Source organism: Maylandia zebra, linkage group LG4, assembly GCF_041146795.1.
Source record: "Maylandia zebra isolate NMK-2024a linkage group LG4, Mzebra_GT3a, whole genome shotgun sequence".
Taxonomy (NCBI): Eukaryota; Metazoa; Chordata; class Actinopteri; order Cichliformes; family Cichlidae; genus Maylandia; species Maylandia zebra.
This window is the reverse complement of record NC_135170.1, coordinates 27,200,160-27,272,248: the sequence shown is the minus strand read 5'-3', so window position 1 is coordinate 27,272,248 and position 72,089 is coordinate 27,200,160. Positions and strand designations below refer to the sequence as shown.

The window sequence follows — 72,089 nt, the reverse complement described above, 5'->3', positions numbered from 1 at the left end:
TTTCAACTTCACTTAAAAAATAAATTAAGACTATTGTCTTTCCAGCTGTACATCATCTGTCAGAAAGTGTCACTCGACATTTGTTTCTGTTTTATGAACTTTCATGTTAAGCTAGCAAAGATGTGACCCATCAGTGCAGGAGGTATCTAGACTGATGGGTCTAGATACCTTGTTGTTTAAAATAAAGCTTTCTTAATAATCTCCCCACAAGTGGTAGTCACTGCTTGTATAGTCGGTATAAACAGGAGAATGCTGGAGGAAGGTTTGTACTTACTTGTGATCAAACAGAGGGTACGATCACTATAAACCACCTCCAAATAAAACCTTTGACTTCAGCAGTTCAGGTAAATAAAGGCTGCAGGACTACTTAAGGAAATAAACTGAGTATAAGGCAGTGAGTGGTTGTCATCCTACCTGAATGTAGACCCCAGGCCTCAAAAGATGGCGCATTTTCTCAAGGATCTCTTTTTGCAGAGCATCCCAGGTCACAGTGCGCTCCAAGTACAGTACAAAAGGCAGGCCAAACCTAAAAATAAAAAAACAAAATGCACAAGTTCCATTAGCTGCTATCAGCTTCTCCATCAGAATCAGAATCAGAAAGGGGTTTATTGCCAAATGTTGAGCAGGTTTACAACATTAGGAAATTGCTGCGGTGCTTCAGTGCAAACATAGTGTCATAAATAGCACTTAAATAGACATGAAAAAATAAAAGTAGGAATCAGGCCTGTTATTAGGTAAATGCCAGGGACAAATTGTGGGTTATGTCAATAACCCTTCTTTATCACTGACAGACCCACAAGAACAGGGCATGTATTACATAATCAGAAGAAGCAGAGTGGATGAGTAAGAAATGCAGAACATAAAATCATTCTGAGATGCAGTACCTCTTTCCTTGGTGGCCAGTACACGCTCTGTTACACACCAAAAGGATCATTTTTTCTGGTCCCAGGTTTTTATTGGGTGATGCAGTTACAGGTGTCACAGCGCCCTGCATAAAAGACGGAGTCCTGCTGATTTCTGTCCCATACTTCAAGTTGTTATGATTCAGATTTGCCAGAAGGCTTCCTGCGAAAGACAGAATGGCACGCGAGTCTTTTTGATTAAACGTGGAAAATGCAGAACACACCTTTTAAAAAAATAAAATAAAATAAAAATGTAAAACTACTGAGTAACCTCTTTTTGTGCGGATGTTTTCCAGCCTGAAGGTCTCAGGTGTCTCAAAGGCAAAGATGGAATCGCTCTCTTGTATGATGTCAAGATCGTCATCATCGTCACAAAACGAACGGTGAAAGCCGTCGTAGTACATTTCAGTCAAAACAAACTACAAGAGAAAAACAGCACATTTAAACCTTGTAGCAATTATTCTGTATCAAGTCCATATCAGTATTACAGCAATTCAGTAATCTTATTAGCAGCTGCATCCTGCTTGAGCTGTAATTTACATATGCTCTCAAGCCCTTTTTTGCTGCTGTAGTACTAAGAACAAATGTTAGAATTGCGTACTACCTCCCAAATATAACCTATAACAGCCAGGGGCTTGGAGCAAAACTCGCTTCTGTTTTAGAACTGGCTGTACCGACACTGTGCCCGTAATATAGTCTCACTGTGGCAGACCCTGATAAGTGACAGGAATAGCACCTGGTCCATTGGGATCTTAGTCTCGCGTGACACAGCATCTCTGAGGCGATACACGGTGCTGTTGAGCGGAACAGCAACTCCAATCCTCATACAGTGAGAGTACTTCCCCTGGTACACCACCGTCACATACAAGGGCCTAACAAAAAGAAACGGGAATGAGCAGCACAAATAAAACACACACACAAAAAATTCACACACCTATTTAATACTGGACAAAATGGGGAGGGTGTGGTGTTGCAGCTTGGCCTTTAAGTAAGCCGGAGCTGAACTGATATGACGGGAAAGGTGCCACACTAGACGCAGGCACTGTTGTGTAACACATCACACCTCTGATTCTGCATGCTACCTGAAAGTACATGCTAAGATAACATTACGCCAGGTTTGTTTAGTCCATGACGCTGTCTTTGTGTCCAAGTGCTATAAAGCCACTTTTTATCTTTATCGTACTGCAACCATAAAAATACTTTGATATGTAATCCAAATACTTTGAGCCTAAAAGCATTTGGACAGTTAGCCAATATTTGTTCTTTGCGAGTCCAGAACAATCAGTGTAAAGTATAATAATGGATATTACAATAAAGTAAATATTTGGATAGGATCATATCATAGAACAGAAATGTCTATGAGACTTCTAATAGCAGAGCCCTGGTGATGCCCAAGCTCCAGAGGTTAAAAAGTAACAGGATGGTGACACGCCAAAATCCTCATATTTCATAGTTTGTGGAACTCTGTTTGTCAGTGACCTTTAGACATCGCCATACAATTTGTAGCTTCCCTGGTGACATCTTCCTCTTTCTTTCACTTAGCTAGGGAATCATCTTTACTTTATCCAAACAGTAAAGCTTTGTTCAAAAACTCTGCGCTTCTTTTGTATGCTTTTGAAATTTCACTCTGGGTCTTTCAGTCTCTGAGGCTTACAGAGTGTTTGTTTTCGGTTATGAATCCTTTAAGGTTCTAGTCACATACTCTCAAATTCTCTTCTTCGTGGGAGGAGTCGTGCTTTTTGGCCTTCCAACTCATCTCCAAAGGGCTTTATTCCTTAAAATGTCAGACAACCTCGATACACATTCCAACTCTGTCACCTCTGAGCCATGTGAGCTCTTTTCTTTAGGGAAGAGATTACTTTTTAGCTAATGGAATTCATGTTAAGAGGGCCATATCAAATTCTTTCACTACTGATGTAAACTTAATCATGGCTTTAGACCTTCATGTAAAAATCTATTATTTTAATTGAAATAAAATGTGAATATCATGGCCTGAAGAACAATTTTTTTTTTTAATTTATAAAATGAGATCTATGCTCTACAACACAACAACAACAAACAAATCTACTCCTGGACATTTAACACGCCCACTTTTGCAATCACATATACTGCATATTTTCACACACATTCTGTTTTACAGCCAGTGAAAGGTATCATTCCTCTAAAGACCTTTAAACAAACATGCCTGCTTAAAGTGTAGAAATGCAAACAACCTGGTAAAGCAACAAACACATCAGAAACATGTAAGAACATGTCATCAAAGTGTTGTTAACTGATTACTCCCTGACCTATAGCACAGCTCAGATGGAGAAACTCACCGTGTGTGAGGCAGCGGGATTGGTAATGAGATACAGAGGAAGGGATCAAAGGTATTGCTCTGCTTTTGGCAATGAGGGCAGGTAAGAGAAGACCTGTTGGGAAAACATTAAAAATCTTAATGTGGTGCAGAGACATCCCTGTCACATTGTCAGAGCAACAGAGCTTCTACATCTACGGCTTACCTGTACTGAGCCTGAAACAGTTCTTGTACAAACGACCCAGCAGAAAGGGGAGGAGATGGTCCCTCTATGCTTTGATCGTCTTCTTCAATAGGTGGCTGAACAAAAACAAACAGGTTTGTTTAGTCTGATTACTTCATCATAATAAATTCTGGTCTATCAGGGTTCACAAGCTGCTGTGGGAGCTACACAGTCTTGTTATTGAGTAGCTCTGGGGAAAAAAGAGAAAACAAAGCCTGGCAAGCCTAGATGAGCCAGACTGTGAATGCCGCTCATTTGGAAGCTGCACCAAGTGACCAAAACACCCCGAACACTGATGAGATATAAACTGAAACAAAATAGCCTTGGAATGAAAACTGATGAGTTGCAATGAGGAGAAAATATCCAGTTAATGATTCACAATTGTGGCTTGATTAGGGGGGGTTACGTACATTAGAACACCAAATATTTTCTGGATTCACCTTAATAGCAGGCCTGCTGTTGGGGTTGACGGTGTTGAGATCCTCATGTACTCTGTCCAGCAGCCACAGCAGAAACTCTTGGGCATCATGCTGAGCGTTTCCTTTAAACTGTGTGGCATTTTTTGACACAACATTCTGCAAGAAACAGCATGGTCCAAAAGTTACGATGCCTGCCACCGTTTATCCTGAAATCACTCTGAATATCTAGATCATTGAGTAAAGCTTTATTAACAACAGGTATAAGACTTGTGTGGTGTAGGTACGCATTGTTTTTACCATACACTGTTATAAAAATATAATCCTGGTCATCTTTACTTAAAGAGGGCTTGTTATGCTCAAGTCCAACTCAATACTTTTTTTATCCTATGCAAGTAGTTCTGCATCAGCAACGGTTCAAAATAATCTTTATTTATCTCAGATCCCTTATCACCACTCCTGCTCATCCACGGTCTAAAACGAGCCCATTCAACCTCCCTTTAAGCTATTTTATTAGAAGTGGTTGGTTGCATCAACAAACAAAAGCAGCCACTGCAATCACTGACATCATACAGAGACAAGAGTAGAAAAACATATCTCCATCCAAGCATCTAAAGCAGACAGAAGCTTAAGTTTGGCCCAAAGGAATTCCTTGTTTATACAGTGCACTGCCCTCATTCTTTGAAACTTTGGTCATGTTAAATATGACTGTATACACTACTGTAAGAGTATATATAAGACAGAAAACGTGAAAAAGCATAATAGGTCCCCTATTTATCTCGCCTTGATTTATTGATGTCACTCTTACCTTGAAGTCCCTGCTATGCTGGGGGGTATACTCAAACGTCCATAAAGCCCGCACAAGTCCTGACAGCTGCTCCGTGACCTCTCCTTTGGCCAGAAGACCCTTCTTCTGCAAATGCACACCATTTGTCTTTGGTTGGTCCTCGTCCTCCTCCTCGCCTTTGTAGTGCTCCAAAACGAGGTACTCGGCAAAGAGTTCAGTGTTACTGAGGCACTGCAGAATTGCATTCATGAAGCAGGTGTTGCCGTGGTTTTTTAGACCGGACACCCCAGGAACCCTTTCCCTGGATAGGAAGCCCCCCAGGTCCCCATCTTCCATGGGTACATCTTTACTTCCAGATTTAAACGTGGAAAATCCTCCATCATCTTTGTCATCCTCGGTTTGCACTTCGGATCCAAAGTGTGACAGCGCTGTGAGTGTCCTCAGGAGTTTACTCATAAAACTGCCCACAGAGCGCACAGAGCCTCGCCTGAACAGCTTCTTGCTGAAGCTGGACTTCTTGTCCTTGATTGCGGCTTTACAAGACATGATTTCCCCTCTCACAGACAGCTCACATGCAGACGGAAAACTCAGATGTGCTGCACGGAGTCCGAGTCATCTTGCTGGCTAACTGATGCTACATCTCAAAATATGTAGACAGCAGCAGTGGTTAACGTTAGAGCTGCAGGGAGTGTTAGGTGCGTTAGCGGGTAACATGTTCACTAAGTTGTGTCTTCCAAAAGCATGCAGCGGTCTTTATGTTGTCAAAAAACGTTAGCTAATCCTCCACAACAATCCTGCCTACAAAACAAAACAAATGACCTAATGGCGGAAGAGATGCAGCACTGACATTGCTTAGGTTAGCTGTTTATGCCTGCAACTTGCTTCAAAGTTACCGTGTTGTTGCGATCTACTGCCCTGCAGCACCGAAGCGACAGCGGCTGTGCTGAAGTAAAAACAGCAGCGTTAGCTGAATTAGCTAACGGTTCAACAAGAGCAGCAGAAACCGCGGCAGTGCTTCCCGGCCCAGCCACCACGGTCCGATACGAGCAGACAGTCCGCCATGGTATGCAGGCAATTACACTCTAAGCAGAGTGTGTACGAAATCCAGTTAAACCTCACATCTTCTAGCACATTCAGAGGCACATTCGGGATAAGCTACCAAGTAGCTTGTCGTTTACTTCTTCTTTTTCTTCTTGTCCGAGTAGTCGGCAGATAACTCTGTTTAGAGCTAATATACCGCCACCTATTGGCTAGGAGTTGGATCAGCGGTTTAAGATTATATTCTTTTGTTAACTGGGAAAATGTACCTACCGTGGCTATCATTCAGTTATAATTAACTCTAAAGGTCTGATCAAAGGTTTAATTTTTAAGAGATATATTAGTTTCAGGAAGGAGATCTTAAGAATTCAGATTAGTGACAGTATTGGGCTGTACTCACCACAGGGGTGTAATACACGCAAAGGACTAACCATGCTGATACCAGTCATCGTCTGTCTCTTATATTGATCATTTATGATTCTGTTTACAGTCATTTGCTCCTCTGCGTCTGCCCTGTTGACACTGTTTTTGGTTGGGTTGTTTTTTTTGTTTTTGTTTTGTTTTGTTTTTTGCATCTTTAGTGTCATTTTGTGTATCTTTGTGTTATACTTTCTTTTGTTTTGGGGGTTTTGTCTCTCATTTGGTGTTTTTATATCTCATTTTGTGCCACACTTTGGGCTTAGTGAATTTCTCTTGTAATCATTTTGCATCTCTTAATCTTTCTCAAATTGGTTAGATCACATCTTATTCTGGGATTTACAATTGTAGTCTGAAGTTCACACACATCATGGACATGAGTAATTTGGGGATTTTAATGATTTCTTTGAAGTGTTCTTTTTCCAGGGTATACATCTATTATGTACTTTACAAAAGCTTACAGGAGCTGGATTTTCTCTAATCCACAAAGAGTCAAAAGTAAACATACAGGCTCTAAATACATACACCAGCACTAATATTTGGTTAAATGTCCTCTGGCAAGTTCCTCAACCAGAAACTTTTGGTAGCTAATAACCAGTTTTCTGACATAATTCTAGTTGGATAAGTGACCACTCTTCTTGGCAAAACTTAAGTTGGCTGGTTTCTTGGTATAGACCTGGCTTTTAAGCATTGTCCACAATTTACAACACAACTTAGTAGGGTTGAGACCAGGGCTTTGGGAAGGGTATTTCAGAATTGAGTGTTAAGTTGTTAAGATGTGTACACACTGGAAGCAATTGTCTCAACATGCATTACTTTCAGTTCACTATTGTGCCTGAAGGAGGTGCAACTAGCATTAAAAAAGGAAAAGGAGAGCCACAAGTGTGCCTATTTATCTGATTATCTGAGTAACTGAAGTACATATATTAGAAGGTGGTATGTGTATATCTACACGTGTGTGAATTTTGTATGGCCATGCTAGCATATGGTTGTCCATATCTTTGTACATTTTTTCAAACAAAGAATCAAAATAATTAACGCAGGATATGTCTGATAAAATACATTGTCGTGACTGTGAGAGAAGATTGTATTTTATTTATCACTCCAAATGCAGCAATATCTTATTTAAAAGCTGCTTAGTCAGACTTTCTAATGTCCTTGTGTCCAAGTCAAATCTGATATCGGTTGTGTTCAGTCTGAAAAGGGTCATATGCATTTTACTCTTAGCTAGTTAGTAGCAGCTACATTGTCAAACTGACTGTTATTTGTGAAGTGTTTTTGTACATGTGTTTTTGTGGGTTATAATTTAACTCAGGCTGGATATTTTTGATGCTCTCAAAACAGTCAGGTAACATTGTTGCTACTAACCTTAACAGGGTGACACTTCCAGCCATCCTTTTAAAGATTACAGAGATTACAGGGCCAAATGTGAGCTTCTTTTTTTTTTTTCAAATAAAGCATAAAGCATTGTGTAAAAAAGTCCGAGCCACCCCACCCTATTCATTCATTTATATTTTGCTAGAAAAAGGAGAACTAGGCTCAGTAATTTATTGAAAGATGTTTGTCGTACATAGAAATACAGTATATAGATGTAGTTTAAAAAAGAGTTTGTGCGCTTCTAAAGTACTTTAAAGCCAATATTTGGTATGATCACTTTTATTCTCCAACACAGGCTAAATTTTCTTTAGAAGGTTTCTAGTAATTCTTTAAGTAGTCTTTAGGAAAACCTTTCCAGGCCTATTTTGATGCTGGCTGCCTTTTTTTTTTTCTGTTCTCTCTAAGCTGTTGCCAATCATTTACTTTCCAGATGGTGTGGCATCATAATTCCACCAATTTTGACAAGATCCCTAATACCACTGAGTGAAATGCAGCTCCAGACCACGATCTTCTCTGCTGTACCTGTCTCCTTGAAGCAAAAAGTTCCCATTCGCACTCATCACTTCATAAGAGCTGTTGCCACTGATTTCCTGTCCAGTTATTGAGTAATTTGGCACACATCAGTCTTTTCTCCCTGTTTTCTTTTCTTAAGAATGATTGCTCGACAGCCACCCCATGGACACCATTTCTGGTGAGGCTTTCGTGAATAGTACATGAGTCAAATGAAGGGACAGATGCATCTCTCAGGTCCTCTGTGTCACATCCTTCTTAAAAATGTGACTTTCAGATACTGTTCATCTGCTGCAGATAAAGGCTAAGACCTATTAAATTCTCATTCGTGATCGTGACGAACTCCAATTGGCAGTTTTCTCTGTGGCAGCATAAAAAGGCAGCATGGAAGTAAAAGTTTGGATGTGTCACCACTTTGCCCAGGTCTGGAAGAAGACACAAACTGTCACCCTTGGATAAAATTGCTAAGGATTTTCAGAAACAACCTAGAAACCACCAAAACTCAACCTTGCCAAGAACTGGACACTGCTAGAACACCAGCGTCCCATCTCCCACGTGAAGCCAGTTTTTTATCATCATAAACTGAGGGTGCAGACCAAGAAAAAAATCTTAAAATTCAGTTTCGCAGTTATCCACATGGAAAAGCCAAATGCACTTCGGAGAAATGTTTTATGGTCAGACAAACATTGAGCTATTTGACCACAATGACAAGAGGTATATATTTGGAGGAGTGCAGTTGAGGCTTTTAAACCTCTGATTTCAAGCATGTTTGCAGTGGCATCATGCTCTAGGGATGTTTTGCTGGTACTTTGCAAAGCCCTAACCTCACCTCTATTGAAAATTTGTTCAAAATTTATGCTTAGAAGGCAGGTCCCTGCCAGGAAACCAACCAGTTTAGATGAACTCAATTCTGCCAAGAAGAGTGGTCATATATCCAGAAGCTTACTCCTGACTACCAAAAATGTCTGGTCAAGGTACAACTTTCTAAGGGACATTCAGCAAAAATATTAGTGGGGAGTAAGTATACATTTTAGCTTGTACGTAAAATTTTAACCCTCTGTGAATTAGAGAAAATAAAAGAATCCAACTTGTAATCCCAGTAATTGTTTTTTAAAATCAATAAAGCTGTACGTACCTACTGGATCTGGACACCCTTTATGCAATGTATAATGGATTTATCTGTACAGAGAACGATGTTACAACTAATATACATATGTGCTGAGAATATGACGCTGTTGGGTGGGTTGGGGATTTCAAGGTAACAGTTACAGGAAGTGTATTTTAACCACCTTATAATGGTTGAAAAAACTGAAGTTGTTAGTGCAGTTCTCATCAAGAAAGTGCAAGGTCTCGTTCAATGGAAGGAAATGATTCAATGCACTAAATTCCAAGACTATATTGAATATATACTATAACTGCTCAATCATGTGGCATCTGTAGGACTTTAATCTCTTCAAGTGCTGGACTTTGAAAGTCACTTTTGCTTTTGTCTTCCTTTTGAAAAATCCTTCTCTTATTATTTGCCACCAATACTTCAAGCACTTGGAGCCAGCTGGGGAAGTTCGTTAATGATGTGTCCATGGAAACAAGGCACAGGGTCACATGTGTCTTATCACTCAAGACAGGAAAAGCCCTGTGCTTGATTTTTCTTAGATTTTAAAATGATGTCAAAATACATCAAAATCAAGGAACAGTCTACCTTTTTGGTTTTCCTCATTAGTAGATTTGATAAGGCTTTTGATATTATTCTTCCGACTCCAGCTTTGGAGTCCTTGTCAGTCTATTTTTGTATTACTCACAGGAGGCACTTGCAATCAGTCATGAAAAAAATACCTCTCATAAAAAAATAGAAAAGAAAAAAAAAATGAAGAAATAAATAAATAAATCAAATAAACAGGCTTTTAACATTGGCAATTATCCCATCACGACCCTCCCAGTGATCAAGTATCAATTAGGAAAGGCTTTGAGCAGAAAAACAGCAAAATATAAGATTAATTTTGAAGACTGAACTACAGCTCTTATGTTCTTGAATGCCAATGTGTTTACTCAAAATACAGCTGAAGTGCTCTGGTATTGTTTTGGTTTTAATTGGAATGTCAAGAGGCTCTAAAATAGATGTAAAAACTTTTTTTTGTTTACCGTGATTTGAAATAATATGCTAAATTATTTCCATAAAACATGTCTATGTTTTATGGGCTTTATAGGCTTTATAAACAAAGGTCACTCTTACTTAATTTAAAACCATTGTAACACAATAACTGCTCCAGGCTTTTATGTACATTATTGTCAGTAAACTGTGATAAATGAAATCCCCTAATAAGATAAGCTTTGACTTTGTTGACGCTGATGAATAGTATACATTAGTGAATTGCCAGTCCTACGCTACAAGATGATGCCTGCTTGCACCTTCTGCTATGATATCTATAATTAGAAAAAAGCAATGGTATGATTAATGTTCCTGAGCCAGTTTAAAGCACATGCACGTTCACTCATGTGTCGTGTGAGAAAATTTCTGACGTGTCATAAAAGAAATGACTCCCATATGCTGTGTTTTATCTATTTAACCCTCAGAGTAACATTATATTACTGCAATGAAAAACAGGCCCTGAACTTATTATCAAAGCAGGCGTATTGCCAAGATGTCTAATTTAGCTACATAAAGAAAAGGATTATTTCTATCATTTAAATACTAATCCCACATTTTTAAATTAAATGGGAAATGATTATTAATAATGGATTACCTACAGTGGCCATTATATCCAATTGTGTATTTGTAGTCTACTTGAATTTTTTTGGTTGCAGCATGTTTTCTTTTGTCCCTCTGTCCCACATTGCTCTGCCTGTGGAGAAATTTCATGTTCAACACATAATGTACATTCAGAACTAATACTCTGTATTTAAAAAAAAAAGAAAGAAAGAAAAGAAAGAAAGAAAAGAAAAGAAAAAGTGAAATATTGTCTTTTTGTATGAAAATGAGACCTCAGTTTGAGAAACCTCTAATGCCTTTTTGGTATTCTGCATAGGGCATACTCTACTTTTATTAAAGTCCCGTTTAGGTGCAACAACGCTGTCAGAGCACCGGAAGAGCTAATTAAGCAAAGCAAAGAAAAAAGTACATGAATCTCAATCTGACTGACAGCTGAACTTGCTCCCCTCTGCCGCTGAGAGGATTATTCTCGGCGACATCCCTCAGCAACAGTCAAATGATGCCTTCAGGTGAACAATGTAAACTTCCGAATTTCACTAAAGTAGCTTGGTTAGTAACAATCAGCATGAAACGGGCAGGGGACAAGACATACCTGCACTGTAAATCAGTGTTGGAAAGCGTTCATTTAAAGGACAGAAAGTAGACTAGTAATTTTACTGACTTAAGTGGAATATGACTAAAAAAGTGACTTGAATATTAATGATAAATGATCAGAGGGACAGCACAGGTTTGAGCTGAAATTAAAGTTGGAGACGCAAGGCTGAGATTGTTTGGACATGTGCGGGGGAAAGATAGTGGATATAAGGGGGAAGCATTTTGAAGATGGGGCTGGCAAGCAGGAGGAAAAGAGGAAGAAGTCAGAGGAAATTCATGAATATAGTGATGGAGGACGTTGGTGTGAAAGATAATAGGGGTGATGTGAAAGTAAGGAAGATTATACGCTGGGCCGAACCCTAAAGGCAGCAGCAGGAGGAGAAGTAGAAGTAGAAGAAGAAAAGGGTGCTCTTGTATTCTACCCAACTTGTCATCAGAAAACAAATTCTCTGCTAAACCTACCTCACCCCTCAAAAGTTAAAAAATAAAATAAATAAAATTACTAACATAAAAATATGTAGCCTACATTTTTTAAATTTATTTTTGATTTTCACTTTAAGTCGAGGTAGCAAATGTTGGCCATGTTACACGATAAATGATTCGACTGTTTCGTTTCTATTTCCTTTGCCTTATACTTTTTTCTCCTTATCGGTTAACCCGGCCAGCCATATTACTTACTCGTGTATAAACAGTAACAATCAATCTACGCAGTACACTTTGTTTAACGATCGGTTGTCCACAAAACGGTCAACGCTTAATAGCCATACATCCGACCGTATTCAAGGGCATTGAAGTATCGCGGCACTTCCTATGGCCATATTTGGAGTGAGCATCGGTGGAGCGTGAGCACAGGAAAGCATTTCGAAGGACTAAAATGAGCTTTTGTCTGTCGTCTGTCATAAGAAAAAAAATCCAAACGTTGTTTTCACATAAGTTGACTGCGCCGCGTTCACAGAGGGAAGCAGCGTCCTGCTGCAGTGAGCTTTGATTCACAGGAACTCTGACACGCAGCAACAAAAGAACATTTGACACTGAGAAAACTGTCAGGAGACACAGGTAAGGTGTTTTTTTTATTTTGAATCATTTAACACCTTACAAAAATCCCCCTTTTAAACTAATTAACCAAAAAAATTAGAAAAAATGCGTCACACAGCTGCAGACTCATCGTCATTTATAAGGATGTTAAATTGGCACCTGTTGATCTGCATTTCCTCTAGTTGGAAATCATTTAAAATTAGTCTTTTTAAAGGATGATAAAGTTCTGTTGACGCACTGATGATATGAAAGTAGGCTCTACTGGAATAGCACATGAAGGACGACGTGAGGATTTATGCACTGGGCAGCATTTATGGCATTTCTCGTAAAAAGATCCTGCACAATCTCTCTGCCATATGGCCAAAAGTTGCCCCCACTGATAAACATACAGATCATAAACATGGTGCTGCAAGCTTGATCAGAAGCTCGAGGAAACACTGGTATACATTTAATAATAAATATTCATTTTAGTAGAATTATGTTGGCCTTAAACTCTCACAGGTAGATATGATTGTATGGTATCATCATTAGTATTATTACTACTATGTTTTATGCATGTGGTTTTTATAATTGAGCTGAGGATATAAAGCTGTTTACTCTTCAAATTTCTATAGATACAATGCCCCACACCCATAAAACACACACACACACACACTCAGGAAGATAAAGGTAAGTTGGATTTAAACCTTTTGATTTGTTTTTGTTTTTTTCTACTTAATCATGTCAGTTCTAAAGCTTATTGAGCTTATTTGTAATGCTTACTGAGCTTTATGTATAAATCAATGTTCTGTCATAGAGATGTATGTGAAGCGCACCCTCTCTCTTTCTCTCTCTCTCTCTCTCTCTCACACACACACACACAAACACCGACTTCTCTGCTTGAAGCGTCTTTTTCCCCAGTGAAAGCCGCAGCAATAGTGAGCTGGTAATTTACCTGAGCTATTTATATTGACAATAATTACATGTACAGCAGATTAAAAGGGTAATAAAAAGGATTATATCTCATTATTCACCATCTGTATAAAACTCGAAGCGCTGGTGGTGTATGAAACAAAACAAAACAAAAACAAACAAACATAGTGATTCTCAATTTTGCAGAAATCATCTCCAGTTCATAATTCCTTGCTCTCTGTGGCCTCCCTTCAGCTATCTCCTTATGAGCCTTGCTGGTGCAGGTCATAGCCCCACTTTAGAGTCATGAGTCCATTAGACATTAATTAATCGTTACCTCTTTTTATCATACAGGGCCTCAGTGGTTATTACTCACAAACCTGTCTATGTAAAAAGCAGCTTGCGCACACTCATAGAGGCATGACAAAAGGTTATGGTAATGCTGTACAAACAGAGTACTCAGATGTTTGGTAGTACGCCATTAATTACAGCCTTTGTGAAGTGTTGCATGTCTTCAGAGAATCGTATTGTAGCTCAGTGTCTTGTAGATGCAGATTGATGTTTTTGCGTAAACTATAGAGCATTATTGCCACTGCATAATAAGTCAGTGGTTTCTATTTTTGAGAGTAGTGTTACTGCTGCTGAGCGCTTTCAGGGTGACAAAAGATGCATTGTGTGTAGTATAATAAGCAGGGATTTTCACTATTGTTTAAATTTTATATTTTGTGCGTGGCTGTCAGTGGTTTTTGCTGCCTTACTGTGCTGCAGACGCCCTTTACAAAAGCTCTCTGCCGTCAATTCCTGGGATTTTCTCTGGCAATCAATTTCCAAGCCGGAGTGCCTGTCATGTGCCTTGACAACACCGACTCTGTTAGCTCCTGGGAATAGACAGCTAAATGTTCAGTGTTTTTTAGGTGAATCATAGATTAGGTGTTATCTGCAGGTGCATACAGGACAGGTCACTACGATGTAATGTCTGCACTTTTTCCCATTGATCCCACTGAAAAGATATTACAGAGAGCTGGCAGTTTAATCCATTTAGCCTTTTGTGTCCCCAAGGGCCAGCCACATAATAACATTCCAGTGACGAGGCTCTTGGATTTGACTTAAAGGTGGTTTTTAACACGGGCAACTCTGCAGAATAATCTACTTAGAGTTATGATATGATCTGAATGTGTAAGCTGCCATGCTTAAATTAAGTTTTGAGGAATATGCAGGTCAAAATAAGCACGTCTTGTTTTATTCAATTACATAAACTGCCACAAAGGGATGGTTAATTGTTCCCTTTTATTTCAGCGACTCAAGGGAAATGTAATAGCATTTCAACTATGTTGATCGAGGTGTCTCTTTAGAGCTGTTGTTAATCAACTATTGCAGAACGCGCTACACTTTTTTGAGGTTATTGATTTTTTATTCTTTCGCTGTCTTTTGGACAGAATTGAAAATATCAAATGGGACCAAGTTAAAAGTATGAACTGTAGTTATTAGCTCATGAGTCACACTGAAATATTCTCAGGACTGAGCATTAGGTGAACTAATGACTGGCACTAAATAGGCAAATGTAATGTCAGTATCAGCTTTGTATTTTGCAGCATTAAAGTGAATGCATTATAAAACCCAGGGTCTTTTTTTCAGCCCTTGCAGAATTCCATTTACCTGTATTTACCGACTCCTTTCCGCTGCTGTTACCATAGAGACTAACCATCCCTATCAGCAAGTCGCCTTTGGCTGCCGGGCTCATTGGATCTCACAGGAAAGAGACACTGGTGAGCCAGTGTTTCCCTGGCTTGATTTCGGCACCAGTGTAGTGAGAAAGGCATTTGCTTGGCTTTGACAGTGTTTCCTTGGCAGCTGGCGCCACACCAATAGTGGCACGTCGACCCATTTTGTCACTATGGGTTGACAGCCGAGACAGAGTGAAATCAGCTGGGAGAAATCCACTCCCGTAATTGAAATGAGTTCACCTGGGAGACAGCTGCTCTGCGGCGCCTGCTACCTGTCAACAGTCCACGCTTGCCAGTCTGCATGTAGTAGATATAATATGATGCCTGAGCAAGTCTTCCACTGGTGGCGCCATAGTGTGGAAGTTGAAAGAGATGCCTCGGGTATTTCAGCTGTGTGGCCTTTGTAAGATGTCATCCACAGAGCATAACTCTGTTAAATAGATGCTCTGCAATAAAGCTGTGACAAGTGGCAAGTGCACACGAATCCAGCTGGAACATAACATTTATGTTACAATTAATGCTTTTTGAATTTTTTCTAGGCTTGAATTAATTTTTTTTATTTTTGTGATATTAACTGACTGACTAAAAAAAACTTTTTTTTTTGCAATATCTGTTTTTTATACAAATCATATAAATATTTGCTTTACAAGTACAAAGTATCCCATACATACCCTCAGCATGAGCCTTTTCTTTTTCCACTGCACTGTGCTTTCTGTTCTGAATGCTTAAATCTCTGGATAACTGCAAAACTTGTCATTGTTCACTGTCACTTTCCTCTCACCTACAACTCACAGTAAAGAACTGGAAGGACTTAACTGTTGTTTCCTGTCAAACACTGAAGAAGCAACATTTAAGCTCTTGAAAAAAGCACCCTGAAAATTAGGCCACGATTGCTTCCTTTATAAGCTACTTTTTGGCAGTCAACCAGGAAACCTAGTAAATTACAAGTGTATCATATGAATAGGAAGCAAACTAAAAATGCCTCATTTATAGCACCACTTGAATATAGTGTGGTCTTTGATTATCATGCAAAAAAAATGTCAATATAAGTCAAACAAATAAGTGTTAATAATTGCATTTGTAGGGGACTAGGAGTCTTAACCCTACTGATCAAACATATTTGAACATTGAGAATCTCAAAACCACGGGAAGTCATTCGATTACGAATAACTTTTCTTCTTCGACTGCTTCCTTTAGGGGTCATCGCAGTGGTTCCTCTTCCTCACCATATCCCTAGCATCACCATCTCTAAACCATATATCATAGCAGGTCTTACAGTTTACTCAAATATTGTAAAATATGAAAAAAATAATGGTGTTGTCGAGGCTGGCTGTGTGGCAGGCAGGAGTCGGATCAAAACACAGGACTCTAAAACAAGAGGTAAACTAAAACGCAGCTTTATTGCTGAACTTAAACTAACTACAAAATAATGCAGGTCAAAAACCAAGGAAACCAAAACAACAAGTCTGCTATGGGGATAAATGTCAAGGGAGGACACAACAAAGACAGAGGCAAACTGAGGGTATAAATAGACAAGAGGAGATTGGGGTAGAGTGGAAACATCTGAGAAAACACAGTTGAACTGAATCTAACTAATGAGACAAGGGGGTGCAAAAGTAGGAGGTAAAATAGGAGATAACAAACACTGGGATCAGGACTAAGACATACAAACTTGAATGAGAATTAAAAAGGGATCCCAAAGACAGCACACTGAGAAACCAGACCAACACAGGGACACGACAGAGGAGACAGAAAGGCACACAGACATACTGACAAGCCTAGGGCAGACTGGACAGGAAAGACAAGGATAGAAGGATAGAAAACAAAACTCAAAGAAAGACAAACACACAAACAAACAATATAATACTTCAAAGGACAAAATATAGAAGTTGAATGTTTCATTTCCCAAAAGAACAGAATCACAAGTCCACAACAAAAATTAGTTTTAATTAAGTGCTGGCTCGAAGTGCCCAGGACCAGGAAAGATTATGTGAGGATATTATAGTCAGGAGTTAAAATTACATTTTAAAAACATGCAATCTTTATTAGTCCTGTTGTAATTGCTGGCATGTCTATATGTACAATCACCACCACTGATTCAAAACAGCAAATTTACGCCTTACCGCTACCATTTTGGGAAACATCGAAAATTGCTAAGTGCGTCGAAGTAGAGGAAATTCCAAGAGTTTCCCTCTGTGGTGCACTGGAAACAAAACACTGATGTTATCTAGCAGAGAAGAAGTATCAACGCTTGAGTCTAACAAAGTAAAGTGTGAATTCTCCATGTGGACAACAGATGCCAGCCTCCAGGATCGATAGCATACTCTCCTTTGGCACAGTCAATGATGCAACTTCTACCCCGAGCTTCTGGCTTACTCCGAACCGGAAAGCCGACTGCATGCTGCTCTCTCTGTGCAGTTGGCCTGGTGCACCGACTGACAGTCACACACACAAATACAGTATGTTTCATTTTCTGGATTCATTTGGTGTAAGCAAATTCAATTCAACAGGCAACCTTCATCAGCACCATCCTAAAAAGACAAAAAAAATCAACATTGCCAGTAAAATGGGTGCCATCAGCTCAGAATCTCTTCCCACATACCCACCAAGCTAATTATCCTCTAACGTTGATATTGTGTCTTGTAAAAGTCAGAACAAACCCTTCCCCTGGCTCACTCTGTTTCTTTCTCGTCGATGCGCAGACACTGGCTGTCAAATATTGAAAAGGAGTCTGACTGTTTGAGGCTGTCTGACTGTCTTCTGAAACAACTTTTCCATCAATCAGACCCTCTCTCCGTTGTGTCCTTGTCATTTCTTTTTTTGAGTGTTCTGTCTCTTCTTCTTTCACTGTTTTTCGTGGCACAGACACTGTTGCAGTTGCACAAAAGCCACTCATTCATCCAGGTGGAGCTGCAATCTCAGTCCCTTTTATACAAATTTCACATCAAAATTTAAAAGCCATAAGCAGTGTCGATGGGAAGATGTGAAGGGGATTCTTGATACTCTCCTCATCAGTTACTAGACAGATACAAGCTGCGTGATTAATGAGGTTGCAATCATTGTAAAGCCTTTTGACATGAAGAGTGAAATGAAAAGTAAACACAACTATAAACTGTTTTGCTGCTGCGGTGATTACAAATGTAATGTTAGTGCTCAGAAATGTGGCAGCTAATAAGTGTGCTGTGTTCCTGTGAAAGTTTGGTAATCAACATCAGTTAAGGCTGAGCAAATAATATTCTGCTAAATCACAATTTTTCATATAATTCAAGTGAATGAATGACAGATAAGAACTGCAGAGGCCTGAAGGTATACCCCTGTGGCTGATCCAGGCACAAAAGAGGGAGGACAGGTGGTGATCAGGCAGGTAACTATTAATCACGTTTCCAGATGTCTACCTCTGAAAACCTCCTTATGACTTTTACATCCTCTAGATCAATCTTGCTGACCAAAGCTCATTTCCTGTCATGTGCTGTCTGAGGTAAACAGTTCAAAACATGGTTTGGGCTTTTAAGGAGAGGTCAAAGTGGAATGCTGCAAAGAAAAGGCGTGTGCTGAATTCATAACACAGTAAAAAAAAAAAAAAAAAAGGTCTTAATATGGTCATTTAAGACTATTTTACTTTGTTGCTTGCCACTCTTAAAACTCCAGGAAAAACCAGTATGTTAACATCAGAGGTGGGACACACCAGCCACCACAAAATACAATGTGATCACAATATTTTGACATTTTTCAGTATGGTAAGTATTGCAATAACATATAGTGAGATTTGTAACCTTCTTCAACTGCAAATGATGTCCTCAAATTAAAAGTTTGTCAATATCTGTTTTATCAAAAAGATAAAGCTGTCTCATTTGATGACACTGTCAGCAAAACCTGCCATAAATGTTGAGTTGAGTGTCCTTAGGTTGTCCTCATTGATAAAGACTAATTCAGAATGACAGCAAAATGTTGGCAATCTGTCTGCATTTATAAATTAGATTGTGAGATATGCAAATAATTGCTATCTCTTTGAGGAGGATTGCTGTCGGTCCAAGCCTATTTAGTCACCACAAGTAGTGATCGGTACCAGGATGTAAAAAAACCCCCAAAACAATTCCATGTAATTTCCATTTAGCCACCAATTTATTTATTTTTTAATTGTGACTGATGACTCCTGTCACTGAGCCATTATTAGGAGCTAGCTTTATCAAGCTAAGTGTGTCCGATGTTGGATTTATTTTGTTTGTTTGGTTGTCTTTTTGGGCCGAGTCAATTTGCTAACGTAATCTCACAATAGTGGTGTCTGAGATGAGGCTTCTTTTTCTTAGTATTTAAATTTATTTTATAAAATATAGATATTTAGTGTCCTTGTATGAAAAGAATATCACCATGCAAAATATCACAAAATGATGCTCTATTGATATTTTTCCGGTACCCCTATTATGGATCAGTAACAAATTGATATGATGTTATATTTTGCCTTTAGAAATTGGTCAGCAAGGTTGAAATTGGTTAGAGTGTGTGTGAAACTGAAGACTGGAAATAAAGTGAAAAGAGTTAACCGTTCATCTGATATCACTCTACAAAACAAGACAGGAAATGAAATACAGCAGGATAATCATCGTCTCTTGATTGTATTTTTAAATAATCACTAGAGCCTAGAATCACAATTAAAAATAAAACATGTTTAATCATCCACACCCTAACTTTAATATTAAATTGCAAGCATTTGTAGATTAAGTCCTAATAAACAGCACGTGCTTCCGACATACATAATGAAGTTCTTTGCTTGACTAAGACAAAAAAAACTGAAGCTTAAAAAAATATTTTTGTGTGCCATAGTTTTGGAGCAAACTGTGGTTATAGGCTAACCACAGCTGATTTTTGATATTCTTGATATTTTAAGCTTTATATTGTGGTTCCTTCACATATTTGTGTTATTCCTTTACATGGTGAAAATGACAGCATGTGATATTTCCATCCAGAAGAATTTGTTTGATTGTTTGGCTCTGCACGGAGCTGTGACAGCATATGATATTGTTATTAGGACATATAATTTAGTTACACTTGAATGTCACTATGAAGCCAAAATGAGAATTCACTTTATGGCAATTGGCTTTGAGGGAGAACTACTCAGTCTCAGAGAATCGCTTAGCAACACAGTGCCAATCTCTTTCAGGATGTTGCATAGGCTCAGATTTCTAAATTCATATTTCATACTCATGACAGCCCGAGGATAGCTTTCTTTATATATGCTCAGATGCCATTTTTGAATTTGTTAAAAAAAAAAACTGTCATGTTATGAAATAACTATATAAGAAATTAACTATTGGACATAATCTTGTTTAATTAAATGTATTATATGCAAACAACTCTTAGTTATTGTTTGCAAAGATAACAGTCAACCTGGTTTCATCCTGTGTAGCTCAGCTGTCCACTCATTGAATGCTTCAGTAGTGTGTGTGGCATAGCTTGATGAATGGCTCCTTAGTTCAATAAGTCTAATTAATGCTGTTACAAATGGGTCATTTACAAGTTAAAACATTCATCATCTAGAATAATTGAATGACCAAGGTCAGTTTGAGATCACTAAGTTCCTTTAGGGGATTTTGTTTTGTTTTTTACCCAGATGGAATTAATAAATAATTTTTTGTGATCCTGACTTTCTAGCCAAAAGACAGATGACAGGACTGATAGCACTTGTCCCAAAAATGAATATAAAACGACAGAAAGCAGCTGGTAGTCTTCTGAGCTCCAACCTACAGGGAATTGCAATCTCTGATTTCTCAAAATCCACCTATCATTAGTCACCACATTCCGTAATATCTGTTTTGTGTAATGTACATAAAACAGAAGGTAAAGGCAGCCAGTACAGTTATCAGTCTGTGAGCTAAGCCAAGAAGAGCAGCTGAAGCTGCCAGCATCTTATTTACTAAGAGACGCAACACTTGCTATCAATCTTATTAATCAAATTTAAGCGACAAAACAATAACGTTAATTGCCAAGAAATGCAAAACAATCCTGTGTAAAAGTTGCAAAATCTCGAGATGTTAAAATTCCCATTCATCACACAATGCTGAATCCCCCAAAGTGCAGCTACATCATAGCTACATCAGCCACCCATTATTTGTCTATATTTTGCTAGGAAAATTGGGAATATAATCTTTATTTATTAAGAGATTTATTGACCAATAGTGTTCCATTGTGTGTTTTTCTTTCCGTTTACTGCACTGGCAGTATGTTTGGGATTATTGTTAAGCTGAAAAATGAATATGTTGCCAATCAAATCAGGAATTGTTGGGTGGATCATGCACATACTGCTTAACATTTGAACTAAAGAGTTCAAATTTGCACTCATCCCTCCATAAGATCTCATAAGTTCTTGTGTAATTTGGCATACCTCAGAACAAATTATAATTTTGCATTAGGCACCTAGTAATAACGTGCCTAAAGGAATTAAAAATCATTTTTTTAAGTTGTCTTATTTGTCTATTTTAAGTCAACATTAAGTGGCTTAAACAAACAAACAAACAAACAAAAACAAATCAATTCTTCGAAAATGGTCAGGTATGAGAACTTGAATAATTACGTTTACATTAATATTTACTGCTTTCATGTAAACTGGTTTTGATTATGCAAGATGTTTTCCCCAGTCACTGCAGGCAGGGTTAATACATGCTAGACAGATTAGCAGCAAATTAAAAGGAAGTGAATAACACTGATTATGTTGATACAATAGTAGTTGATAAGGAGTGGGATACATAAGTATTGTATGTAAGAGAAAGTCTGCCCAGGTCTATGTGTTATATATTTGTCAAAATCATAGCTCCATGAAAATTTATGTGTGCCTGCTGAATTATTGTGACAGCCTGTGCAGACACTGACTTCTAAAATGTATAACAGGAACAAATACTTGGTTAACGTGTGTATAGCTGTCGGTGTTAGTGTCTGCAAGCGAGTACAATCCTAGTCTAGAACAAAGTGAACAGTCAGTTTGTACTTGATGTACTGGAAGCAGGAAAAAATGTGGATGACTTAGCAAAGGAGCAAATTATAACAGCAAGCAGCAGGGTCAAAGCAGCCGGTTTTGTGATATGCAGTTGTTAGTACCTAATAAGTACCTACTAATTCCCAAGAAGGACAAATGTTAAGCCCATTATAGGTTTTGGGATGGCCATAGCTCACTGACGCCTGTGAAAAGCTAAGGCTGGCTCATATTGTAGTGTGAACATGGTGTGATGATCTGGCTAAAGTTCTGCTAAGAAATCCTTGTTCCTGGCATTCATGCAGATATTACACTGCCAACTACCACTTACCTAAAATGATTGTAAACCAGATACCAGATACCAGTAAAGTGGAAACTCAGTCCAGTCCACAGATCTCTACCTCTTACTCACGTCTGGTTTCCTGACACGCTAGAAGATCAAGCGAAGTCTGCGCCTCGAGGAATCTGAACTGTTTTAGCAGTACGATGTAGAATTGCATAAAATTACATCCGCACAAAGACCAGGTCTATAATTAAGACATTCATTTCCAAATTTAGTTTCTACGTAACTCATTATTTTTTTAACATATATTTTATGGTTCTTTTAATTATAAAACATCTTTTGTGACCATTACTTTTATGCAGCCTTGTTTTTCCACTCTCTCTTTTGTTTTGCATATTTTTTTACAAAGTGCAGTGGAAAAAATAGGGTTCAATTGGCTCTGAGCAGGCCAGACATAAAGGTGAAAGATAAATTGCATACCCTGCAGCATCGGTTAGGTGCAGACAGAAATAGAACACAGCTCCTGTTGAGGAAGAGAATAATTATGTTAAAGGTGAAAGAGGGTGATTATGCAGCTGATTAAACTAAAAGAAGCCTTCAGACCAAGTGTATTTCTAGAAACAAGTAGTTTTATGAATATTGTCTTGTACCTAAAATCAAATGTATTATGACAAACCTTCCCAGAGTTGAGCCTGCAAATTACTAACTCTCAGGGGTTGCAGCGAGTTGCAGAGTCTTAACATGTGCTTCCTGTCTCCACTCTGCAGTGAAACATCATGACTACGCTGCTGGACCTAAAAAGTAGTGTGCTGAGGCAGGTGCAGAGGAGCCAGTCGCTAAGGAGCCGAAGGGAACCTCCTCCTCCGACTGCCAGCAGCCCCCTCACACACTGTCCTGACCCCTTACCTCGCAGGTGAGTCAGCCGGATGCACATACATGTACAAATAGTACCACAAACAAATAAACAAACATTCAATCATATATGTTCACCGAGAATAAGATTTCCATACCCGCATTCCACGCCACCTCTGGGGAAAAGGACTTTTGTTAGGCAGAAAGATCGACCTGGAAAGGATGTGCAGCAAATTAGGGATATTAAAATGTACCAACGAGTGAAGAGAGTGTCAAGGTGGAGTACATTGAGAAGCTCGTGAATGATGAAAATGAAAAGATGGATGGATGGATGGATGGATGGATGGATGGATGGATGGATGGATGGATGGATGGAGGAAGGTTAGTGAATCACGTGGTTAAAAAGATGGTTGGCCCAGGTAACACATCTGTGCAGGGATGGAGATGTCTAGGAGAGAGGGCAGTGAGCTTTTTATTCAGACTGTTTAACACAAAGTTGGAGAGTCAGAGGATGTTTGAGGAGTGGAGAAGAAGTGTACTGCTGTTGATTTTCAAGAACAAGGATGTGCAAAGGAATAAAATGGTTAAGTTGGTTAAATTTTGAGAATATGGGAAAGAGTTGTTAAAGATATGTTAGAAGAGTTCAGTGAGCAACAGTATGGCTTTATTCTGAGAAGGAGCACTACAAATGAAATATGTGCTTTGAGGGTGTTGATGGAAAAGTATAGAGGTCAGAAAGAGTTGCGCTGTTTCTTTGTGGATCTAGAGAAAACACATGATAGGATAACATGAGAACATCTGTGGTGTTCTATGAGGAAGTCAGGAGTGTAGAGAAGTATTCTGTGCAGGAGATGTTTGAGGACAGCAAGGCAGTGGAGAGGTGTGTGATAGGAGTGACAGATGGGTTCATCAGGCATCGCCTCGGAGCCCCTTTTTGTTTGCAATGGTAATGGATAGGCTGACAGTTGAGCTAAGTCTCTGTGGACTGTATATTCATAGACATTGTTGTGGTCTGTCTGAGGTGGAGGTATCCTCTAGAGAGAAGACAAATGAAAGTCAGGAGATGCAAGACAGAATACCTATGTAAATGAGAGGGAGACAGGTGTTACAAGAAGCTGCAAGGAGCAGAGGTAGTGAAGGTGGATGTGTTTAAATGCTTGGTGTCGACCATATAAAGCAACTGACATTGCACTAGAGAGGAGAAGGAGAATAGAGTGAAAATTTACAAGATAGTAATTAGAGACCTGCTGTGATGAATGATCCTGGAAGAGTTGAAGATGTTAAGGTTTTCAGTGAGAGCAACCAGAACAGTCAGGATTAGAAATTGGTATATCAGAACAGGTTGAGTGTTTTGGAGGCAAGGTTAGAGAGGCAAGGTTGAGATGGTTTGGAAACACTGAATATTGAATTGCCAGAGAGGAGGAAATGATGAAGACCACAGAGAAGATTCTAGGATTTGATGAAGAAAGGCATGCAGAGTTATCAATAACGTCTATCTAATTTTGGGTCATGTTATAGCAGCCTTCAAATCTAATTATGTGTAAAAACAAAATGTTGCTAGGCAACCAGGCGTGCAGCAGTAGTAGTTTTACATTAATTCCTTTGGGGTCAAAATGACGTACCCGGCAGTTTTGGGTAAAAGTGTTCATAATTTTTTTTAATTTTGATCCCACAACCGCTAACAAGATGAAAACGTGCTTATCAGGATAGAAATGTTATGTCATAGGACAGATCACTCCAAACAACTTTGCATTGATTTGTACGAACTTTTCATTCCAAGGGGGAAGTGGGCCTTGACCATCCTTATCACAGCCCCCTCCCCTCACTAGCAGCTGAACACTTCAGCAATCGTTGAGATTCATACCACTGAACTACACTTTATGAGGAATTGAAAAGTGAGTAAAGGTCCCATTTAAAAAAGAAATGTAGCATTGTAGTATTAAAAAGTTACTGAACTACCTGATCTTTTCTTTTAAAATGTGTGATATACTCCAGCCTCCGCGCAACCCAGAATTGGTTGCATGGTTATTTTACAGCTTCTGTTTTGTTTCTCACTATGGCAGAGAGCTTGACAAATAGTTTTCTCATTTACGTAACTGAAAAAAGTGCATCTTGATTTTATTTTGTCTTTTTTTCCCCCTGTGGTATTGAAAATGGTGTCAAGGATTTTCCTGGGTATCCGTGTCAAGTTTAAACCCTAGTCCCAAAAGGTTCATTCTGTTGATCCAGACGTAATGTTTACAGTAGCAGAAACATTTAAATCCTAGTATTGTGAAACCCTAGTCTCCTGTGGATACTCAAGAGTTACTCAGCGCACAAACATGACAGGTTTTGCAAAAGCCCTAAACACCATTACCATGAGGCAAAAATAAATCTCTGCCAGATGTAGAATCAGATATATAATGCTCATGATAATCTCCCTAATGATAAGCGGAAGTCTCAAAGCTCATTTAAGGAAAAAAAATAAATGTTTTTTCCACATTTTGGCACCTGCAGTGAAAGCACAAAAGACATAGTTCAGTTGCTTTAAACTAGACCTCTCCAAAATCACAAAACACATTTAATAGATGTTGAGTTTTCCCTCATTTAACAGTTTCCTATTACAAATTGAAACACCTGTAAACAACAACTTTTAAGTAAAACCTTTACTGCACTGAAGATCCATCCACAAAGACTGTAGAGTCAGGATTTGACAAAACTCCATCACGCTTTATATCCTACTGTTAAATAATTTGCTGTTTGTGACTAACTGCAGATACTTTAGTCTTCCTCAGCTTCATCGCAGTTCTTTCTAAGTAACTACAAAACTAGCAAGAAAACTGAGACCTTATATATTTCTCTTTTGAAGGCACTGTATTCTTGAGTGTATGAAAAACATTGCCTGGTTACTGTGGCTCTGTTACTGTCATGGATATGTCTGTATAGAGTTATGAGGATCATTAACGTAAAAGTGACACATTCACATGACAAAAGCGCCGTGATGGTGACAGTCTGATGAAGCCAGTAATGTTACAGATCCTATTTCTGAAATGAGATTATGGTAGATAGAAACCTTGTGACAGGCCAGTGAATATGCTAACCTCAGAGCTTTTTTATGCAGATAGCCAACAATAGAAAACTAAATGGATAAAACCTATCTGAATCTCTGAAAGGGCACATTAATCTAAATCCAGTATTTTAGTCACCCTTTAAGCCAGTATAGACAGTGGTTGCCCTGTATTGTTCATCTTCATGCCATACACACATACATATTTATCTATACTCTGCAGTATATCCACTAGATACCTTGTGATGTTTTCTATTTTTTTCTCTCTCTTATAATGCCATTTTTAATTAATTTCTTAAATGTGTTACCATTAGCTTATGCTAGTTATGTTAGTGGAGTTTAGTTTTTTCTTCGCAACAAGTGGAATAGGAAAAAAAAAGAGTCATCTGATTTATTTCAGTCGTGTTTTGAAGCTTTATATAAAGCCAAAAGTAATCGTATGAACCTGAGGTTTCTATAGCAACCTAAACACAGGCTGCTGCCGTGATGTGAACTTATACTTGTAATAACAACCATTTCTATTTTTAACATTGAAGATAACCTCAATCGCTGCGTTGAACACTAATCGAATTTGAATTTGAAAGTGTGATGCTGAACATACAGATTATTTTTGACGCATTTTTCACATACATTTTAATTCATTGTATTTTTTAAGATAACTTAAAGAGGTTTATTGATTTAGAATTTTAATATTTTTAAGCAAAATTAATATCACATAATAGAAGCTGATTTGTGCTCTTTATTAAAGACCTGATTTATTGTCTTCATTAAGCAGTGATTCGACCTGACAGTATCGCACCTTTCTCTCATTTCCCATGCCAGCTTCTTGGTGCTGCAGCTTCCCCACTGAGTCTCAGCTGTGTGCATACCCTGAGCCCTCATCATTAGAGTCAGGCTGTTGATCTTTGTTATCCATTCAGACGCCTGCTGACCTGGATGCACTTTCACTTTAATTGAGAATTTGCAAATGAGGCCGGGTGGATTTAGGCTGCTCCATCCACGGTTGTTGACCCAGTAGTACAGTAGGCTGTCAGAGCCGAGCAGAGACCTGCACATCGGAGGTGAACTTTTTAATTCAGTAGAGCAAATTATGTTTTACCTCTATGTGAGCTGGTTTTTTTAACAATGTGGAAAAGCACAATACACTGTCAGCAATCAGCTCGACTGGCGGTACAGCATATAAACCCACCAGGGTTTATATTTAAATTTATATTTTGCTTTTTTGTTGTTGTTGTTGTTGCTTGATTACTTTGCTGTCCACTTCCACATCCGTCAAGAGAAGTAGTCTTCATATTTCACACTTGCCTTCACTGTGTTTTGAATCCCCAGCTTGCTTAATGGCTCTCACTTCTCAGTGTCACGGTATCGAGGCTCTCGTTTTTTAATAATGCAGAATAACACAGTCAATTGAGAGTGACATTAAACAGAAACCCCTAATGCAATAAAAGTCAACACCTGCTATTGCAAAGTCAGCCAAGACTAGTATATTTTTAATTTTTGCTTTACAAGTCCTTGAAACGAGCCGGACCTACCATGTTTTACTTTATTTTCCTGACTTCCTGGCTGTCTTCCCAAAACCTAGAAAATCTTAGTAAAACTTTATTTCTTTGTGTAGTAATTAAATTTTAAAAGAGCTCAGTAAAGTAGCTGAGAATCTCAGCCTTTAGCATGTCAGTCAAATAATAATACTGCACTTATTTGAGACTGCTTCCAGCATCACATGAGTAGTTGTTTTTGCATTCAAACAAGAATTTAGATCGTATTGTGGGAATAACCAACCAGGGATGGAAAGTAACAGAGTAGTTCTGTGCATGCACTATTAAAAGAGGCAGTTGTGCTTTCCACTCTGATTTGGATAAATATTGTAAAGTTGACTGTTTTACAAGCTCTGCAAAATGTAATATGGTCTCCTAAATAGGTTATTTAAACATAGGATATATATAAACATCCTAAAGTGTATTTGTTCCAAACAGCTCCACCTGTCAAGTATCAGAGGAGGATGAGCCAAAATGCAGACTCCTAGGCAGACTGAATTAAAAAAAAGGAAAGCCCTTTATTTCAGCTGATACAAATCCAAAGAAAGAAAAACAGAATCCAAAACAGGCAGAAAACACATGGGGAGGAAAGCAGATGCTGTGAGGACAAAGGGTACACATACACACTGATGGTGAATTAGGAATTTAAACACAGTTGGGAAAAAATGAGACACAGGTGCACACAAAACAGGGAAACACACACAAGAATAAGCTTGGCACAGGGGAAAGACACAGGAGGATAGACAAAAAGGAAACACAGAGGATAGGATTGTAGGATTTTGTACTACACTGTACAAAAAAAAATCCTAAAAAAAACAGTAATATTCCAGCAGCTGGGGCGCCAAAATAATACCAGAAAATAACTTTCTCATGAAAATACGGTTATTTTCAGTAATGACAATACAGTTTGTTGCCCTAATTTTACATGGGATTTTGCCTTTTTCAAGTGCTTTAAACATTAAATTAGGAACATTTTAATGTGATTAAACAATGAAATTACCTATAAACAAGGTCAATGAATGCGGCAATATGAATAATAATACTTAATTGTACAGAAATATACAGTTAACAGTTGGTTTAAATAATAAAGGATTGCATTCATATAGCGCTTTTTGAGAACCTCAAAGCGCTTTACAATTCCACTTTATAATTCCCCTCTGGCCATCACCAGTAGGTGAAGTGTCTTGCCCAAGGACACAACGACCGAGCGTGTCCGAGCCGGGGCTCAAACCGACAACCGTCTGATTACAAGGCGAACTGCCAACTCTTGAGCCACGATCGGCCTAAATAGCAATAATACCGGTAATAATTATTATTTGATGTAAAAACAGTTTATAAGAATCACTTTATATATTTTTCCATAGCATTACATTTGAATTTAACAGTTCAATCTTTCAAATAACGGACAAATATTTGTGAAATTATGATACATTTTTGAATGTGTTTTAACAATATAAATATGCATATGTACAGACAGATACATTTAAAAAACAAGAAAATTCTGTTTTATTACATTTACAGTGATTTTATGTTAATTTACATTTGAAATGTAAAATCACAGTCTATTTATGTGAATTTAATGATATTCTAGAAGAACAGTACAAAACTGTAAAATACACAGTAAAATACTTTTATATTACAATTTTTTTTTTACAGTGTATAAACAGTACTAAAATATAGCAAAAGCTGAATCTTCAAAATACTGGGGATAATTGAGAACAAAAAGCTACCAAACAAAACCCACAGACCATGACACCACACTGATCAGGATAAAATTTATATACGGTTCCCATAGGGAATCCTTATATTACACAAGTTCCAAATAATGACCATATGTGGAAGTAGTCACAGTGAGACAAAATTTTAGGTTTCAGAAGTTAGGCTTTAAGCGTTTCTTTTAACTCTTTACACTATTGAGAGGCAATATTGTAATCATTTCAGATAGCTTAACCCACGTGTTTACATTTTTGTTTATGAGGGACAGCGATTCACAGGAAAAGTAGCTGATGGGTTGCTCCAACCTCCAGAATAATAATGATCAAGTTTCCTTGATTGGTTTCCTCAAAGTATGTTTTGCTGATCCTATTTTTGTCCTTCAGTCAAACAAATTTTTTAACTTTAAATCCTTCTCATCACATACAAGGTCTTCAATAATCAGCCTCATCTTATCTTAAAGACCTCATAGTACCATATCACCTCAATAAAACCCTATCCTCTCGGATTGCTGGCTTACATGTGGTTCCTGCGGTTTTTAAAGTAGAATCACTACTTTTTTATTTTTGCATTTTTCTAATGCCTTTCCTTTAACTGATATAAATATCAGAATGTATCTTATATCACAGTACATATTATAATTGTAATGAATGAACATGACATAGAGTGAAACATTGTTGCACAAGGATGTTTCATGAATTAAAATGAATTAAAATGTCAAATTTAATTAGCCGGTTTCTGGCATTTAGAGCATTCTGGATCAGATATTGGAACACTTTGAAAATTACTCAGTTTGTAGTTAAGCTTTAGTTTAGTTTAAAGTTCAGTTTTGGATTTGGTTTTTAGTTGTGGGAGTTGTGGAAATTATGAAAATCTAAAATACTACCAGACAGGCAACCTCTAATGCACATTTAGTTGTGTCAGTAAGCACAATGTTACAACGCTTGGTCAGCACTTGTAAGGATTGCATTGTAGTACGCTGGGACTCCATTTAACTTCATTTTTCAGTGGGCAGGATAGTTCCACAGAATTAAATAGCTAGACTTTGGCCAGCTGTGAGTTTTATGAGATCATGGGTTTGTTGCAGATGTGAAAAGATTTCCTGGTTAATGTTGTATACCCTCACTGGCCACTTTATTTGGTAAAACTTGCTAATACTGGGCTGGTCTCCCTTTTACCCTCAAAACATCCTTAATTTTTGAAGATAAAAGGGGTGATCTGCTCTGATACTCATCAGACCGCATCATGTTTTTCCAAAGTTCTTTTGTCCACTTTTGAATGTCAGCCTCACCTTCTTGTTCCTAGCTGATAGGAGTGACACAGTGTGGTCTTCTGCCACTATAGCCCATCTGCTTCCAGATTCAACATTATGTTTGAGTTAATATTGGCTATCCAAAGCAGACTGGCCATTCTTCTCTGAACTCTGGCATCAACAAGGCATTTTCTCTTTCACTGCAGACCAGTAGATATTTTCCCTTTTGGAGACCATTCTCTGTAAATCCTAGAGATGGTGGTGTGGGAAAAAAACACTGACAAGCCTGTCTTCAACAACAATCTTGTCACATTCAAAGTCATTTATTAAATGACCTGTTATCCCAATGCTAATTTTGGGTTTGATCTTCAGTCGGTAGCCTTAACCATGTCTCCATGCCTAAATGCATTAAATTGCATTTTTTTTCCCTTAAAAATAACCAAATAACAACAGAGAAGACAAATCAAACACAAAAATAAACGTGTAAAAAAACAAAGTGGTCCCACACATTTTTACAACATTTGAAATGTTATAGTGATGCGCTATTCTTCATGGTAATGAGACATGCTGTGATGCATGGCCTGGGGACACTAGCACTAACAAGAAGACATGACGCAGAGCAGGACGTGGCAGAGATGCAGATGCTAAGATTATCATTTGGGTGACGAGAATGGATAGAATTATGAACAAGTATATCAGAGGGAAAGCTGAAGTTGAGACATTCAGAGACAAAAGTGACGATAAAATTCTGAGATGGTTTGGACATACAGTGGAAGCATAGTGGATATACTGGGCAAATGATGTTAAATATAGAGCTGCCAGACAGGAGAAAAGAGAAAGACCACCCTAGAAGATTTGTGGATGTAATGAAGCAAGACAAGCAGAGAGTTAGTGTGACAGAAGAGGATACTAAGACATAGTTAGATGAAGGCAAATGATCCGCTGTAATGACCCCTAAAGCGAGCCGTCAAAAGAAGAATAAGATTGTGCATGCTCAAAGAGCTCTGAGGGGGCACATCTTACTTAAAATTGTGAAAACAGTATGTGATAAGTGGGGAAAAAGTTGAAGGAAGGAATAGCCATTTACTCAAAGTATCCAGGAGAATTGTCTTTTACCTCAGCAATCCTTTAATTGTGTCTTTGTGTCAGATTTCTTGTTGACACTGCTTTTGTTTTCAGAAGGCATGCCAAACCTTTACTTTAAACCTGACAGTGGTCTGTTTTAAAATATGTCAGATCCACAGTCAGCCACTGACCCACGGAATGAGAAAGTAAAAACTGTGAAACGCAACTGGGAAGCAACCAAGAAGTCTTGAGTTGGAAATAATTTCACACCAGGCTACTTTTATGTCTGTCAGTACCACTGGCTGCATGAGCGACTGCAGATTCTTCCACGGTATTGAATGGAAAGATTCAATCAGAGCTTTTGTGATTTTATCTCCGCGCTGAAGCCTTCCACCTGTAATGTTTTGCTGCTTAATCAAATGTGTAATTAGAGTATAACAAACAGTCTTCTGTGTTGTTTTGAGGGGTTCCTTGTCATAGAGATCTCAGTTTATGATTGGAGCCACAGGCTTATATTATGGATTGACATCCATAAGGAATTAGATTAAAAATAAATAAATAAATAAAACAACATTTAACTTTACTAGAAGATGACGCAGATGACAGCGATGTCGGCAATATTAATTACTATGTATGCACTGCCATCATGTATTGGGGTTTGAAGTGAAGGGCTTCTGTCATCTTCGCACTCTCAGTCAGTTCAGGTTTATTCTGAGATATTCTTTTAGACAGAAGACAGACAGAATTCTTGTTTTTATTTGTTTTCCTTCTGATTTACTCTCCAGACAGGAAATCATAATTGAAGCATTTGAATGAATTCGGAAAATAAATTACAATAAAATGAGGTTTTAAAAAAAGGGACCTGTTTCCTAGCAACATCAAATCAGTTTGTTATTCTGGTAGCGTGCGTGTGTGTGTGTGTGTGTGTGTGTGTGTGTGTGTGTGTGTGTGTGTGTGTGTGTGTGTGTGTGTGTGTGTGTGTGTGTGTGTGGATGAGAGATGGAGAGAACGATTTAACTTAATACATCTTTAATATATCTTTTTGATGTATCATGTTAAAATGGACTTGATTTGCATCATTTGTGCTGTACTGCTTCCCATGAACATGTTGTCCCAAGCCCCCAGAAAGAAAAAAAAGTATCCCAGACTGTTTGGACAAATCCTCAAGCTGACTGACAAAAGATGGGACAGATTTCTGGATACAAAAATACTCTCAATTCAACCCGGATGTGGAGAGAACCGAGTGTCTCTAAACACAAGTCTTAGTGTGGAATGAAGCTTATTTGTACTATTTGTGCAAATGAAAACTGAAGCTCCGTGAAACAAAGCTCCCAATCCCTTGTTAGTGGAACAGGCTTTGTCTTTGACAGACTCGGTTTGGGGGTTTCTTTCAAATGCTGTCTGAGGAGGTTTACTTACGAAAAACAGCTGTGGTTTTATTTTCTGTATAATGCAGGAGGGTGGTTGAAAAGTATAGCTATGGGTTTTATTCAGAACTGTTTTAATGTAGAGCAAATTCAGCAGCTGTCCTGGTTATCAGTTAATTGCTGGATTTTTTGTTGTTGTTGTTGTTGAAATGTCACTTAGACAAAAGAAGATACCATTTGTTTTGGGATTTTTGATGGGAATAGGCAAGAAATCCTGAAGCAAGTTTGAGTGTCGAATTTTTTATTGAGTAAACATTAAATAATGCTTAGCTAGTCTTACTGACTAATGGACATTCAACAAGTTCCAAACATATTCAAAAAGGTTGGGGTTTTTTAAATGTTTTATTTTTATTTTGGGGATGTGTTGAGGGAAATTTGGGATTTAGTATCTGACCCAAAGAAACTTCAGATTAGATTAGTTGGGGATCAAATCACTAAGGCAAGATTCACAGAGGATTCAGGCTTTCCAGAATTTTGAGGTCAGGATATCTTTACTAGGGCAATTGTCATAGCAACTATAACCAGTCATCAAAAGACTAGCTAGCAGGGCTTTGACTAATGTTAGCATTAGCCAAGCTAGCTAATGCTTGTTACTAACTTTGTTTATATCCAACAGCTTGATTATTCACTGCAATGATCAATTACTCCTATAAAAATAAACAGACGGGCCAATTCATGCTCTCAGGATATTTGCATAAAAAATGTAATTGACTAACAGCCATGCTGGCACTTCAGAAGTTGAATTTCTCTTGACTTTCGCCACGTGTAGCGTAAGAAAAGAGAATTCATTTCAGCAATGCATGACATCACCAACTCAAAGTGACAAGAAGTGAGAACACTGAAGCCTGAAATACAGCCATGTGAATCCTGCCATAATGACCAGTAAGGCTGCAATGGCTCAGTCACCTGAAATGAGTTGTCGACTTTTTATGGGTTGAAACTGCAATGAAGAAAATACTCTTTAGAAAATATTCATACATGATTTATTCCCTCCAAATATCTATAAGCTGTCACTTACCTACAAAAAAGATTTCTAACTCCATCAATTTTACAAACAGAGTCAGATGAAATGGCATCATGCCAATAAACTGCTTTGGTAAAATGGTTTCTTGGCTGTAGATTTAAAAAAAAACAACCACTGAAGGCCTAACATTAGACACTGATATTGGGAGGACTGACCTCACTGTCAAGCTGTACACCTCACTTTTCTTTTTTTTTCTTTTTTTTGGGGGGGTATACCAAAGGCATGACACTCAAAGATAAATCAAATACCATTGCAATGCAGTGTTTTTCTCTTTATCCCTGTTCACAATTATAAACCCATAAAAAAACACTATGTGGTATAGTTATAGCCATGCATGAGTGTTATGTTAAAATGAATGTTTTAGTGACTCTGATATGATTATAAAAGTTTACCCAAGGAAACTTTCACTTTTCCAGTTCAACTGGGCCTCACCCCAGTGGAAACTTCACCAACTCACCCAGCATGGCAGCAATTAGTATCCATTAAAAACCTCATGGGTTTACCATCTGCTGCCCCACCACTGTGATATTCAGTAAGTGCTGGGATGTGGGATGCTGGGATGCTAATAAAGGAGTGTGTCAGGGCCTCTGTGGACAGTTCTTTTAAAGTATGCCAGGATAAGAAAAGAGGTAGATGTGGTAGTAGGGTTAGGTGGTGGAGGTGAGAAGTTAAAGGCAGACGGCATGGCTGATCCTGATGGTTCCGCTACAGCTCACATAAGAGTGGCTGCCGGTGTCTGTGAATTCCATAAAGGCTGAGGGGAAGATTCCCCCTAGAGAGATTTGGACGATACTGGGAGAGATGGGGTGTAAGTGGTGGTGGTGGTGGGGATTCCCAAGGTGTTCAGCCAGCTCAGTGAATGTGCCCGAATCACCATGACAACTGGGGCTGGCGGGAGTCCGGGGATTCACTCACACCTGGAGGAAACAGAAACATCATTTGCATTTTGCACACAGCCCGGCTCATAGCAGATTAACATGGTTCATGCAGGGTGCAGACATGCTGACTTTTTCTTTTTTTAAGCTTGAGACAAGAGGGTGTTTGATAAGTAATAAAAAGCTGAACGGTAGGCGATGGAGTCCAGTAGTTCAACATTAAAAGAAAAAGATCCTCTTTATTGACAGATGCTTCTTCAAAGTGTCTGCAAACAGGATGCTGTGTGATCCCACAAATGTCACTGAATCCTGCTGTAATTACCATCCATAAATAATTTAGGTTGATCAGATTGTGTGGGTGTATAACAGAGTACAACATGCATTTCAACTCACTTTTTTATTTTCCCTCTCTATCTTTAGAGATAATCGATTTTCAATGTGTTCCGTCTACTTGGCAGGATTTCAGAGGAGAGCGTGGAGTTCTTTGAGCGTATGAATGCCATCCTGCAGAAACAGGAGAACATGATGCGGGCGGCCCAGGCGGAGGTAACCCCCACCTAACCTCCTCATTTCTGTCTGTTACAGGCTTGAAACATGTACAGCATGTGTAGCGAGTGTAGATCTCTGCGCTGTCTTTCAGCCCACCACCATGACCACTCTGACGTCTATGGACAGACGGACTAGGTCAAGCAGGGCGCTCAAAGGGCTGGAAACTCGGCTGTGACAAACTGCTGTCGAGGCTGTGTTCAGTTTCTCCTACTGCCAAAGCTAGACAGTGATGCTTTTTAAAAATTTGTAGCAAATGCTTGATGATTTCATTTCCAAATTGCTGTATCGCTGTCAGCAAAATAGCCAATAAGCCCAAAGCAAACTGCTGACTGTGATCAAAACAGAAGGTATATTCACTCAGCATGCCATTTATCATATTGTCTTCTGGAAACATGATTTTTTTGTTTGTTTGTTTTGTTTTTCCCCTACCCGTTGGTGGCTAAATTTACGCTTATTTATTTATTTTGTTTGTGTGTGCAAGATAGAAAGACAATTGAACTCTGAATTTCTATTCCACCAGAGGGATCAAGTTGAGTCAGATTCATTTGTATAGTGCTATTCAAACACAAGGTAAGTCAAAGGGCTTTACAGAGGGCTTTCCATGCAAATGAAATTGAGTGACATCCCATTCTTAATACATTGGGTCTAATCCGATTTCAGCCCATTCCTTTCCACAAGGTTTAGGAGTTTGTTTATAGAAGTTTTTGACCATTTTTCCAGGAGCTCAGAAGAGTTTGGACATTGATGTTGGCACTGATTTACGAGTTGTCCCTTGTAAACCTGTCCATAACTATTGACCATTTCTCCATTCTTGAACCAGTCGTCAGTGGAAGTTCAACTTGAGTTCCGTTTCAACTTTCGGTCTGGTTGTGATCATGTTGTCTTTCAGCACTTTTTGATGTTGTGCAGAATACATTGCTGAATCAATAACTACAACCTGACTGGCTCCTGAGGGTATGGGGACAAGACCATAATGTTTTTATGCCTTTATAAGGTTCTTTTCATAGCTGTCATTGGTCAACAACAAACAAATATTGTACAAATATTTGTTGGCCAATGACTTTGACCCATCATCAAGAGCACATTCTTTTAGGCACGGTTTTTATCCTTGTGTTCAGTGGCAGGTTTGCTGTAATGTTCTTTTTGGAGAACAAAGGCATTTGACTACCCTTCAGTTTTTATGATTTTTTGACACCACCAATTACCTGCAGATCCTGTTAAATTATTTCATTTTTTATTCTTTTTCGCAAAAGAGAGCAGCTCTTAGGATGAGTTGTGCATTCATGGAAAAACTGCAAATCATTTGAAATCTGTGACACAGTAGGAATTTTTTAATTAGATATGTGTCTTGAAGATAATTTCCATGAAATTTCCTCAGTTTTCAGTGAGACGTCTTAGATTGTAATTTTTGCTTTTGTGTTTTTAGTTCAAAAAGATTATTATTTTTATATTGTTGTATTGATGCTATTACCCAAATAAATGGGCGTTGTACTTCTCCTACCACTGGAAGATTTTTTTAGGTTGAAAAAAAAAAAAAAAAAGCCAAACATGTATCTTATAAGTTCTTCCTCTCAACACAGCCTTTATCCAAGGCCAATTTTATTTTGGCTGAACTGGTTTTGTCCTCTCGCAGTGCCAAACAGGGGCCTGCACAGTTCCACCACCCCAAGAGCATGTGGACCAGGCCTTTATCCCCGACAGAATCAGCAGGACAGAGGTGCGTGAGCTCAGCTTCTCTGTTTTCATCTTATTTCAGCAGGGATTAAATCTCAAAACTCACAATAACAACACAGTTGAGGCTTTTTATTCCTGCTTTTGATGTGCAGTGGAGCAGAACGCATAAGGGCAAAAGAACACGAGCTTTTTATTTTTGAAAGGTTGTTATTAACTGGAGTGTGTTTTCATGTAGCTGGACCTGCTTTATGAGGAAGCTGTGTACACGGTGGTCAACAGGGTTGGAGTGCCCTCACCCGAACATGTGAAAAGTGACGATGAGCTATTTGCTTACCTGCTGAAGGTATCTATTTGTCTGTCTGTCCGTCCGTCCATCCGTCTTTTTCTCTGTCTCGTGGACACATGAGAAGAGCAGACTGTATTTCTTGAGCTTCATTAAATCTCTGTCAGTAACACTGATGGTAGCCTCAGAGAGAGCGTTATTTGTTGTGAGCGGGCTGTAAGAATCAGAGCAGATGCTCTTGGCTCAAAACTGATTAAACATCAAAGCCCAGTCACACTGTGTACTGATATTCAGCTGTTATATTACATTCGATCAGATGATGTCATGCTATGAATCGTAGTCTCCTTTTGTTTTTTTCTGAAGTGGGCATCTTTTTCTGGCTTTCTTGTTTTAACAGAAGGTTAGCTTCTGCCAGGGACTTTGACCGAATTATGTTTTTTTATATTTCTGAGATGGTTTGTTAGATTTAAGCAGTAACTCTGTTATCTATTTTGTAGGTTTTAATCTTGCTACCAAGAAACTCTAAGTCAGATATGGTTAAAAGGTCTTTTTTGACTGACACTCTCCTCCTTAAAGGTTTTTGATATGGGTGAAGAAGAACATGAAATCATTCTCCAAAAAGTTCAAGAATCCAAGGTGAGATTTGTTTGTGGTGTTCAAGCAAATTTTGTGTCTTCTGTTATAGGACAGGCAGAATTCAGCTGTAGTATTATGTGACTTCTATCAAATATTCTTTTTTCGGGTGAGCCTTTCACGATATCCCTAAGTTAAAGTGAAACATTGTAGAAAAAAAAAAAAAAAAAAAATCCTGAAAAAAGTCAGCCATGCCCCCGCAGGAGGTGCAGAATCAGAGCACAAAAACAAAAATGTGTCCAAAATGTGTGTTTGATGTGTCCATCAAAGGCACAGGAATGCAGGGAACAGTTCATAACCCCTCAAGGGGCCGACCCGGAGGGTGATGGTCCAGAAATCCATAGTTCGTTAGAGGCCGGCGGCACAGGAGTTCATGATCAAAGGGTTCAGGGGGCCAGCCGTGCGGACGGCAGTGGCGGCGATGGAGCAGGTCCGGGGGCCGCCCACAATGGCCATGACGCCCAGCCAGAGGCCTGGAAAGTGGCCGGTGATGTCGAGGAGATGACCGTGGAAAAGCCAGCTGTGCTAGGCGTGGACGAGGTGGTGGCGTGGCAATAGCAGGACCAGACGAGGCAGGACCAGACGAGGCAGGTCCAGCTGCGTGCAAAGGAGCAGATGGCGGCGCTGCAAGCCACAGGTGGTGGAGCAGGTGGTGGCTGAACGGACTCAGAGATGTCAGCAGACACGGAGAGATGCTGGGTGGGTGCTCCAGAACCCCCAGCTGACGTGGCACGAGGCTGGACAGACCCGAGCCCTCCAGCTGGAACATGCAGCGACGTGGGAGCCGCGGAGTGCTGAACAGACTGTTGAGCAGTTGGCTGTGCAGATGTTTGGGCTAATGAAAGGGGTATAGGTGACAAAACTGAAGCCTGACCTGGAGGCAAAACTGATGACGGAACAAATGACTGAGATAATAACTGAGCAACAGACTGAACTATGGAAAAAATGAGAGGTTGTAGTGACTGTGGTAGTGGTTGCTGACTTAACTCTGAGCCTCCAGAACACAAGGACAGGGGCTGGATAGGCTTGCCTGAGCCTCCAGCGGACACAGGAATGGGTGCAGGCACCTGCCAGACATGAGCCCACCCACCCGAGGAGTAGGTACGGGTGCAGAGGTAGGCTGTGTCCTGGCTGGCCTCACCCTGGGAGCCGGGACAGGTACCGGCGACAGCTGGGCAGCTGCTGTCCCCACCTGAGGAGCTGGTACAGGTGCAGGGACTGGCAGAGCCTCAGCCAGCCTGGAAACCAGAGCAGGGACCAGCTGGACCTCAGCCTCCCTCACCTGAGGGACTGGTACAAGTGCAGGGGAAAGTTGGGCCCGAGCTGCCCTGGGTGCAGGGACTGGAGCTCAGGAGCATTTTCACTGACAGTTTCTGTGTAAATGGGCTGGTGAGTAGCACCGTCCGGGGGTAAAGCCACTCTAACGGTGGACACAAAAGCATGGTGAGCTGGGTCAAGGTGAAATGGTTCTGAAACACAAAACTCAACTTGATTCAATGGTTCTGAGGCACTGAGTCCAAGCTAGCCAGTTTTAATAAGGCAGATGGTACTCTGTTGCTAGTCACATTTTCCAACTGAGGCACAGAAAAAAATACGGTGAGGTACTGGCGGAGCAACACTGGGAGTCTCAGACACAGAAGCAGGATTATCGAGGTTCAGAGGAGTCGGTTGAAAAACCAAAGTGTTCATAGAAGGAGCGTGATTAACCATGGATGAAATGGCAGTAAGTCTGGTACCAGAATGTGGAGAATGTGGCAAACAGTCATTTTCACTCACGAAAGTCATCTGCTCAGCTGCCGTGGAGCGACGGCGGCGTGAACACTGCCTTCTCCTGGAAGAGGGAGGAGACGGGTCGGCCCGCGAATCCTCCAGCGTTCTTGGCTGAAAATCCTCCAGCTCTTCACACAGGAGCGGCTGCTCAGGGTGGACGCGTACGATGGAAACAAGGAAGTCTTGAATGAGTGGGTGTAGTGCGCCAAATAGCCAGGGAAGTCCAGAAACCATTCTCTGTAACCGAATAGCTAGCTCCTCCTGGTATTCCTTAAAAGGCAGGGCAAACCACTCCTGATATAGAAACTCCACCACGTAAATCATGTCCTCCTGGAGCTCAGCGGAGGGATTGTGAGCTGCTGGGTCCATTGTCTGGTCGTAGTCTTCTGTCACAATATGGCTGTGTGCAGGCAAGAGAAGGACCCAAACGCAAACTCGCAGAGACAAAGGTAAACTCAAAAACACAGCTTTATTGCTGGTGTAGGGGGACACAAAAAAACAATACTAAACTAAACTAAAAACCTAAAGCACAAGGAGCCACAGAGACCATCACACAGCTATGAGGGACTCTACAACACAACACTGACAAAGAGAAACACAGGGCTTAAATACACTGAGGGATAACGAGGGAATGAGAGACAGAAGGAGAGCACAGCTGGGAGCAGTCATGCTGGATGAGACAAGGGAAGAAAAACTAGAAACACTGACATGATACACGGACCTTCAAAGTAAAACAGGAAACACACTGACTGAACTCTAGACAACTTAACAGCAACTGGGGAGACGGAACATAGGAACCTGAAACATGGTACAAAAAGTCACAGTAGACATAACATGGAACGCAGGGAAGCCATATTACAAAACCTAAGAACTAAACCTATGATAACCATAACTGAAACCTAGGGAAATAAGAAACAGTACAACAAAGGACTCAAAACATGAACCATAATATAAAAAACACAAGAACTCAAAAAGCTGGGTCAGAAAGACCCAGAACCGTGACAGTAACAAGTAAAAGCTACAGCATGTTTTTTGGGGCTTTTTGGCTATTTACTTGACTGCCACTTTGCACTTTTTAATATCCACGTAAAGAACTTTGAAGTGTTTTGAAATAGAGGTTGCCTGAGTTTTACTGACTTTTTACTTGAAGTTTATCAGGAAATAGGAAGTTATTGTTTTTTAAAATTCATGCCCATCATCCTTGAAATATACTCAGATGTTTTAAACTAAACAGGCATGAAATTCTTTTTCCACAGAGAGCTAATTTTTCCTTGAGAGTTTCTGTTATGAAAGCAAAGAATCTAATGGCCAAGGATGCAAATGGTGAGATATTTCATTCATTACATGTTCTTTTTCTAATATTTAATTGAAATGCTTCATCCACTCACTGTGATTAATCACTTTACTTCTCTACTCTGACACTTTGTACAAAAAGAAGCCAATAAGCCTAAAGTGTAAGGATGAGTGCTGATGTTATAATCCAAGTAATCTGCTATAATGTTTACTCTATGACCAATGAACTATGCTAATGAAACAGCAATAACAGTAACTATCCAACACTGTCTTCTGGTTGTCACCCTGCAGGCTACAGTGACCCGTACTGCATGCTGGGCATCCTCGTGGGCCAGAGCCCTCGGGAAACGGAGGAGAAGAAGGAGAGAAAGTTCAGCTTCAGGAAGAGGAAGGACAAGCTGGAGAAACGCTCCAGCACCAAGGAAGTGTTACCAGCCAGGTGTATTCAGGTGACTGAGGTCAAACCTGAGACTCTGAACCCAGTGTGGGACGAGCACTTCGTGTTGTGAGTATAAGACAAATTCTAACCTTTATCAGAGAGCTGCACACGCTGGTATGTGTGATATGCAGGAATCACGGTTTCATTAGTTTCACACTAACGCCCAAAGCTGCTAGTTATGTGACCAGTGCGCCACAATGTCATTTCTGTGAAAAGAGCCACTGAAGAATTGAGCCGATTATTGTCGGTGTTGCTGATGAAATTGAGCGCTTAAACGATGATGTTTCCGGGTCTTTAGTTTTTTATTGTTGCTTTGCTGTTGTTGTGTTCTAGTGAAATAGACGATGTCCACAATGACCTCTTACATCTGGACATATGGTAAGATAATTCAATTCAACTTTATTTCCTATTAATGCAGTGTGTGATCTGAGGAGACTGTGCATAGTAATTAGGGGTGGGTTTTTATAATCGATTCATCGATTAAAATCGATTCTGGCTTGGATAACGTAAAATCGATTCATTAAAATCCTGAATCGATTTTTTAATATAAATTTATTTTGTCCGAAATGCCAGAATCTCTGGTGACATCTCACAAAATTTCAAGAACCACCAAACAGTAAATGAGAGCAGGTACAGGGATTCTGCACATAGACTTAAACACACAGCGCGACCCGCGGATCAGAATCAGTTAGATGTCGCCTTTCTCACAGTCGGGGCTGAAAGCCGACAGCTCGCTGATCCGGGTCCGCGCTTTGTGTTCACGCCCTTTATGCGCTGATTCTAAAGCTGTTAGTTTGATCTCTCTCCAAACAATATTGACCGAATCAGCAGCAAAAGAAGATCCAAACGCTTCACATAAACATCGTCATGAATTCACTCTTTTACTGTTTTGCTTCCACCGCGATGCGCAGCTCTCTCTCCCTCTCCCCCCCCCCCCCCCTCTCTCTCTCGAACAGTTTCACTTTCTTCATTATTCGCTTGCTTGTTACGCACAAGTCTACTGTTGTTTACAGCGCTGTCGGCCGCTGTTTTTTTCCCTTTTACATTCTTCCGAAAAGAAAGCCTCATTTCTGCTGTTCAATACTGAACAAATTTAAACTTTTTAATATTATTCAAAATGCAAAATGCTTAGCCGTGTGTCTAATAAAACCGCTGTAACGTCAGAGGTAATGTTCATTAATTAATGGTTTTCTTTCGTTTTTGATGTACTGCAGAATATTTTTATAAAATCCCAGGCCAGGAAAATCACCTTCATGTTTTTCTGTGTTTTATCTTCAGCTACTTTGACACAAAGGCATCTGCTGTGATGCTCACAGCTTGGATAAAGTCTTGCGAGTGTCAGCTTCCTTTTTATAGATACAAAAATATGTAAATGTTCTGATCTGAATTATACTTCTGACTGTCAAAATTTCCCAGATTTAAATCGAATCGAATCGAATTAAATCGAATCGTGGATCGAATCGATTTGGGACCTTGTGAATCGGAATTGAATCGATTCTAGAAATCAGTGACGATACCCAGCCCTAATAGTAATGCCAAGCTCTTACAGCTACAAACATAACCTACAGTATATTTGATTTTGCTTTAATGCCAGATTACTACATAAAAGAAAACATATATGGAAGCAGAGAAACAAGAGGTGGTAAATAAATATATTAAGTATACAATAACTGATTACTTTATCAGTTAATAATTAGATCTATGCAAACTTTTGAAAAACATGACAAATTGAATTATTCTCAACTAATGTGTTTGATTTGATCAGTTAGCTGTCAAAATCTATTGATATACAATTGAGTTAATTCTTCTGCTCTTGCTCTTGACTAAGGCGGTCGCACTTTTCTCCTCTCCTCCTCCTCCTCTCCCTCAGCTTCCCTGCTTAGCCTCTTATGTCCTTGTCTAGTCTCGTGTTTTTTTGTATTACTTTTCCCTGGAACACTCTCTCTGTTCTCTAAAACCTAAAAGAGGAATTATGGATTGGATCAACTGGTCCCTAAATGCAATTGACACCCCTTTCTCAACGAGAAGTTTGGGCTTGGGTGAGCCTGAGTGCTGAAGATATCTACCTATTCGGAACCATGGTAACAGGGTTCTGGCGGATCGGAGCTGGCTTGGCCCTGACTTATCAAAGAATTAAGAAAGCGGAACCAGCTGTTCAAACCCCCACAAGGCTGCCCGCTGGGATTGGAACGATGGGAAGAGGCGTGAGTTTCTCAAAATGGGCTCATTGAGTGCAGCACGGATAAGATCTTGGAGAGGCTACGGCTGCTGTGAATACTCAGAATAAGATCTCTGACTGCAGACTGGATACATCTCAGAAGGGCTAGCTCGGAATAACATCTTTGGGCGCAAATTGGATGACATCTCGGGGAGGCACACTGCCGTGAGTTCTCAGAAATCTGCTCCTTGAGCACAAGAAATGACAACATCACAGAACGCAAGTATGGCGAAGCTCGCGGCTCTCCAACGGGAGATTGAGAGACCAGTGTTGGACTGTAGAACTGCTTTGAAATTCATATGAGCTGTTCGCACTAACGTAAAAAGCACCATCACCTCATGTGGATACCCCTTTGGCGCCAGCTGCGTTCGCAGGGCTGGAGCCGAACAAAAACACCCTGATAACGACTGTGTTTAGTCTGTTCCTTCCCATTCCATGCAAGGCCACCTGGGTTGGCTGGAAGACTGTTTACTTAGCCTAGCAGGGCGAAGGACACGGTCTCAGCTGAACTCTGGACACGCACACACAAACATATACACTGATATGCACACACTCATCCCCCCTCCCTTTCCAAACGCCTTCGACGCTTATTCCCTTCCGATGCTGCACCCTTTACCCACCCCTGTTGCTTGTCATGTGTTTCTTTGGTGTATTAAGAGTTTTTTCATGTGCTATGTGCAGAGGTGTTTTTTTCTGTTCTCAAACTGATCTCCCTGTTGGAGCTCAGTCTGGAGTTATTTTTTTCTCCTTATCTTTCCTCATGTGGGGCATTTTCCATTGTTATACCTCTCTGACCTGTCTTCCCCATGTGATGTTTTGTGTAATGTATATATGGTCGGAGTGTAAGATGGCGCTGCCATTGAGTGCAATAGGTCGGCAGCCTTATGAAATTTCCCCTTGTGGGACTAATAAAGGTATATCAATTCAATTAAAATTAAATGTAAGGCAGCATACTCTTTCAGCTGAGAAACATAAATCATCACATTTTGGGTTTTTTGGAAAATTAACAGTCAAAAAAAGTTGATATTTTGTATTTGAGCAACAAAATCCTCTAAAATAGCTCATCACTGCAGCTCTAGAAAAGTCACAGAGCTCTATCTTTTTTATTACTTTGTCAAAAGCTTTACAATCTTCCCAGTTTAGTGCCTGGTTCTGCTCACTTTGTCAATTTTAGCAGATCAAAGTTTTACAAGCAAAAGAGAAAACGTCCAAAGTGAAGCGAAGCAATCATCCTTTCTAATTATGCAAAAATGTAACAATTTTATCCGCATCATTCAGTGTGAATATCATTACTATGCAAATCAAATAGCCTGTTAAAATGTGATGTTCTAAATTACAAAATGTCCCCATTATTCAGCTGTTACCGAAACATTTCCTGCCTCTTGTCATGGTAAAAGTTGCTTTTCTTAAACAACAATGGGCCTTGATTATAGATGACCTTCTCTTCTCAGTTTATTACAGCGTCTTACAGCCTCTCATGTTTTGCAGTAAGTGAGAGTGTAACAAGCTTTTATTCGTCTTCTTTCCTTCAGGGATCACGATGACGACGTATCTGTTGCTGAGGCCTGCAAAAAGCTCAATGAAGTCAGTGGACTTCGAGGAATGGGCAGGTAGAAAAAAGTACTGCATGCTAACTACAGTAATTCTGGATTTCCAGCGTAATTTTGTCAGAAATCCTTAAAACTTTCCTAATTTTGGAAACAATTAAACTTGTTAATTCGTGAGTCCAGTTGACATTGCAACAGTAAAAATATGAGTCATTAAATATGTAATTTCCATGTGAATTATTCCAGAAGTTCCAGCTGATGAGTATAGAGACCTGGTTTGTCTCCGCATGTTCAAAAAGCTGATAGCAGCCTACTTGTTAATTTTACGGGATCATTTGGTATTTGCCCTTTGAAAGACTGACATACAGAAAACCCTGGTGCCAATAAATCTGTGCACACAGAAAACATGAGGAGATCTGCCAGGTCACAGAGAGACTAATAAATAGCAGACATGTCTAATGAAAACCTGAGAATGCCAACCATAGCCAAGGGATTAAAGGATCCTCATCCTGTGGTGAAAAATCTGCAATTTTAATCCAACAAGAAAGTAACAAGTGGTCAGCTGGCATCAGTAAATAAATGCAGTATCTCTAATTGTGAGTCACACATAATGAAGGCATTAGCTAAATGCAGAAAAACTGAAAACTCACCATTTACTTTTGTTCCTCGCATTTTCCGCTCAGGTATTTTAAGCAAATAGCAAAGTCGGTGCGTGCGAATGGATCTGCATCATCGGGCTCTGAGGAGAATGTAGATGACTTCCTCGGATGCATCAATATTCCTTTGAATGTGAGTGAACAAAGTGCAACTGTCTCCGCAGAGAAACCACACACAAGCTTTTCTTCTTTCAGCTGCTCCCTTTAGGGGTCACCACAGCGAACCATCTGCCTCCGTCTCACCCCAATCCTTAGCATCTTCTTCCATCACACTAACCCTCTGCATGTCTTCCTTCATTGAATCCCTGAATCTTCTCTGTCACAAATCTTCTTTATCCTCCTGCCCGGCAGCTCCATATTCAACATCCTTTGTACATGTCATCCTCCTCTGCACATGTCCAAACCATGTCAGCCTTGCCTCTCTACCTTTGTCTTCAAACTGCTGAACCTGAGATGTCACTCTGATATACTCATTTCTAATTTTGTCCTGTCACTTCTGGTCACTAACAGTCTTACCGTCTTTAACTCTGCTAGCTTCCGCTTGGCCTCTTTTGGGCTTTTTTTTGTTGATTGGTTGGTTATTGTTTATTTGTTTTTTTCCAGTGCCACCACATCCAAAGCAAACATCATAGCACGTCTCCCACCATCTTGTAAATCATCTCCTTCTCTTGCTGCTATCCTTCTGTCACGAATCACCTCTAATACTTCACCCGCTCCATGCTTCTTCCCTTCTCTTATGCTCAATCTGTGGCTTCAGATGGTTTAGCCCATTAATTCTACCCCTGCCCCTTGCATCTTCAAAATCTCACACAAACTCATATACATTAAAGGACATACTGTAAAAGTTTTGTCAGTATGTCAAGTCAAGCTGCTTTCCTTCTTCAGGAAATTCCCGTTATGGGCTACGACACCTGGTTCAAGCTTGAACCACGCTCGAGTGCATCTAAAGTTCAGGGAGAATGTCACCTGATTCTGAAGCTCTTCACCAGCCAGGTATTAAAAGTACAACAGTTATTCATTATATAAAAATGTGTCTTCCTCTGTGTACGATAAGACTTCAAATGTTCATTTGACCTTCAGAGAGACACAGCTTTGTCTAAGAAGGAGACAAATGTCTCCATTCACAAGAAACTGCTGAGTCAGATTGTGGAGTACGAGCATGCTCATGTTAAGGTGAGTTTCCTTTAGATGGTTTTTTTTTCTACGCACACACTTTTATAACAGCTTCTATTGTTTTCTGTTTAACTATTTAGTCATATTTTTTATCATTAAATGTAAACTTATACAGATGGAAATAATCCTGCTGTCAGAGAGTGAAAGGCAGGGTACACCCTGCATAGGCTGCCAGTTTATCACATGGCTAAAATGATTGTATTTAGAAACAAAGCCTCAAAAGTGCACAAACTGTACAAAGAGTTTCTTCTTACATTGAAGTGTGGTTGAAATGACTGTAATCTTCCACATGTATTTCCAGCGAGAGCCGTACAACTGGAACGGGCAGGTTTCTCCTCCAGCATGGACTGTGCTAACTCACCATGCTGTGCAAACTGATCTCTCACCTCTGCAACAGGCTATTATGTGAGTATTAATGGAGGAATAAAATTGATCAAATGTTATATGAACGCTTTAGCATCAGGAGGAAGGTGCGTGTTTTATTTTTAATGCAGTCGCTGGCAGTGCTACAGCAGCCACCATCGGACCCAGAGGGTGTGCTACTCCCTGCTGCTGCGCCTCCTGAGGACTATCGATGCAGAGTGGGACCCTCCCGCTGTGCGGGGAGACCTAGTAGGTTCTACACCATTGCTCCCCCAACAGGGAAAAAAACAAAAACCTTTCATCATCTAGAAACAGTCACCTCATTAGCTCAGCTCCTCACTGACATTCATCAAGGTTTTTGGTTCAGCCAAAAATGTCTCACAGCCAGTGTACTAGAAGCTATAACTGAGGGCCCTTCCTGTGTCCAGGAGAGGCAGCTGTCAGACAGCTTCAGGCTGTACACAGAGCACTGCCTGTGCCTGATGAAGAACATGCGTCAGGTTTTCCCCTGCACCAGCGCTGCTGCCATTACACGCTACGAGCTCATGCTGAGGTAAAGGCACACCACCATCACATCACGCACTCGCCCGTGCTCTCATACCAACATGTTCAGCCATTCACCCCAACAAACACAGAGAGACTACAGAGAGTCACACTCTGTGGAGGAAGCAGTGTTGGGTTCCTTACTCACTAAACAATGTTTTAAATGTCATTGTTCATTACTCATGTCAAAAGAGCTATAACACCTTTTCCTCAAAGCCCAATTTGTTGTAAAAAAAAAAAAAAGACTAACACCTGACTAATGTACCAAGAGGGAAATTTTAACTAGAAGTCTTGGATAACTAGAAATGAGAAGCCATCGACAAGCAAAATCTGGATCAGCAAGAGAAGAATCGCCATCTTTTGGCTTTTGCTTGTACGTAGCAGTGACCAAAGGAAGAAAGTAAGAGCACAGAGATGAGGAGTCTGTATCTTATAAATTGCAGTAAAAGCAGCTAATTATTGAAGTTCATGTGCCTGGTTTGGACTAATTTAGAGGCGACTGGCTTTTTATAGAAGCTTTTACAGTAAGAAGTCTTGCTCTGCCCAGTTATCAGCACCTCAAGGGAACTCTTTTCTACACTCTGAAACACACACACACATAAAGTGACTCACTAACAGTTAAAGTTATCTTTCTCATTTTCTCCACAGATATGCAGAATCTTGCATACAATTAAAGTGCAATAGATATAGCTTTTATATTTTCTGAGGTGTAAAGAACATTATGTTACTGTATAGCTGCTTTATGATATAATCGCACTCATACATTGTCGCTGGCTTTTTCTGTCTGTGACTGTCAGGGGGATTGGGTACATGCAAAACATGCGTGCCTTTAAGACTGTGTGTCCTCTTCGAAATGACCTGCATCTCGACATCACTACTGCTATTAAGGTAACAAGAAAACCTGTGTGGGTGACTCATGAAGTTTTTGACCAGCAGGATTTTTTTAATGTAGTACATAAATTAATTGTTGTCCTTCATGCATGTACTTATGAAACTTTATTAGGTACCAGGTGCTAGAACTGCCCTAAAAAAACCTTGCATGTAAAAAACCTCAGTGTCTACCTTGATGGTTCTTTTAAATTGAATAAGCAGGTGAGTGCAGTAGTCTAATCCTGCTTTTTTCAGTTAAGACAGCTAGTCAAGCTTCTCTACACTGGCTTCCTGTCTCCTACAGGATCCAATTTAAACTTTTACTTTTTGTTTTTAAGTCACTTAACGCTGGAGCCCCTTCTTACCTGTCTGAGCTCCTTTCTGTTTATGCTCCAGGAAAATCCATTAGGTCTAGCTCAAAATTAATGCTATCCATCCCACGGACTAATCTCAAATCTCGTAGCGATAGAGCCTTCTCTGTGGCAGGTCCCAGACTTTGGAATAGTCTTCCCCAAAATATTAGATCTGCACAAACACTTGATCAATTTAAATCACTACTAAAGACATATTTTTATGCCCTGGCTTTTAACACACTATGACCCAAGCATTTTGGTCTTATTTAATAATCTTAGTTATTGTTTTAATTCTTTTATTGTCCTATCATTGTTTTATATTGTTATTATTGTTTTACGTTGTTTCTTTTTTATGACATTTTTATATTGTTAAGCACTTTGTGCAGCATCATCTATCTGGAAATGTGCTATATAAATAAATTTGACCTTGACCTTGACCTTAAATCTTCATAGTGTAGATTCAAGAAGGTGCTGGAAATGTTCCTCACAGATTTTGGTCTATATTGTCATGAAGGATCTGCTGGGTGTGGATACAGTTTGAACACAAACTCGTTTTCATGTTTAAAAAACTGTTTGAGATGATTTGAATTTTGTGACCTTGCCATGGAGGACATGGTCAGGTACGCTGTGACACTGAAATGATGCTCATTTGGTACTAAGGGCCCAAAGTGTCCCAAATAAAATATTCCCCACGTTGTTAAACCAAGAGCAGCAACTCAAACTATTAATACAAGGCTGGATGGATCAGTGCATTCATGTATTTAATGAGAAATCCTGACACTAGCATCGGAAAGAAAGTGAAATTCATCAGACCTGGCAATGTTTTTCCAATCTTCTATTGTCTGTTGACCTTGTGTAGATATTTTTCTTAGTTGACAGGAGTGGCACCCAGTGCCATTTTATCTTTTTCAGACCATTCTCTGTAAAACCTACAGATGGTTGTGTGGGAAAGTCCAGGCAGATCAGCAGTTTCTGAAATTCTGAAATAAACTGACAACCATACGTGAATATTTTGAGTTGCTGTCATAGCTGGTTAGCAGTTGAACAGATGTACCTAATAACCTAGTCATTTAGTGTACAGAGTGTAGTGATGTACTGCATATCTGTGGATGTCATTGTTGGTCTTAATGGAGCAAAGTACCAATAAAATATGGAAATATGGATATTAGTTTTAAATGAGGAAGTAAATGTGTTTAACACTTGAGCTTTTATTGATTCGTAGAGTGTTTTTGATGAGAAATGATGAATGTAAGAAATACTTACTAGTCAATAAGAGCCCTTTACTTCAGCCCAGTTATTCTCCTTTTAATCTTTTGAACAGAAAGGAACTGCTGAGTGGTACGAGAGCTTAATCACTCGATATAAACCAGAGGAAGGAGTAAGCTTGTTTTGGTCCTAAATCATAGATATCCTAACATCTTTTACACAGTGTACCTTGAGTTTTTTCATCCAGGGTGATGTTCATTATATTCTGACAATGCAGACTCTGGAGGAACAGCTGAAGAAGCTGGTTCAGGTGATTGATGCTGCATGTGCAGATGTCCAGAGGGCCCAGAACATCTACAATAAACTTTTCTACAGGTGAACAGCAGTTTTCTGCAAGAAATCCGAGGGAGAAAAAAAAACAACCGATAAGTGTCATGCTATATTATTCAGTGGTGACACACTGATTTGTGTGCTTGGTTGTTGATGGGATTTTTATATTTTTCTTTGTTTGTTTGTTTGTTTTCTCCACAGTGCAGTGAAAGTAGATTTCTTCAGCATATCATACAGACTGTTGGAAAAGCAGGTATGTCACTGAAAATGATGCGACAGGTCACTGTAAACATGACATGACAAGTCTTTCTGAGTCATATGTTGTTGATGCTGCTAACTTTTACACGGATGAAACACGCTGACTTCCTTTGACCTGACAGGTAGCTGATGATGTGAACGTGGCGATGGAGCGGGTGTGTGGGACTCTCGAGCAGGAGAGCTCCAGACTGTCTCAGACAATGGGAGAGACCATCTTCGAGCTCTTCGTGTCCTTGAAAATCCTCAAAGGCTTTCGAGAGTTTCTTCCTCTCAAGTTGGTTATCCTTTTGACTCCAACGTCTATTGATGTAACAATGTAAAAGGCTCTGACTGGAAGTCATGTCCTAATGAATGTATTTCTCTTTTACAGGGATGCTAAAATGTTGGCCTTGACAGGTTTCCATAACTGGTTCAAGTCCTCAATTCACAAGTGGCTGCAGATTGTTCACGACAGGTCCTGTGACAGGATTCGCAAGGCAGTGGAAACAGATAAGGTGAGAAATGGCATGAATAATAGAAGGAACATAATAGACTCTTTCTCAGAAAACAAGTCAACTTACAGAAGTACTGAACACGCAGGTGTGTAAAATATAGCTGTGTGCCACATAGAGTAGGTCTAAAGCTTTAGAACAAGCTAAAACTCATTAGGATTGTAGCTGTGAATAGCTGTAAAAGGCACCTTTAATGTGTTATCAATTAACACATTATCACAGCATCAATGTACAATTAACCTGTAATTAATTATATATATATATTGTATCCTTATTGCTCAAAGGTGTTCCATTGTTACCAAAGGTGTAAAAAAATTATGAGACCCCCAGCTCTCTTGTTTTTCTATATTTTTTCCTAAGAATTAAAATATTTTGTACAATAATGATTTATTCACCATTATTAAACATGTACAGTATTCACTTTAAGGAGAAGCAGTAATCTGCTGATAAATTATTTGTCTGGCGCTATAAGCTAGCATTCATTAGCTGATCAGCCAGTCCCTCGATCAGTTGAGATGAGCTGTAATAGAAGTGATCCAATTAGAAGGAGCAGCATTGGAAGTGAGCTTTACAACTATATGACCTTAAAGGGGAAATTTTAAATCAGGTCTGTTTTTTATGAATGAACTGCCTATTTTTTAATCGCAGGTCATGTACCTCCTTGGAACTACATTAAAATGTTTTACCGTGTTAAGTTTAAAACAGTTATTCATTCCCTGCTTGCAAAATATGCTAAAATGTTACAGATTTTCATGCATGTAAAAAAAAAATGTAAATATTAGGAAATCCATGCTTTGTCTTTTTTAAGATTGATTTTATTTTTTGTGAGTAGCTTGGACCTTTGCAGCAAGCCAAGCACAGTTCCTCAGCAGTTGAAGTGACAGCTTGCTTCAGCCAGGTACGCGAGATCTGGGTCCAGCTGGCCTGGCCAGACTCTGCGGGGGCCTTCATCTTTGTCACACGTTTGACAGACGTGAGTGCCACTTATAGTGTTGCCACACTCACATACTCATATTCTGTGCACATAGAAACATGACACATACAGTTTATCAGTCAAAATCATAAAGGAAACTGAGGGAGCTGTGCCGTAATGACAAGACTGATTTTATCTACTGCAGAATTTCTGCAGTGAGGCCGTGTGCTACTCAGAGATGATAACGCACAAGATTGAGAGGAACCAGCTGGGCCGAGACCACAAGAGTTTCACAGTGCAGGTAACGCCTGTAGCAAGACAGAACCGGGGGTGGGCACAGAATTACGTCAACGATGTCAGCAAGCTCTCTGTTAACACAAAGGGCTCAGTGGGAGAGCAGATATGTTATACACACAAAAACAAAGCAGTTGCTTCTTGTCGTCATCAATCATTTACACTCAAACTCAATCCCTCCACTTCTCTGTAGCCCTGCTTCTTTTCCTTCTTTTTTTCTCCATCTCTACCCTCTGTTTCTCCGCCTTTGCTCCTCCTCGCTTTCTGCTAGCTCTGCATCGCCCTGAACAACATAGAGCATGTGCGTGTTTTCCTGGGTCACCTGCCCCGGGACCTGGACTGGCAGGGTGTGGAGCGCGCCATGGAGGAATCATGCGGGGTGGAGGGGAAAGAGCAGGTTTACAAGGCTCTGAATGGACAGCTGTTCAACATGGACCTGGATCTGCAGAGAGAAGCTAAACGCCTCATCACACTGCTCACTGACAAGGTGAACACGAGGAGTATAATTTTCCTGTTTCTCACAAACCAGTTTGTAGAACTTTTTGAGCGTATCCGGACATCTATATACTTTGAAGTATGCACCTTCATGAACATCTGTGACTAAATATTCCTGTGCAGATGCTGCCTGAGCTGCGGAGGTACATCCAGCACATCAGCCTGTCTCCTGACTCCATCAACAATGATGATGTATGTAGCAATAGCCGCCTAGCCTTTTTTATCCTTATATTAGCGGTGTTTTGTGGTATTTATGTAATGTGTGACATTCTCCCAGGCTGTTTCCCCTCTCATGAAGTACTTACAAGACACTATGGTCATCCTGACAGAAAACCTTGTAAAAGAAAATCTAACCAGGTACTTTTTAATTCTCTTTTTACTATTAATATTAAGTTCTTATTCTTGCATTTCTTTCTAAAAAAAAAACAGCACACAGACTTTTGTTGCCTTCAGCAAAACTTGCTTTTTGAGTCACTATGCAATGACATCACAAGATGCCAAAAAAGGCAGGGGGGAGGTAGACTTTAATGTGTTAATAACTGTTGTGAGTCACAATGTGCTAAAAGAAATAGACATTCAGTACAAAACCACTGAATCATGTCATACACAAGACAAAACATGAACATAACAAAGAACATGAGAAATCAGAATGGGCACATAGAGCTCATAGTTGAAGAGGCATACATGCAAATGTCTGTGAAGGTTCTCAGTCATCCAGGTCATCGTAGTCTAAGGAGCTTGGAAAGAAAAGCGTCTGGACTTCTTTAAGTTGCTTGAAGACGTTTCACCTCTCATTCAAGAAGCTTCTTCAGTTCTAGAGTCAAATGGTGGAGAGTCTCAGATTTAAGCTCTGTGTGAGTAACCCACCAAGAGGGACAATGGACCACCTAATGATCCTCTACCTAATCACATGAGCCAAGGTGTGGAAATGGGTGTAGGTCACAATCAGCCAAGGCTTCGGGTGAGCTCATTGTGAAACTTACATAGGGGATGGCAATGTTGTTGCGTTTGTCCTTCTTATCCTCCCTAGTTGGTGTCTGATGTGAGCGACCATCTTTGAACAGAGTCGGTGGTTTACGACACCAACTGTCTGCCAATCCAGTTTTGAGATCCCTTCTCAGACGCCTTAACGCCCTCTCACATGGGTCACCTGACCTCAGGAATTCACAGGGTGGGGCTAGGTTTCACAATGAGTTCACCCGAAACCTTGGCTGATTGTGACCTACACCTATTTCCACACCTTGGCTCACGTGATTAGGTAGAGGATCATTAGGGGGTTCATTGTCCCTCTTGGTGGGTTACTCCCACAAAGCTTAAATCTGGGACTCTCCACCATTTGACCCTAGAACTGAAGAAGCTTCTCGGATGAGAGGTGAAATGTCTTCAAGCAACTTAAAGAAGTCCAGACGCTTTTCTTTCCAAGCTCCTTAGGCATACATGCAAAACTAATCACAACATTAATTTGAGTGATAGTCAAAATACTGTGAAAATAAGTTTGACTATAGCAGGAAAAGACTGTTCTGAGGCTTATTTCAAAGTATGGTATCTTTATACTAACTTAAGATGTGCATAACACTGATGCAAGCATCCAAGGATCTAGACTTTCTCGTAATGTTTCAAGGTGGTCTTGAGCAAAAGTTCTCCAGGCTTTCTGAAGCTTTGGATGATTTCTTTAACACTGACTGCTTTTTCACTAATTTTCCGTCCAGTGCTTGTATCTTTTCCAGGCTTTTTCAGAGGAATGTTTTTATTTGTTTTTTGGTTTATTTAAGCCACTTAACACAGATCTATGAATCATTCAAGCCTAAAAAGACATGTAACAGTGCATTTAGCAAATCACCACTTTCAAAAAAACAAAGGTCAAATTTAAAACTCTTACCCTTTTGTTTTTCAGTAGCCTGCAGAAAAAGCACATAATTGCCCCCATTTTTTAATCTACGGGAAATGATGACACAGATAAGTTTGACAGGCATAAAATAGCAAGATTTTATTTTTGCGCTTTAGGATTCACCTATTGCACTACAACAAGGTTATTCCCAAAGAGCTATTAGCCAAAAATTGACATCTTGACACAGGAAACTGGACTAGTGGAGGACAAAAAAAAGAAGTGGCAGGCCTGAAAAACTATCTACAGCAGATCAACAGTATCTCAAAGTCATGTCCTTAAGAAATAGCAAAAAAAGACCTGACGAAGGACCTGAGAGATGTATCTGCCCTCCAGTTGATCCAGCTACTGTTCACCAAAGCCTCAACAGAAATGGTGTCAGTGGAAGGGAATCAAGGAGGCTGAGGTGTGTGAAATTACACAAAACTGGACTAACCAATAAAATCTGGCAGAGGCTCTGTCATAAATTTCAGCCACATTTCAGTCAGTGTTGTTGTGAATCTTGTCAAAGTTGATGGGATTATGAACTCAGATCCATCATGCAATGCCCTCTGGAAAGCATCTGCCACGGCTTCATTTTTCATTATAACAACGATCCCAAACACACTGCAGTGAAAGATACCAGGATAGGGAAACCCACAATGGAACACTATTGGTTAAGAACTGGCATCCCCAAAGCCTGGACCTCAATATTATTAAAGGAGTTTGGGATCGTCTTGATAAAAACAAAAGAAAAGCCAGCCAGTTTCCAAAGAAGAACTTCTAATGTCCCTGAAGAAGCCTGGAGAACTGTTCCTTAGGACGACTTAGAGAAATTACAAGAAAGCTTGCCTAAAAGAGTTCAGGTCGTGTTTGAGAATAAAGGAGGCCATACAAAATATGAATTTTAGGCTTGTTAGAACTGTACAAACTGTATAAGGGTGGCTCAAGATTTTTGCACTGTACTATAAATATGATTTATATGAGTTCAGCCAGTATGCACCACACCAAATATCCCCTGGTTCCTTATGTTTCCCATGCACATGAAACACTGCATGATCAGCATATATTTGATTGTTAAAACCACAATGAATCCAAGCCAACCCAAAATAGATTTCTGGTTCACTCCAAACGCAGTTACACAACAAAATCCATTGTTTCCTTGTCTTAAAAAGAGATTTTCCCTATTCTGTTGCACTACATAAAATGTGTGACAGCTCAGCAAATAAGATGCTGCGCTTGTGTATGAATGTAAGCGTTGCAATAATAATAATAGCCTTTAGCACTTACACTACTTACAAGTATTCATTATCGGCCTATTATCTGTGAAAACATAGTGAGAGTACATGGGGTGTAATTGGAAGAGCTGGTAAACACACATGTGTGGGTGTCTCATTGTCTGCTTCCTGGTAGAGTTCTCCAGAGCATGTGGGAGCTCCTCCTGCGGATGATCCTGGACACGGTCACTGAAAACAGGGGTGTCCAGGTGGAGTTTTACAACCGCTTCCAGTACACAGTAGAGGTCAGTGATTACTGCATCGCACAATAATCCTTTTAGTCTGTGTGCCCACTGAAAAGAATGGTCTGTTTTAAAAGACGTGTCTAATATGTTAAGATTATCATTGCCACTTGCATTCTTTAATTATCTCGGTATGCCCTTTGGCGTGCAATCATTAGCATATATCAGATATTCATGAAGACACTAGGTAATAGTTCAGTGCCAAAGTGAGCTCCCTTATGAATGACAATGTGGGAACTGTTGTATATTCTAATTCCAATTTAACCAGCTGGAAGAGGACGTGACATATTTGCATGAAAAGTCATGGCATGAATTCGGAGGCTGGCAGACAGATGCAATGTTTGCCAGAGGTTTCATGCTGTTTGTGTGAACAACAAGTCTATCAAAAATAGAGGGATAAATGTTATGAGCTCCCGAGTTTAATGCTTTTGTTCAATCGCTTTAGACTCTGTTGCAGTTCTTTCATGCTAGGGGAGAGGGTCTATTCCTGGAAGACATGAAGAGCGGAGACTACAAGGTAGGAACTCGTCCAATCTGTCAACCAGGAGCCGGCTGTATAAATAATGTACATCTTTTCCCAAACGTATACTGATTTTTATAAACAAAAAAGTGCATGAAAAATGTTGTGCACACTGCACATGATATGAAAAAGTTGAGATTTTAAAAAGTGCAACAAAACAGACAATTTTCACAAAACTTGCGTTTAATATTACACTTATTTTGGCAGGTGGTCCTTCTGTTTTACTAATGGTTCATGTTTGTCTTCCAGTCCTAAATCTGCCGTGATCTTTTACCCTGAACTTACAGAGTTGATGGCTTCAGTTACTTTTACTTTTACATTTTTGGCATTTTTCTTCTGTTCATGATTCCATAAGGAAGGAAATTTTCTACAGTGCTTAACCAAGTTATAAGACCAGCACCCAATGCCAGGTTTATTTATATATGCCACAGCTGCCCTTAATTGTCATTGTTGGTAATTGCCAAATAATAATAATAATATTTTTATGTTTCTGTTATGGTTAATTCACCAGTATGTGCAAGGTCTTTAATTAAAATAATATTTTTAATGCTAAAATGTTGCATAAAACTGCAGCCTTTCAGTTTTACATAAGGAAAAAACAGTAAAATACATTATTTATTTAAAAAAAAAATGTCATTAAAACACTTGATTAATTCCTAATTTTCCAGAGAAGTTTAGTTTGGGTATAAAAATCTAAATTCAGTTTGTTATTTGGCTAATAAGTGATATAGTTTTTAGTTTTAAAGTTTTCGAAAGATTTCTAAAATATTTTTGTTTTTATGACAGATGCTCTGCTAAATTGTTAAACTCTACAAGTTCCACTTTCTGTAAAGTCCAAAGATTTATAAAAGAAGCAAATTTCTGCACTTTTTCCATTACACACACTTTTAGTGGTGAACATCTACTAGTACATCTCCTAGTCTGGCTCCTGGTATCTTGATAAATGGGTTTAAGGTCAGATTTATGTTGCGTTATCCATCATGCTATTGATCGCTTTGTGACAATCTCGATGCTGTTTTAGGTCTTGGATGAGGAGCTGAGGCTGAATAAATGTTCATCCTTTGAGCTGATTGAACAGTACTATCTGGAGAAGATTTCCCACCAGGTGCGTTTCAACCTACAAGACTGACAATCTCATTTTGTTCTCCTTTGAAGTGAAGAAGGAAGTATTGATTGGACAGCAGAGTGCTCTTTCTTCTGTTGTTATACCTCTGATTAAAAATCTGCCTTCTCGTCGGCCCTTTGAAGACACGACACAACCCGCGAAATGAGGATGGATGCATGCTTAATATTTCTGTCAATACTTAATGTTGCAGAAAACTCTCAAACATACACGTTACGGTCGGATCAGCGTGAAGTGCTACTATGATGCTCCAGAGCAGCGCCTGACAGTGGAGATCCTGCATGCTGCTGATATCATTGCACTGGATGCCAATGGTAAATATGTGAATTTATGAATTTAAATTTTTGTCTTAAATTAAATATTAAAGTTGAACACTACTTCCTCAGGTCTGAGTGATCCCTTCGTCATAGTGGAGTTATGTCCTCACCACCTGTTTCCTATGGCCAAGAGTCAACGCACGCAAGTGAAGCTTAAGACGCTGCACCCAGTGTTCGATGAGCTCTTTTACTTGTGAGTACTCTGCCCTTTTGTTAGGTCTCCCTGTTTATATGCACACACCCTGTGGCTGATTTGTTTGATTCCATTGTCTTCCAGCCACGTCAGTCCTGAACAGTACAGGCACAGGTTTGCCTGTTTGACCTTTACTGTGATGGACTACGATTGGCTGTCCACCAACGACTTCGCTGGAGAAGCCGTCGCTCCTCTCAGCGACTTCTGCTGGCCGGGGAGACCGAACGCCTCAGCGGCTGGCAAGAGCGTCCAGCCTGTCATTCTGCATCTGTCTCGCAGTAAACCCAGCGGTACATATGGCTCCGGGCTGTATCATTTATTTTGTTTTTTGTTTTTTTGGGTTTTTTTTTTTTTTTGGGGGGGGGGGGTTATGCCGTCGTTTTGTTTACTCAAACATAATGTTTGCTTCTTGAAGACCAGGGGGTGTAAGTCTGGGTTTCCAATTACTTCTTCAATGCAGCATGAAAAGCCATTCAATCAAGAGATATTTGTGTCAGGTGTAGAAACTGTGCTCATCTGTTTTCTCTCGCCTCCAGAGAAGCCAATCATGGGGATGCTGGAAGCTCGCGTCGGGGACCGGGAGGCTCAGGAGTTTGTCCGCAGGCTGAAAGAGATTGAGAAGTCAATGGAGGAAGAGTAAAGGGTGACAGCGCTGCCTGTGTTGGTGTTTTCTGACCACGTCTTGCGACATGTGCTTTTGTACTGGTACAATGTTTACACTATTGAAATTATTTTTTCCCCTCCCTGATGTATTGTTTGTTCAGTAATTATACCAAAATGAAAAGAAAAGGAAGACAGTGAAGCATATTTCTGTTTTCTTACTGAATGAACGTCCTGTCACTGTGCAACTTGATGCTGTCTCAGTTAAACTATATTTTAGAATTCAGTGGATAGCTGATCCTAAATGTTACTAGTCTATATTTTTTGTAATGAGGTAATCGTTATCTTTGTTGTATACTCTTTGATATGATAGATTTAACATTTTAGAACTATTTTGTGGAAGTAGCTTACACATCCAATAGTATTTAGTCAAAGTCTATACCTCAGATATGCTCATTAGTTGAAGGGAAGTTTGACATTCTTCATGACTTTGTGGAGATAAATTGTGGGAAGGACTATTAAGAAAGTAAAACCGTGAACCCGCATTTAGTTTCCATTTCATAAGTTGAATTTTAAATAGAAATTTGTAGTAGAACTCATGAAAACATAATGCACAGCTTTGGGAAACTGCACCAGTCATTCACTCAGCAGCAGCAGGAGCAGCAGGAGGAGCAGCAGGAAGGCTTAACGTTCCCCTGAGGCACACGCCACAGCTCGGGTTCATTCAACTTTTCAGATTGTTCCTCACAAAGATTGTGATGGGTCAGTGAAGAGACCAAAGACAGTGCTACCTTAGTGCTGGAAAGCTCTATCATTTGAACTCCTTCCCGTATTTTGTGCGACACCACCTCCTCAACTGACAGATTAACTTTACAGACATAGCGCCAGAAACAAATGTATCCTCCGTGTGCAAAAGGTTGAAATGTTGCGTGTTTGTGCATTTCCTTAGTGGATGCTCATTAAAATATGGACAAACTTTCAGATAATGAGGGCATCATATGTGTAGCTAATCCCTAACACTCAATTTCAGACACTTTTTTCTGCTTTTCAATCTGACATGATGTCACTGAGAGGGATATCTATAATATGGTCATCTCAGCATAGAAGCTTTCCCCATCTGATGTACAAAGCTTTTGTTTCCAAGAGGCAGCCAATCAGTAGAAAGTTGGCAAAGTGAGAGGAGCTTAAAGAGCTTGTTCATCCAGAGATACTCTAGTAGAGTCCAAGAATAAAGATGCAGTTATGAAAGAGTATAAGAGGTTCCTGCTAAACAGACAGTTGGTTCATTTAGACAGCAGATATCCCAAGGAGGAAATAACTCCTAATAACATTTGTACTCCAGAAGTTCAGCGTTATTAAGAAGTCTGGTTTATGGTAGGGGGTGTTGTTACATTAATGCGTCACACACATGTCGACTTATTAGTCACTTATTATTACGATCTGATATCCAAGGCAGTGTGGTTGGGAGATGGAGAGTAGAGCTTATGAAAACAGCAGCACTGAACTCGCTGCACATTCAAAATTCTAATCTAGGAGCGAGCTATTGAAAAGCACAGTCAGGAGAGCAATGGTAAAAAGTGGTGTCCCTCTCTGTTACCTTAGTAATGCTTTTATCCACATCTTCTCAAGTGTGGAAAATCATGCAATCAAGCCCACTCACCACCAAAAGACTTTCACTGCATCTGCAAGGCCGCGGGGAATTGCAGAGTGGAATTGCAAAGAACAGTCGAAAGAGAGAGGCAGGACACCTTTTTTAAGTTTTCGTTATTAAACATGATAAATTAGTTGTTGTTTTTTTCAACTGAGTACATGTGAAATCCTTAATAACTATTACTCTTTGCTACATCAGATCTAGATCAATCTGATGGGTGGGGGAATATATCCCCTGACACTCTCAAAAAGTAATACACTTTGTGGCACAGTGTGTGGCCCTAAACCCCGATGAAAGAGGTTAAAAAATATTCATTAGGTGAAACAGTAGTGTTCAGAAAACCATCAAACATCAAAAGATCTCCATTGATCACATTTGAACTCATCGTAGTCCTTTTGCGAGGAAAAGAAATGAACATTATGTCGTGTTCTGAAGTTTAATCTCTTGAGGTCAAAAGGAAATAAGGTTAATGAACCTGCGCAGGGGCTTAATCATACTTAAGGGGTAAAGAAAGCTCTCCTTACCAGCAGCTGCTCTCGTGTGGCTGACAGAAATAACACTAGCCAGTCTCTCAAAGCTGTGCCAGTAACTGAGAGGTTAGGATGTTAAGGTGAGGGTTAAACCACACCCAGAAATCCAGCCACTATTTATCTTGTTAACCACATGGGATTGTTGTTATATTTTTATGCAATTTAAAGATTAACAAACCATTTTATTTAAAAAAAAATATAATAATGGAGTATTCTCAATTTCACACTCATTTAATTCTAAAGGGCTCGTTTCCTAGGAAGGTTGAAATAAAAATTAGCCAATTATGCTTTTAAAAAGAGGCTTTTTAGTAAACCTCATATTTACTTTTAAAGGGGAGGTTGTGGATTAATGAGCTTAATTTCAGTCTTTAGTGTTAGAGGTCTGGTGACATTGAGAATAATATCAACAACTCAAGCCATCTTTCAGCAAACAAAATTTTAAAAAAGGAACAAAACATTGAAAACGAGCGGAGTACTTTGCAAAGAAATCAGCCGCCCCTCATTTATTTGACTTTTGCTAGGAAATTGAGAAATACATGCAGACATTTGTTGAAACATGTCTTATCACACCTGGAAATACAACATATTTTAGAAGTCAGTACTCGCTATGACCACCTTTATTCTTCGACACAAGCCAAATTCTCTTAAGCAGCTTTCTTGTTTTTTCTTTAAGTTGTCTGCTGGAATAGTTCTCCAGGTTTCTTGAAAATGTTAAGGTCTGACTCAACACTAATTCCACACCTTGAGATATGAACCTTTTTTTATGCTTGAATGAGTCAATTGATAGGTTCATAGGTCAGTGTTAAGTGGCTTAACAAACAAGCAGTCAATGTCAAAAGAAAAAATCAGAAAGAGCATCAGAAAGGCTGGAGAACTATTGCTCAAGACCACTTGAGTCTGCAAGGAAGGAAAATAAAAACAAATGAGGGGTGGCTCAAGAGTTCTGCCGAGTACTGTACCTTTAATTATTTTCATTGACAACCAGAACTTTTAAATTGGAGGTTTAATGCTATATTTTTCTAGGAAATTGCCCCTAATATCAAAAATGTAGCTCAAGTTTTACAGTTGTAATGCACTAGAAACTCTGAACAGTCATCTGCTGTTGTAACAAGCTACTTTCAGCTGCTCCCTTGGTACAAGGGGTCACCACAGCGGGTAGCTCTGCATGTTTGATCTGGCAGAGTGTTTCATGCCAGTTGCCCTTCCTGACGTGACCCCAAAGGGGATTTGAGACCTATGTTAAAAGCATTTAAAAAACAGGAATACATTCGGGTTATTGGAAAGTATTAAAATCGCAGTTCTAATTACGAATGGAACCTTTTTTAGACGAGACAGCGGGATCACAGAGTAGTAACAGAGGTGTAGTGAAGAAACACTGAAAAAACACTGTAGCAAGTACTTAGCACCAAAATCTTCACACCGACAGCATTTTGATAGTGATGTAACTTTACAGTAGCTGCTTGTGTAGTGCTTTGTCGTTAACCTGTGGAGTCGTGAGGATGAAGCACCCAAAAAACCATATCTATGCCTGGAGAGTGTGCTGCATTTACAGGCATTATTAAAGCGTTCGATAAGCCTGCCTTACAAACAGGAGCTGGGAATGCTTTCAGTCCATCTGAAGAGCACTTGGCTTTACATTTAGTTCTTAGGATATTTCAGGTAGAATAGTGTTGGCGTTGTTGCAGAAAAAAAAAATCACCCAGCATCTCCACTGTTAAGTCTGCAGGTTTTCATAGGCGTGATAAAAGGATGTAACTGTGATATTTGAGTGAGTACCAGTGTTGCGATTATATTTTCTCCGTATTATTTTAAAACCAGTTCTTCTGGGCCAGATGTTTACAAAGAAAAATGCAACCTCACTTTGAGCGTAAGCAACTATTTTAAAGTCAAATAAATGTTATAAGATAAGTCTTATATTGTAGGATCAACATGCAGGAGTAAGTTGCATATTTATAGTCAAATTAAAACTAACACTGATGATTTTAAATTTTAGAAAAAGAAGCAAAAACCTTTTTTTCCAGAATGCAGTTGAAGAACGCAACTATATTTTCCAGTTATTAAAGATTTGTCTATACTCAGTCACAGTTTTGTAAATTTCCTAACGTTGCCCTTAGACAGGCAGATCCGGTCAGTATTATTATGGATTTGTTCTGCTGATTATTCAGAAGCAAATGAAACATTTTGGTCGTTAAATGTTCAGTTAAGTCAAAGTGTTAACATAGTGTTTGGTTCATTGAAAACGATGTAAAATGTTTAGTTCTGAATATACAGGAAGTGTGGCAAAGGAAATCAGACTGTGAATCAACACACCGTCATTATGACCTAGTGTCACGGCTTAACCAATAGTTTATTTAAACTATTATGTGATATGTTGCTGAGTTGAGCACTTTCTTTGGTCGTTTCGATTCAAAGGCACTGCTGGTGAAAAGTATCTGCAAGAGGCAAAACTCTTTCAATTTGTTATTGTGAAAGTGAATTATTTGTCCTTGAATTGTAAATGCCTGTGTTGCTGTTTATTGGATTATACCTTTGGGAAATGTCTACAAACCCAATAAAGATTGTATTTAACTTTAAACTCAGTGCCGTCACTTAGATAGCATTTTTTTTTTTTTTTTTAGATAGCATTTGCTGCATCTGTGTCAGTGTGGAGGCATGCTATAGGCTCACACCTATTTGTTCACTCCGTCATCCCGACCATCAGCCCTCCTACCCCACCCCCACCCCAAGTTTTGTGTCCCTGGTTTTCGGATGACCTTTAATGTTTTACATCCCCTTGGCAGCGGTTACATGAAGATCAAATGCACCTTGTAACGCAGCAGCAGCCCTTCAGAAAAATCGCATACGACCACAAAAATCATATTCCACAGCCAGTGAAACATACCTCGACACAATCGCCTTGCTGTTCGCATTTCTCAAGGAGCTGCTGTGATAGTAGATTAGACAAGAATTTCTCACAGCTGGAGGACATGAATGTCTGCGAGTGCTTGTGCTCTACTGAACACTAGTCGATACGTTCTAAATTAGAATCCTGGTGATGACTGAAGGGTATTGAATTGCATGCTGGCTCAGGTGTGGAGAGGAACTTGTCATCTAATGCAGACATTATGCCCTCTAGTCAGTGCCAGCGCTCACTACATCTGTCGGTGCATATGACAGCTCTCTGGTCTTTGTCTCCGTGCACCTGTGAGCCGACGTACAGATTATTAATGCTCTCGCTGGTTGACTGTCATCTATTCTGGATTCTAAAATACAAGCTATATTCAGTGTTTGCGCGATAACATGTATTTGTGTTAGAGAGGTGCTCAGTAGACAGAAATGGTCCCAAGGATTTCCAGTTCTAACCACTAGATGTAGTCGTAACTTTACAAATCCTCACTCAGCCTTATAGGGGTCGCCCTAGGCCTGATGTCACTTGATTGTTTACATTATTTTGTGATAGGAGCACAGAATAAGAAGTGACTACTTTATCCTTTTAAGGTTCTTCCTCTATCGAAAGGACTAGACAGCCTTCAGCTGGTGACGCTGGGTGTTGGGGCATGCATGCATGTTTTCAGACATACAGACATAAGCGCCTGCTGCTGTGACTAGTGATTTGATTCAGTCAAAACATAAAAAGCAAGTGTAATAATTGTGGGAAAATGCATGTTATTATTTCTTATCGTCATGTTTGTGTGGCAAATCTTAAATAAATCTTAATGGACCAAACAGAGAGACAGAAATGAGAGAAATAATGTTGCTCTTTGAGCTTTAGTGGTGTAGAAGTACATGAAGTACTAACAATGTAACAAATTGCTACAAAAAACCCAGGACGTTTTCTAAAATAATCTGCTATACTGCAAGATTGGTGGCCTTTATGGTAAAAGAAAATAAGAGCAAACTACTGTACTTTTTTAAAATACAATATATGTAGACTTTGTTGTGGAAGTGTGATGCAGTTTGCACTGTTTGTGTGACCAAGAGCAGTGTTAAAGTATAGCTGCCAATGTGAATGACATTTGCAATGAATACATTCAGACTTCTGTCCCCTTGCAATGCAAGTAATGGGCAACAGTTGCTGAGTACAGGGGGAGGGTGTGCAATTATATTTTACAGTAATAAACTTTGTGGAGATTACATCAATACACTTAATACCAACCAAACAGACAGCATCATAAAGTATAGTCCATATTCATTCATAGAATAGGCCTATAATACCATTTTTGTGATGTGTTTTCCTGCCAGTATTGTTCTTTATCAGGGGCATTTTTTACAGTGTAAGTATTTTCCATCAACAGAGTTTAGTTTTTTATTTTTGGACAGTAACCTGATTTAAAACAAAGCAATAGAGACATAAGAAGACAGTTTAGTGTGCTGGAAGCTCCAGTGAGCTCCATCTATCAGGTTTTCTTTAACTTCTGGCTGTGGAGGAGAGAGGTGGGAGCATTTAGCTCGTGTTGATCCCCAGGAATGTTGGCAGAGTCACTGCATTGCTGTAGCTCCTCTGCTGGCTCTGGCAGATACATTTAACAGCGCACTGATCCCACAATCTCTTATCTTCCCTCAAACAACCCTCCAACTCCACACAGTAATGTTACGCTGCAGAGGCCGTCTCCTCCCACTGCAGCAGGTCAGCCTGGATCCCCCACACAGACACTTTTGTTTTGTTTGTCTGAGATGTAAAATTTCACACCTGCAGATTTCCAGACATGGCACTGTATGGCTTTCTTAGACTGATATCACAGGTTTAGTTTTGTAGCTTGATACATGTGCTGAAGGAGGAGAGGGAGGTTATTAATTCAGCTTAACCAATCTGTCATGTATATCAGCATGCACTCGCTTGCTTGAGTTACTTAAAAAAATCTTTAAAAACTTCCACTTCAAACAATGAAAAGAATTCACATCTGAATCGCTTCCAGAGAAAGATCCACCTTTGAGGCTTCACGGAAAATGTGAATATATATAGGCACAGCACACTGGCAGGACCTCAGAAGCTTTCCTCAGAATAAAGGAAGGCTCCTCGCAGGCTGAGGACAAAAACACCTGTTGACTGCAGGTGCATCCTTTGGTGTGGCGTCAGCATTATTAGAGAGGAGAGTCTGTCTGGACTCTCCTCTCCGGCAAATATGATGTGGGAAGAAGCCAACACAGCAAGTCCTTTGTGGTTTCAGGGGCCTGTGATGGAGTGAGTAGAGATAATATTGGACAGCTTGCCTATGAGGAATGCAAATAGGACAGTGTTTGGGCCAAAGCCAGTGAGCTTTTTAATGAGACCCATCGCAGAATCATCTTCACACAAAGTTGTATCGACTGATCTCTATAGAGTGAGAAGGCGAGTCTATTCCTGGTCCATCAATATAGACACATGGGTTTTGACATAGACATTACCTTTAACCCAATGTTCAAGCAATAAGTGCTTGAGGTCTCTCTGAAGTCTACAGTCCCACCAACACTTTTTAAAAGAATTACTGTGGAACTGTATATAGTATTATACTGCTAGCAGGTAGGGCTGTGCGATATGACCAAAATCTCATATCCCGATATAAAACATCTATCGTCCGATAATGATATAAATCACAAAAATTTAACATTTTCTGTAAATTCTGTGAATTCTCGGGTAGCTGAAGTGTTTCCAGTGTGCACCTGGAGTCGAGTGTTTTATTGATGCACGAAACTACACATTTTTAGACATAGGTTGTAACGGCCGCCGTTTTCTTTGTGAGTATTTATTACGCGTGCTGCGGGGAAAAACCTGTTCTAACGTTTGAGTCTAAGGTTTATTTTTTAGCACCTGGCGGCTCTTTTTTGCTTCTCATGCATAAACTCTTTGCATACTATTTCACGCGATTCAGTTTATTTTGAAAAGTCTCAACAGGATCTTGAGCTTTATTGTGAAAGGCTTATGTGGAAAATAAACACGCAGGCACATGATGGTTTTACCATCGTTGTTGCTAACGACAACACATAAAAACAGGCGCTTGTCTGTTGGTAGTGTGGTTATATTAAATATAAGAGAAAGAGAGAACTTTAAGAAATTAATAGAGCCACTACAGTGACCATCAAAACGATGAAAAAATATTGCCGTAAACAGTTTCTTTTGCAACACCACAAAACAAGCGATAGCGTAAAATGAAACGATAGACGTTTTTATATCATCATCCGATACATATCGTTATATCGAACAGCCCTACTAGCAGGCCCCTTTGTAACTGCAGGAGCAAGTAGTTACAACATAAAACAGCATTATAGGAAAGAGTTCAGAAGCAGCATTACAGGAGTGGGTGAAAAGGGCAGCACTAACTGCCGTCTAACACATCTTGATAAGTATAGATCAAAAAAGTAGAACTAGGTAGAAAGCTTAGCTTATTTAGAGACCCTACATGCAGCACCCACGTGCATAGAAAATGAGGGCGTGCAGAGAAGGAGAGATGAATTCATGTAAGACTGTAAAAGGAAAAGATAAGAATGTTAAAGGAAGGAGGAGATGTTTTGATCAAAACTGTGTATGAAGGGTACAGGACCACAGAGTACTAAATAACAGGAAAAGTAGGCACTGAATGAGGAACTTTGAAAAAGTATAAATGTAACAGATCGAGGGACTTCGCGCTGTGCACATCTCCCCTTCATGGGTGAATAAAGAAGTTCTTGAACTGAGAAGTCCGCCTCGAGTCGTGTGTTTCCACCAGGTCAGAATCCAAGAATCGGGAGCGACAGCTGGTCGGGACATTACCCATGATTCATAGCGTTATTAAATTATTAAAATGAACAACAAGGGAAACCCAAAGCCTGGATTTGACCCCAGATTTGGAAAGAACAAGTTTAGGCCTACAAGAATATAGCCAGGCACCAATGCAGTGAGTTCATCCAATAATAGCAAATTTCTAATGTTTATAGATGATCTCAGCCAATAACAATATGGCTTTATTATTATCCCCCCTTTTAGTAACACTCATTTAATGAGATACAAAACATGAGCCTCACTTCCCTGACCACAGAAATGCCTGTGCTCCGGTCACTATGAAGAGCAATATGCTATTTTGAGCTATTATCCTCATGCATTCATGTTATCCTGTCCGTGACGTTAGTGCAAGCATGTAGGTCACCACTCGTGGCAAAGGGTGACAAGTGCCAACCACCGTGGCTGACCAGCAAAACCAGCAAAGTTCATATACATTCCATTAAATACAGATTTTCTAAACTATTAAAGCTGTGCTATATTGTTTGATTACCAGTTTCTTGTGGCCTCACCTCAAACAAGTGAACTACCTTGAAACAACTACCAAGATACATCACTGTTCATTTCATTTCCCAAGAAACAGTGTTTTTAGAAAGTGAAAGAGATCCACACACATTTATTAATTCAGGTTTATTTTGCACAGGCCAAATACCCTCATTTCCTGAGAGGTTGCCACAATGGATGGATTTGCATGTTTGATTTGGCACAGACTTTTGCTCTGGATGCCCTTCTTGACGCAACCCCCAGGCTACATAATAAAACAGAAATATTTCAAAAGCTAGCGCGCATGTATTTACATAAATACAAATTACTACCGGTAGTGTTGCCACATCAGCCTCAGAGTACTGAGGTGATGACATATTTCCTTGATGTGTACTTGTCAGGGATGCATCCGGACCTATTCAAATTTAGACTGCAAATAATTAAGTAATCAAATGTGACCCAGATCGCTTCACAAGGGGTAAGTAAACTGTGTGGAGCTCGGCCCCCTGATGGGTCGCGAAGGTACTGCTGACATCATTTGAAATAAATAAATATAATAAAACTTGTTTGCTCAACAGTGATAAAAAATTTATTTTAAAAGAATGAAAACTATTGAAAGTTGTTTTTTTTAAATTACATTAAATTTTGTGCTTTTAAAAAAAGATATGTTTAATTGTCATAGAACTAAATCGATGGTGCTCGAAGAACAGTCATTAAAGTAGAATAGACTTTAAGAGGTAAATTATTTTTAGAATAAAATGAATTTTAAAAAAACCCCAAAGACTTTATTTTGGGTTTGCTTGATGATCAGAGGTGTTATCAAAGGTTTGGGTGGCCTGCAGAAGGTTTTTCAGATTAAAAGGAGCGTTGGGGCCTTAAAATTGTGAATGGCTGGTTGTCAATTTTCATCTAGCATTCAAAGTTTAAACCAGGTAACTGTTTGTTTGTTTTTTGTCCTGCTAAATTTCTCAGCCCTAGCAATGCAGAGCATTTAGATATTTATTCCTCTGAGACATTTGTGAGAGAGCAGGAAGGAATTTGCAATAAGTTACCTATGAATTTGAAAGATATTAAAATGCCAGTGGTTTGTTAAAGTTGCTCCCAAGTGGCCAGAAAATTCTTCAATTCAGTTACAAAAAGAAGTCAGAATATCAGTAACCTACACAACACTATTTGACACTTCAATACATTTGTGTTTAACCCTGTGTCTACACAATGCACTCGCACGCCACTGAACTCCCTTCTTCTCTCTGTGTTGTGCATTATGTTGTTGTTTTCTTTGTCCACAATTGCTCCACATGACATGACTCCCGGGTTGCAATAATAATTAACTTTTCCTCATTCTTCACTTGAAGGAGTGACAGTTGGAAGTAGTTTAAAGAACAAACTAATCAAGGAGACACCCCGCTGTCTCGCTCCTCCCCTGCTGGTGCCCTTGCAGAGTCTGCCTCAAAGCCTTCACTCCATCTTTCTGTTCATGCTCTTGTTCAAATGTCTCCATTGTGTTCACACAGTAATTGTGCTGTAAGCTTTGAAGAGCTGTAAATAATTAGTTATGACAGCTAAACAATAGATCGTATACACAAAAAATGTGCAGTGCCTCAGCACACATTCAGCATTCTGGCCTTTTTTGACTTATGATATCTGTAAAAGGTTATCAGAGGATTTTTTTCTAGTCATACTCCAGGAATTACTAGACAGCTTGCATGTGAATGACTCCTTTGCTGGTAGACCATGGACTGAGGAGGTCAGCTGCACAAACCCAGAACCTAAAAAGCAGAGACAGGAGCTCACAGTTGAGGCAGGCCAGCTCTGCGCTTTGATGTCAGTGAAGGATGTTCATTTTGGGACTTAAATAAAAACAGAACGGTTTTCTTTCTTCTTTCTGTGAAGAAGTCATTATTGTGGCAGGGCATGTCCACATGAATCCTCTGTTTATCCACTCAGTGCGGGGAGCACACTAACCGCAGTTCACTCAGTTGGTCTCAAACACGCACATCTATCCCCAGCTATTTCTGCAACATTATAAAAGACTTATACTTCCACAGCAGTATGTACTTACACAAAGCTCCCAAACAAATCACAACGCTGGAAGAAAAACATGTTGGCACAGTAATTATATGACTGAAAGTGAGCATTAAACATTGTTATCTCCCCCTGGTATTCTTTGTCTACAGTATGGGCATTCATGCTTGATTTTCTCTTGGCAGTGCGTCTTAATGGAGAGACTAACTGTTCCTAACTTTGCTTGTAGTCTTAAAATAAGCCCGTAGTTTAACAGGAGGCCAACATAATTTGCTGCTTGGCAGGACTTTACATGCAAGGCTGGCCTCAAGCTGCTGATTTCTTCGAGTCTTCAAGTCTTCATCAGTAAGATGCCGCTAAAATTTAACGTTCATCAGCGAACATATGGTTCAGAGCAGATGTAAAATGGTAAATGACGGAAAGTTTGAGATTAAAAACCTGAGCTAGACGCTAGACTGTGCACAACTCGCCACAATATAGCGCTTGGTAGAAAAACACATACCATAAATGGTCATTTCAGTTGAATGTGTGTGATTTTAATTTTGGATGTAAATGCAGGTTGTATTTAAGGTTTTGAATACATGAGAAAACATATCTCACCACAAGGATGTTTTTATTTTCTTAGTTTCATTTACAATCAGGGGGACTTGTTTATAGAGATGGACCGATCCGATATTACGTATCGGTATCGGTCCGATACTGACCTAAATTACTGGATCGGATATCGGAGAAAAATAAAAAATGTAATCCGATCCATTAAATATCACGAAAGCACCTCACAAAACTTGCAACACGCCGTAACTCACCTCAGAACGTTAGCACGTCGGAGCAGTATGCATCACGTGATAGAGCGGCTGTGGCATGCGGGACCTGTCGGTGGTCTGGATAGCATGTGGAGCTTCGCTAGCAACCCGGCATTTCATCTCTGACAAAGTTACCCCGAGAGAAGTAAAGCAAGTGTGTAAGTCCATCTCTGAATGTTTGTAAAGCATTCCTGCGTTAAGCTTAACGAGCGACTGCCTCTCGCTCTCTGGCTGCTACTTCAATCATGAAACTGCTTAAATGATCAGCTGATCGGCTTTTCTGTCGCAAGTCCGTGTCTCTTGTTTGTTTTTGGCCCACTTTGCACCAGAAAGAGGAAACCAGCGGCTGAACAACAGCAGCACGTTTAAGCTTGATCAGCTGTTGTTAGAATTTATTTAATATTACTTTCTACACCAGGATCTTTTTCTACGTAGCTGACGCTGG

General features: G+C 39.6%; 2 protein-coding genes across 3 annotated transcripts in view; one reads left to right on the top strand and one right to left on the bottom strand.

Moving 5' to 3' along the window:
- usp31 (ubiquitin specific peptidase 31) overlaps positions 1 to 5,796 on the bottom strand; it is a 17,902-nt gene extending 12,106 nt beyond the window's left edge. Inside the window, exons 1-8 of one of the 2 annotated variants that reach the window (XM_076883333.1) lie at positions 4,646 to 5,796; positions 3,862 to 3,996; positions 3,404 to 3,498; positions 3,221 to 3,313; positions 1,639 to 1,774; positions 1,174 to 1,321; positions 885 to 1,092; positions 415 to 526 (exon numbers count right to left, since the gene is read on the bottom strand). In XM_076883333.1, coding sequence (XP_076739448.1) covers positions 415 to 526; positions 885 to 1,092; positions 1,174 to 1,321; positions 1,639 to 1,774; positions 3,221 to 3,313; positions 3,404 to 3,498; positions 3,862 to 3,996; positions 4,646 to 5,170 — 1,452 coding nt within the window. In that variant the 5' untranslated portion in view covers positions 5,171 to 5,796. The remainder of the gene's footprint in view (positions 1 to 414; positions 527 to 884; positions 1,093 to 1,173; positions 1,322 to 1,638; positions 1,775 to 3,220; positions 3,314 to 3,403; positions 3,499 to 3,861; positions 3,997 to 4,645) is intronic. The other variant, XM_004552208.4, reaches the window with a different exon arrangement.
- A 6,328-nt stretch (positions 5,797 to 12,124) lies between these two features.
- On the top strand, positions 12,125 to 64,167 carry baiap3 (BAI1 associated protein 3). Its single transcript, XM_004552207.3, has 34 exons — positions 12,125 to 12,323; positions 22,932 to 23,077; positions 35,412 to 35,499; positions 37,136 to 37,219; positions 37,412 to 37,519; positions 38,036 to 38,095; positions 41,119 to 41,185; positions 41,447 to 41,660; positions 41,928 to 41,972; positions 45,345 to 45,422; positions 46,043 to 46,148; positions 46,901 to 47,008; positions 47,096 to 47,188; positions 47,490 to 47,593; positions 47,683 to 47,800; positions 47,980 to 48,104; positions 48,892 to 48,982; positions 50,639 to 50,695; positions 50,801 to 50,898; positions 51,055 to 51,106; positions 51,234 to 51,385; positions 51,482 to 51,605; positions 52,435 to 52,575; positions 52,721 to 52,816; positions 53,081 to 53,296; positions 53,428 to 53,496; positions 53,582 to 53,661; positions 56,582 to 56,690; positions 57,133 to 57,204; positions 58,229 to 58,312; positions 58,524 to 58,644; positions 58,717 to 58,840; positions 58,925 to 59,130; positions 59,377 to 64,167. Exons 2-34 carry the CDS (start codon positions 22,941 to 22,943, stop codon positions 59,478 to 59,480), a joined length of 3,531 nt encoding a protein of 1,176 aa, XP_004552264.1. The 5' UTR covers positions 12,125 to 12,323; positions 22,932 to 22,940; the 3' UTR covers positions 59,481 to 64,167.
- Positions 64,168 to 72,089: the final 7,922 nt, after the last annotated feature.

Excerpts from the sequence above, each read along its gene's own strand:
- baiap3 (XM_004552207.3), top strand. The coding sequence starts at position 22,941 with ATGACTACGCTGCTGGACCTAAAAAGTAGTGTGCTGAGGCAGGTGCAG. Across the intron at positions 47,594-47,682 it reads CCTCTGCAACAGGCTATTAT|TCGCTGGCAGTGCTACAGCA; the intron begins GTGAGTATTAAT and ends TTTTTAATGCAG. Across the intron at positions 51,386-51,481 it reads CGAGAGTTTCTTCCTCTCAA|GGATGCTAAAATGTTGGCCT; the intron begins GTTGGTTATCCT and ends TCTCTTTTACAG.